General features: G+C 45.8%; 1 long non-coding RNA gene across 2 annotated transcripts; it reads right to left on the bottom strand.

The window, feature by feature from the left end:
• Positions 1-38,602: 38,602 nt before the first annotated feature.
• Positions 38,603-60,650, bottom strand: LOC130544694 (uncharacterized). Of its 2 annotated transcripts, XR_008961158.1 has the most exons (4): positions 58,703-58,943; positions 55,073-55,546; positions 50,258-50,837; positions 38,603-39,536 (listed from the first exon to the last, which is right to left on the bottom strand). It is a non-coding gene; the product is annotated as an uncharacterized LOC130544694 (long non-coding RNA). The 2 variants fall into 2 exon arrangements; XR_008961157.1 differs by lacking the exons at positions 38,603-39,536; positions 50,258-50,837 and having other exon boundaries at positions 54,367-55,546; positions 58,703-60,650.
• Positions 60,651-72,089: the final 11,439 nt, after the last annotated feature.

Genomic DNA, 72,089 nt, shown 5'->3' with positions numbered 1-72,089 from the left:
AAAAGATAAGAAGGTGTTAGATTGAGAGTCTGGAAAACATCCAACAGGTTCATCTGGCATTTTGCCATCTGCCCTTCCTCTTCTTACTGCCTGGAATGTAGAATTGATGTTGGAACTTTAAGAACCATTTTGGAACCATGAGGACATGATCCATATGCTAAGAATGACTGAGTAAGGCCCTGGTGGCATCTTGGAGCCGCCATATAACCCCGGACCACCTACTTCTAGAAATATAACCCTCCCTGTTATTAAAGCTGCTGTTTTCTTCCCCCTGAAAAGAGGTTAAGGTGGGGGGTTGGAGTCTCCTATTTGTAGACAAGCACAATTGTAACCAATACTCTCTTCCTTCCAAAAATTAGGTCAGTGCAACCTTGGGCATCGTCTAAGACTCCACGGGGGATTTAACACCCTGCACTGTGAGACCCAGTTACTCAGACACAATCCCTGCCAGACTACGAGTTCAGGGAAGGCAGGATCCCCCACTCTGGGTTGATCACTAGTGCATCCCCAGAGCATGACAGTTTTTGGCAAATGTTAGCTTCTTTATATGGTTTTCTTGAATCAGTGAATGAAAGAACACTGTACTGCTGATTCCAGGAGATGTAGCTAACTTGCCTTAGACCTAGGAATCGTTACGTCTGGCCAATTTTGAAACCTCTGTTGACACATCTTTGAAAAAGTCAGCTCTTAAAATGGTTTGCCTAAAATACCAAAAGCTTCGCAAAAAACTCTCCCGGCCTCCCACAGAACCTTGCTTTTCCTAACCACCCACAGCCCCTCGTGGCTGTCCCCAACTTCCCATTATGTGACCCAGAAGGCAGCTCGCACAAAAGCTCTGGCAGATTCCGATGCCAAGTGATTATCACAGCCGAGAAGCAGCACATCCCGCCACATACAGAGAGCTTGACTGAACGTATATAAATGTGTATACGGAAACCTTCACAGACATATTTTCAGGCTGCTTTCCTATCTTCAACATCTCAGTTATTTCTAGACTTGTACAGTTACTTTCTCCATGACTTCCGGAAGGTTCTGACAGTCTCCTCCTCCTCTTTCCTTTATTATGACTCTCTCTTCAAAACCTGCTATTTTTACTGTCTCCAAAACATTCACACTTTTTCTGTATCCAAGTTATCCAACTTAAATATCCAACTGTATAACTTCTTCATCTTCCTACTTTTTGAAAAGCATGGGCAGGCCATATATTAATAACGAGAATGCCAAGTCCATCTATTTCCAAACTTGGAGTTCATCTGTTCAAGAAGTTTGCTGACAGTCACTTGAAGAAAATCACAGATGATGCAAGAGGGCTGCCTGCCAATGACCTCTTGGTTTCTTCTTTCTGGGTTCACACCGTCCCAGGAAGTCCAAGGGGGGCCACATAACCTGACATCCTCACTCTCTTTCCTTGACCAGCTGAATGGGAAGAGCTCCAAAGACTTGAAGGAGGATGGAGCCACAGACGGAAGGAGCTGGGGCCTCTTGAGCGGTTACGTGAAGCAGAGAGCTGCCGATCTGCACGAGGCTGTCACAGACATGAAATAAATTTAATGGTACCAAAGTGGTACTTTGGAAATGTATCTATGATAACAGCCAGCATTATTTATATATTACTCTTTACTTACCAGTAACCCTTTCTGTGTGTGTCTGTGTGCTAAAATGCTGTCACAGTTTACTTTGTGCTAGAGGGACTTACCATCCATGACTCTACTGAATGTCAGTGTTTAGATCACTGGTTCTCAACAGAAGCTAACTGGGGAGCTTTTGAAATGTCCCAGCACTTGGACCTCCCCCCAAGAGGCTGTGATTCAGTCGGCTGGTGGAGGGACTCAGCCTTTATCTTGGAAGAGCATCCCAGCTGATGCTAAAGGACTGAGGTAAGAGCCCCAGGTCTAGAGGAGGGGTTCTCAAACTCCAGTGTGCATCGGAACACGTGAGAGACTTGTGCAAACGCGGCTTTCTGGGCTCTCTCCCCACCGAGTTTCTGATCCGGCAGGCCTGGGGTACAGCCTGGGAATTTTCATTTCTAATGTGTTCCCCCATGAAGTGGATGCTGCTGGTTCAGGGCTCCCCCTCTGAGACCTACTGGTGTAGAATTGTAAATCCTCGTCAATGACAACAGCCATCACGGATATCATACGTAGCAAATGCTAGCCGCTGGTGGTTGAGTGTGTGATTCAACTAAAGGTGAAGACACGCAGCCTTTCTACTTGATAAGGTGACCCTTCTTACTCAGTAGACTGAGTCTGCTCAATCGTGTAATCCAACCAGCACACGGTATAAGGACAGGAAGAAGAAAGAACGTTCGGGCAAGAGAGAACGTAAAGCTTGGATTTGAGCTGGTGTGTGGAAGTGAATGTGTAAGTACCTTGTATAGACATGGCACGCTGTCGATCTCTCCTTATTTGTATCCTTTAGTTACAGGAGGTTTCCAGAAGAGGGAGGACTTCTAGATGTCTGTGACTGTGAGCAGTAGAACTCAAGGAAATGGAGGAAGGAGTGTCTGCAGGAGGAATGACCTAAAATATCAACACACACACACACACACACACACACACACTCATTGAATTTATAGGGGAAGTGGGAGAATCAGATTTGGTATCTCAAGGGGGCACAGAATAAATGGTAGTTGAAGTAAGGAAGTCCGATGACCTTTTGTAACTCCTTGATCATCTGGAGCTTCTCTTTTTCCCCTATAAGGAAAACAGAACCCCTATCAGTGATCTAAGTGGAACGCGTGCCATAGCCTACAGTCTTCCACACAGACAGAGCTCACTAACCAGTATTGTAGTTGTGATATATATACATACGTATATACATACATATACACACAGGCACACATATGATATACATGATCTTCATGGTAACAAAGCTTTTTAATTCGAGTGGAACGGACAACTTTGCACTTAGCATTGCTACCACTATTTGTTTTACCCTTATCAGCTCCACTACTCGATCTAATAAGTACTTTTATAAGGCATTATATACCGGCAAAGAGGTATCAGTGAAAACCTCCTTCTTATTTGAGGGTGCTTATTTGCAAAATACAGATGTTGATTCTGGCTAGTATAAGAAAGAAATAAAGAAATAAAGAAATAAAGAAAGAAAGAAAGAAAGAAGAGAAAAAGAAAAAAAGGAGGGAGGGGGAATTTACAAAGCATTGATCAGCTCACAAAGCTCTCCAAGTGCCAATAAACCAGGATTGAAATCTACACAGCCAAGGACAACACACAAAATCATGCCCAGACCAGTCTCAACCAGACACCTGCCCTGCCAGTGCTGGGCACTTGGCTGCTTCTGCCTCCGATGCTGGGCATGGGCATTGCTGCTAGTTGGGGCGCTGCTGCTTTGAGGAGACGTATGAAGCTGCTCCTATTCCTTCCATTGTTGCCACAAGGATTCCTATTTGTTGGCCTCACTGGCCCAGTCTCTGGTCAAAGCGTGGTGTGAGTGTGTCTGCTGGGCAGAGCACAGGTCACATGCAAATGCTTTTGCTGCAAAGGAGCCTGGGAAGTCATCAGTCCCTTCCACCAAGAGTCACAAGATGGGAAATTCTCCAAACACAGCAAAGAGGTTGAGATGCTGGGTAGTCAAACAGAGCGGTATGTCCATTTAGCTAGTTTTAGGATGTTGAACATTATATAACTTTCATTTCCTTAAACATTCTACTCTTCAGATATTTGCAAGTCATACAGAAAATTTTTCTTAAATAATGAATTTGCATGCTAGTTCTGAAAGAGAGCGTGTGTTTTCTTGTTATGAAAAAATGCCTTCCCAAGGTATCTGGATTTTAAGGATCCAGAAAATGGATTCTGTGGCTCTGAACATTTCAATAAGAAACAAATATGTTCGTGGTGGCTGGCTGCAGAAACACTAGACCTTGTCTAGTTGTCTGAATTTTGGCTCATTGTATGTTCACTTCTGGAGACTCATTCATTCTACCCGCTAGAGTTTTGGCGCAAAACAGATGGCCACTCAAAAGAATGACTGAAGAGAGTTTCAGGAAGGGCTATTTACAAGGGTGTAGGTTTCCTAAGTGGAAACAAACAAGGGATAATGAAACACCCCCGGGCTATAAGGGCAAGAAGGTGTGAGGATGATTAGGTCTGAAAGGGGAAAGGGAAGAAGCCAGCCCAGGGTGGGGTCCTGCAGCTGTGAGAGTGAGAGGTGACATACCACACCCTAGACACTTAGTCCACTAGGCTTTAGCACCACGAGGTGGGCGGTTCCATGTACTTTACCAGGGTCCCACATCAAGAGCAAAGAGAAACTATTCAAAGAATTTCTCTGCTTCGCTGCTTTTGGCTTTCTCCACGGTGTGAAAGGTCACTTAGTCAACACAGGTGCGTGGAAACACAGAAATCCCCGGAGTTTGTGTTTCTAGGAGCGATTTCAATCAGTAATGAATAGGAGTCAATGGATAAATGGCCAAACTCCTTGGCTTCCATGGAAATCACTTTGAGACACATGCTAGCATTTCCTCAGAGAGTCCCCACAGTGATTGAGCCCCAGTTGTCCATGGCAATAACCAGATTATGAATAAACACTCTGCTGGCTTCTCTCCCTTCCTTCTGTTCTCTGGGACCAACTCCCAAATAAACCACCAACACTCAAGTTCTTTCTCAGGTGCTGCTCTTAAGGGAACCCAAACTAAGACACAGAAAGCTAATCTTGGGTGGAAAGCACAATCACTACCAATCTGTAACCTAACGTGAAGAGAACTTGGGGAATAAATAAGGATGTTGACCTCTCTCCACCCTACCAGGTCCTGCCAGGGTCTCTCGGAAGTCAGAGGTGATGTGGTCTGTAGTGATCAGTTTCACAGGACACAGACAGATAGATGGAGAATGGTAGAGGTGATTATAGAAACAAGTCAAAACTATTCAACTCAGCCCTGTTGTCCCTCAGCATCTTCAAAGTCCTTCAGTGATTTTATCATTTCAGGTGATGAATTCTGTCACGCTGTCTCCTGAGATCTAAAAGTTTAGCCCCCACCAGAGTTTTTCTTATAAGGTAATGGAGGAAAGTAGAAGCAAAGAAACAGTTGATATAAAATTAGCTTCTACAGACCCCAATTCTATACCTAGCCGTTAAGTCTAAGGTAATGACTATAGTTTCCTTCCACCACCCATTCGATGCTTTCCATGCCCTCTGCCAGCACCATGTTTGCATGAAGTCCTTTACTTTTTGTGACCCAAAGCTTCGTTGCCACAACCTGGGTGGGGTTCTCTTCATTTGGATGCCACAGTTGTCCGACGATCAGGACTAAAAGACAAAGAGTGCCAGGAGCTGTCCCTGGTCTTCTATGTTTGGAATCGCCCAAGTTCCAAGCATAGTCATTTTTTTTAAAGATTTTATTTATTTATTTGACAGAGAGAGAGACAGCCAGCGAGAGAGGGAACACAAGCAGGAGGAGTGGAAGAGGAAGAAGCAGGCTCCCAGTGGAGGAGCCTGATGTGGGGCTCGATCCCAGAACGCCAGGATCACACCCTGAGCCGAAGGCAGATGCTTAACGACTGAGCCACCCAGGCTCTCCCCAAGCATAGTCATTGTTGACCCCCTTGCATAACATCAGCCCAATTTTTCCTTACTAATACAGTGACTCTCTTCTCTTTTAGTTCAAGTATATGAGGTTCTCATAATGGCCAGCAGCAAGCTCAAGCTTATAATTTATTAGAACCATAGCTCTAGTCCCTGGGGGAAGCATTCTACCTTTGGACACTAAGACCTCCAATCCTATTAAGCTCAAGGACACAGGGAAGGGAGGGCAAAGCTTTTCTAAACAGGTTATTTCTTGTAATAGTGAGAGTGGATGCTTTTACCTCCACCCCTGGGTTTCCAGGTCTGGGTGTTCTCCAGGTGGGGGAGGTGGTACCATATGCTGGCTCTTAGTCGTATGCTGCAGACGGTGAGGTAGCACCCCTAACCTCACAGTGTATTGCTTGCCAGATAGATCCATACCTGCGGCTTCAGCCGGCTAGCTTACTATTATTTCCGATGTGATAGGCAGTCTCTGGAGTGGCTCCTAACTGTCTCTGCTTCCAGGTATTCGTGCCCTTGTGTCTTCCCTTCCCCTTGAATGTGGGCTGGACCCAGTGACTTGCTTCTAATGAATAGAATATAGCAAAAGGAATGGGATGTTGCTTCTAAGATTAGGTTACAGAAAGACTCTGGCTTCTGTCTTCCTCGCTCTCTCTCGCTTTCCTGTTTGCTTTTTCTGATAGAATCCAGCTGCTCTGTTGTGAGCTGCACTCTGGGGAGGTCTGCATGGCAAGAAACTGGTATCTCCAGCCAATAGCCAGCCAGGACCCGCAGCCTGCCAACAGCCATGTGGCTGAGTGACTCCTCCCCAGTTAAGTCTTGAGATGATTACAGTCTTGGCCAATATCTTGCTTCTAGCTTTGTGAGGGATGTAAGTACCCAACTAAACCATGCCCATATGCCTGACCGATGGACACTGGGAGATAATATTTGTTGTTTTAAGACGCTAAGTTTTGAGGTGATTTTTTAAGCAGCAATAGATAACTAGGATATCTAGCCAGCTCCTTCTGGATGTTGGGGTATGTGGAAACGCCAGTAAATTCTCTAGTCATGAACCCCATGCTATACTTTTGTTATAAAATGATTCCCTTGCTTGGAGCCAATGTTATATGGAACATTACTCTCATAAATGAAGCTCTCTCTACAACCCCAAAAGATAGTGCTGGCAAAGTATTGAGGGTAAGAAAAGAAAATTCTGTAAATGAAATGGGCATCTTTTCCTATGAGGACAAAACCCTGCCTTCTCCATAATGAAAGGGACCCAATATAATCGTCCTGCTACGAGGGTGGTTCCTGGGGAATGGAACCTCCTTACAGGCTTGTAATGGTTTCTTTTCTGGGCAGAGTGGTCTTGGCAATGGCGGTAGCTGTATCAAGCTTGGTAAGGGGACATTTATGTTGTTGGGCCCATGTATGTCACTCACTCCTGCGGCCATGACCCCTTCTCACATGCAGCAAGCACAGGGTCATCTGGAAGAAAGACTGACATCCCTCAGACAGATCATTTTGTCCATTTGATTATTGGGAACCTCTTCTGCAGTAAATGCCCTCGGGGAGTATACACAGGACGCAGATATTCTCCCACTGTGTGCCTGTTCCCAGAGACCCATCCACGTACTTCTCCCCAACCTCCTTCTCACCAATCTTCCAATCCTGCTCTTTCCAAGTCCCTGATCTGTCGAAAGTTGTACTCAGGGCATTGCTCGTCACCGCTGTCTCTTAGGGCCACTGCTGAGTATGTCTGTAATAGTGGCCATCCACTTCTGTTGGTGCCAAGGATCCCATGTAGACCCCACCACAAACTTGGCCTGTCATTGTCTTTTCCTCTTTAATGAGCCATGACCAACTTCCATGAAATCATATGTACGGTCTCAGGGAGGTATAAGTGCCGTGGGGGTCCGATCTACTTGCTTTTGCAGAGCCCTTGTGCCTTTCAGACCACACGGCCTTGCTGATTTTCTATCTGCATTCTCAGCCGGATATTCAAAGATTTTAACTTGTTCTTTACTTTGTGAATACTCTCTTAGGGTCTCCAAAGTTAGCCAGCCTGCCCCATAATCTTTATAATCATCATTGTCATCTAAGTGCCTAAGAACCACGGCCATTGATCTCAAAACAATGCCCTCCACCTGCATTCCATTGCCTCCCCTGCCACAGTGGAAATGATGTATTTATAAGGCCACGGCAAACCACAGTAAACAACGCCCTTCCTCCCACAAGAGAGCTGTGTGGGTGCTTAATAAATGTGTTAGCAACCCAATCTCAGAATCCCATTTTGAGGGGCTGCTTCTTTGGGCTGCTTCTGGTACCATTTATTACGAGTGTCCTGGCACAAAACAAATGGCTCTCTGACAGAGGGATTGAAGAGGATTCAACGAGGGCATTATTCACAAATGTGTGGCTGGGAAAGTGAAGCACGCTGGGGTTACGAATGAGGAAGACGCCACCGCTCCTCCATGTAAGGCGGAGAAGAGTGGAGTAGTTCCCGGAACCGAGTGGGGCCTCTAGCTGGAGGGGAGAGCTTCCACAGAAGAATACAGCTATCTTTGAGGCCGGGGAGCTGGGGAATAAACCCTCTCTCTTCTTGTTCTCCACTCCCCTGGCCTTGTCCGCCATCCGCCATCGGCCATCGACCATCGGCCACAAGTCAGAGGGCAAGAGAGACCGCTAAAGCTGCACACGCGTGTCGGCCTCCAGGGTCACAGAGCACGCGGGCAAGGGTGGCAGGTGCATCTGGAGGGGCAGGCGGAGACCATCCAGCACACGCCTCATCCCACTACAGACTCGTCCACCCTCCCAAGAAGGTAAGAATGGAGTTGGCCTAAATGTCAGCAGGCTCCCCTTCTCTGACCGGCTCTGTCAATTCTGCGGTGTTCTCAGCTGTTAAAGGGGCAGGAGTTTCCATGCTTGCCAAGCTGTCTTAGTACCAGGGGAGGTGGGACAGAGGCCGGAGATGTGCCAGGGGATGGATAAAACTATGGCGGGGTGTGGATCATATGATTTTTGCTTGAAGGTTTGAAAAACAAATCATTCTTTCTTTAAAAATGCATTATGAAATACAGCACAACGTGTCTAATGTATTGTTGAAATGAAATGAATTTAGGGAGGTGAGGTTTCTCAGTTGCAGTGGACATCATTCTCCCGAGCCGGTAGGTGGGCTTTGGGGGAGACATTCAGGAAGTGCTAACTGATTCTCGTGAGCGTCTCCATATCTGACCTCCAGAGCTCCTTGGACTCAGACTTCTCCCGGCCCCTGAGTTCCACTCCCTTAGAGCCTGGATTCAGTTTTCAAATAGCCCCAAATAGAAAAAGTTCAGGTATGAGAAGGCATGAGGCTCTCTCAAAAATGCGTCTGAGTTCGTGAGCCCATCACACCTCAGCCCCACCCCGAAATATGTGAGCGGAATGCAATGTTGCCCTTGGACCTCTTAGCGATGAGCTGTTCCCTGGAGGGCTGCTGGCTTCACTGCGGGCAAGAGCTGAGTTAAAAAAAAAAAATGTAGGGGGAAAGGTAAGCAGACACTGGCAGCCCCGAGAGTCACAGCAGAATAAGAAAGGACAATGGGGGTAAGAGGTCGGAGCAAAGAGGAGCTCGGCAGTCAGCACTGGGAGGATGGATGTGACCATGGAGGTGGTGGGACTTATCTTAGGACTCGTGCTAAACTTTATTGTTGCTGCAATAAAGCAAAAGGAAATAGACCTACAAGCATCTGGGCTGCCATTATTTATTGGCTCTGAGTCAGGCTGTGTGCTAAGAACTAAGGACAGCACCCAGGGAGTCAACGGCCGTCCTCCACTCCACCAGCTAAGCTATCGAAGGGATGAGGGCAGCACCCAGACCAAGACAGGGGAGTCTATTGGCTTGCATGGCACTTAGTCTATCGAGTGCGGGAAGAGGAACAGAGAACAAGGAAGCAGACTGATTCATCGATTCAGTTACTGACAGGCGCTGTGAATAAAAGAAGCTAGGGGACGGGCAGGGGCTGGCGAACTTCCCATTAAGGGTCAGATGGTAGTTCCAGCTTTGCAGGCCATCTGGTCTCCATTGCTACTTCTCGTACGTGGTACTCAGCCCCGCTGCTGAAGCGGAAAGGCAGCCACAGGCACTATGTCCATGAGTGAATAGATCTGACCCTCCGACACTAATTTGCCAAGCCCTGGGATGGGACAAGCTGGGAGGAATGGGAAAGGTGTTAAACAAGGCACCTGGGGACTCTGTTGGTTAAGCATCTGCCTTTGGCTGAGGTCATGATCGCTGGGTCCTGGGATCGAGCCCTGAATTGGGCTCCCTGCTCAGCGGGGAGTCTGAATCTCCCTCTCCTGCTGTCCCTCCTCCTACTTGTACTCTCTCTCTCCCTCTTTCTCTCTCTGTCAAGTAAATAAATGAAATCTTTAAAAAATAATAATAAAAAGGGCCAATCCTGGGTGGTCTGGGAGAAAAGCAGTCCAGATATGACAATAAGCACTTGCAAAATCCCAGCGGCAGAGGATGTAGCATGTTCCAGGGACAGAATGAAGGCTGGTGCGTCTGGAATGTGTTAAACCAGAGCAAAGGAAGTATGAGGTGACGTCGCCAAGGTGGGATGCCACTGAGTCTGGAGTTTTTCCAAGTATGACGGGAATCCGTTGGAGGGTTTTATGCAAAGTGATGATCAGAGAGGTCTGTTTCTTGTCAGAGAGAAGAAAGAGGATAGTAATTCCTTATTTACAGAGCAGCTGGACAGTGTTTAGTGCACGGCGGTACATAATACCGTCTCGTGTGCTGGTTGATAAGGCACCGTGCCTCCAAAAGCCATCAGACTCAGGAATGGATGGGACCACAGGGACCCAGCTAGCACATAGCCCATATTTCAGAGACAAGTGAACTGAAACCCAGAGAGGTTAAATGCTTTCCCCAAGATCACTCAGCAAGTCAGCAGCAGAGCTGGGCCAGGCACCCGAAGGAGAGAGAATGTCAGTAGAGCAGCTTGGCCTGATAACAAAGCATTTGTTGTGGGAAGGGCAGGATGATTCTGGATCCAGGCTGGTGATATCACTTGGCTATATTAGTGAGCCCAGCCCCATACCGACTCTAATGTAAGAGCTCTGGGGAGAGATAAGCTACGAGCAGCAAAGATTGCCCGGTGCCGCGGAGTCGAGCAGTGGTCTTGAGTGCGCGGACGTGGTTTTGGGCACGCTCGTTCTTCCAGTGCCTGCTGCCTGAAGAGTCATGGACAGGGGACTCTAGTGGATGAGGCCAGAGCCAAACAAGAGGACAATAGCAGGCACCAAATGGAAGTGACGGGACTTGGTTATGAGAGACTTTAATAAAACACTAAGAGATACTTCAGTGACACTCTGCGAAGAGCACAAGTATGTGTTAGCAGGTGAGGCCAGTGAAACGTGATTTATTGCCATCAACTGCATCCCCTTTTGGCCACCCTGCCTGGTGTGTTCTCAGGAAACACGCGTCACGTTTCAAATTCGACTGAGAACACACGTGCCCATACCCTTGTCCATTCAGCAAATACAAGGCACCACCTTAAGTGTCTATCTGTTGCCTCTTCCAGAACATTGGTTTGTCTTGGAGCTAGTCCACATAGTGTTAATGACCCCAGACCTGTGCCAACAGCAAGCTTGGGCAACCTAGCGCGCTGGTCTGGGCAGGGCTATGAGAGACAGAAGGGTCCTACCTTTCCTGTGGATACAGCAGGGCTGGGCAGCAGGAGGGCCATACTCAGGGTCTTGGGAGTCAGCTCTCAGGAGATGGGGCTCCCCCACAAACAGGGAAGCAAGGTCTCGCCGGGTTCAGACCCTGATGGCCTGCCAGCCAGGGTAGCTTTCCTGTTATCCCCAGGTTAGGGCCCCAAGTTCTGCCTCTTGCATGGCAAAGCTCCCTTTCTATTTTTAGGGGAAAAACTGCAATGAAATGTACTTTCCAATTTTAGGGCTCTTGCCTGGGCTCTATTTCTAGTGACCAACTGGAAAAATCTCTCTCATTCTGCATGTACATATTTGAAATCTGGCCAGTGGTTTCAGAGTCCACTCCCTGGAGAGAGTTTGCAAGAGAGAATCAGTTCTAAACAATGACGGGACCATGCTTTGAGGAGAATGTCAGTCTGTATTTTGCACAGAAGACGTTAACCTTCATGGCGCCAAAACTACTACCTTCAGCCACAGGGAAATTTGAATCTGTGTTTTGTTTCTCGCAGAGATTCAACTAAGGCCTTGGGGCTTTCTGCTAATGAAGATGATGCAACTTTAGACTGAATAAGTAGGCAAAGTCAGAGCTCCAAGAAGAATACCAGCCCTCTGGTGACTTTCTCCCAGGGGGTTCCATTTCCAGGAGGAATCATGGACCGTGACAGAGGAGGGACTTCACGCTTTACTGTAAACAACGCTGAACATACGATCTGCTGCGTGGGCCTGAATGGCCTTCACTAGAGAGGATCTAAGGCTGCCCAGGAAAGGGTGGATGGGAGGAAGCCATGGAAACCAGCATCGATTGAAACATTTGATGATCTTTGCAGAGGGACTGGGATAGTCAAGGGAAGTCAGCTTCCGCTGGCCCAGTAGGACAGTTACATAGCTGGCATTATTCAAAATGTTTCAAACGTGCTTCCACTTTTAGGGGATGGAAACTGGGCTCTCTATCTGGATATGATGACTCATTTTTAACTGAAGGTACATTTCGTGAGGCTGGGCAATGCCTCTGGGAGGGCCCAGGGCCTGGCTTCTCACCCTGGAGTGCCTGTTCCCTGGGATTACATGGACAATGACAGGTACACGAAGTTTAGGAAAACAGAGCGTGTGTTTCTGGAACACTCTTTTCACTCGCAGATCACTTGATGACTTGATGACCATTTCCTGTGTCCTGACAGTCTTCTTCTATTGGGACAATGTCCTCTACTGAGAGCCCTGCTGGAGTTCACTCTTCCATCTTCCCTCGCAGCAAGGCTACGGGCTGTGTCTTGGGCACGCACACTCACGCAAGACTTCAACTTGGCTGAAAGCCATCCGAGGAAGGGGGCCTTGAGGAATCCGTGTTTTGGCCCCATGGTGGCAGAGGCCTCATTGTCCACGTGGGGTAGTGCTGGATCTTCAGTGTCTTTTCCAGTGCGATCAGAGGGAGAAGCCCTGTCTGGAATGAGCTGTGGTCTTTGTGTTCAAGGCTGATGCCGCTGGGGATTTACTGGGGCAGCCCCTGCTGGGTGCTTTGGGCAGGTTTCCTGTGTGTGGAGAGCATGACTTTCTGATTCGCCTTCCAAATCCACAGTTGCCTCAATGTCTTGTCCTGCCTGAGCTAGCAGGAATGGGCTCCGCCGTTTTCAACCAAGAACGGTCACTGCTACACATGGACAGATCACGGAGCCGAGTGCAAGGTTCACCATCCCATGCCAATGAAATCTCAAACTTACATAGAGCACTTTAGGTTGAATCCTTTTTGTTCTTTTTGGCTGTTAGGGGCATTTTGGTGGAAATGTCTTGAAAATCCCTAGCTGAAGGTAAAGTATGGGAAAAAAGGAAACAACTGAGAGGTGGGAAGGAGGCAGCAAAGAGGGAAAAGGAGGCACAGAAAGACAAATAAGCAAAAGAAATATTTGTGTGTATAATTGCTTGCCTTAAAAAGACCGAGACATACACTATCCCATACGCTCTGCCTGTCCACCTCGTGATGGTCCCCATTTTACAGATATGGAAGCTGAGGCTACTCAGAGAGACAATGGGACTTGCCCAGGAATGCTATTTTTTTAAAAAGATTTTATTTATTTGACAGAGAGAGACAGCGAGAGAGGGAACACAAGCAAGGGGAGTGGGAGAGGGGGAAGCAGGCTTCCCGCCAAGTCGGGAGCCCGATGCCGGGCTTGAGCCCAGGACCCTGGGATCATGACCTGAGCCGAAGGCAGACGCCCAACGGCCGAGCCACCCAGGCGCCCTTGCCCAAGAATATTAGGCAGAAGGCAGTAGAGGCCAGTGTTGAAGCAAAGACTTGTCCATCAAATCCTACGCTTTTCCCACTCAGCCATGCAATGGGCCAGATACTCTGTTTCCTTATCTTGTTTTCCTCAACAGTAAAGGAAACTGAAGTCCAGAGAGTAAGAACCAGAAGGCATCTTTCCTACCTCCCTCTTCCATGACCCTTCTCTCTAAAACATGCCCCCCAATACCCTGTCAGTACCCAGGGACCACATCATGGTGGCTGGGCTAGGCAGTCTGGCGGGTGTGGCTCTGCTTGGGCCCTGAGGCTTCGGGTGTTGGAATCCCACTCTGGGCAGCAGACACTGTCCTCAGTGAGTGTAAACTGTCCCCTGGCCAGAGGCGCTGTGGCTTCCAGGCTGCTGTTGGCTTGGACTGGAGCAGGAGCTCCGTTTCTTCCTCCCGTGCCATCCCTCTCATTACAGGGTCACCATGGCCTGAGCCTCGCATACACATGGCTTTTCTGGTGTGACACATGCCAGAAGAGTCCTGGAAATGGGAACAGGGCTACTGAGAGACAGCATCTCCTTCTGGAAACATGTGCACTGTCCCATGGCCTGTGTTGGCAGGACGGCTGGAAGAGAAGTTAAGAAGAGGGGAGACCTGGGCCCCCTGAGGGCCTCTGCCTAGAGCTTCTGGCCACGTGGAGTCGGAGCCTGATACCACTTGTGGGCAGAAAGGAGAAGGCATCAAGGGGGTATGGGAGATACCCAAAAGAGTCCAGAACTTCATTGCTAATAATGATGCCTATCATTTATTGAGTACCTGCCATATGCCAGCCATTCTGTTGAGCACTTCCCATGCTCATTCTATCTGAACAAAAACCCTGAGATAGGTACTATTATTATCCCTGTTTTTCAGACAAAAATGGGTGAAGGCATTTACCCAAAGTCACATTATTAGAGAATGGCAGAACAGAGATTGGAGAACAGTTCTTGCAGACTACATATGAAAGCCATATTTAATTACGTACTTATTAAGTACTTGGCCTTTTGAGTTCTAGATGGCTCACAAAACAGATTAGTAGTGAATTTAGTACAGTGACTTTAAAACCTTTTGTCTCCCTTCCAGTTGTCTCCCTTCCAGTTGTCCAAGGATTGTACGTCCGAATCCAGGCTGAGCTCCTCAGTTGAGCTACTGGGACTCATCCACAGTGTTCATTAAATGCCCACTGGGAGCTCTGCCTGGCACTCTCCTGTGTCTGCAGCTTGCCAAGGCTGTCAAGAGAATAACCACGTTCATACTGAGTAAATAGCAGAAACTTGACTCGTAAGATTTTCTTTATTTTATTGCCCAGGTGACACCAAGTCAGTGTGGGCTGGAATATTTCTGTGCTTATTTCCAAGGCTAGCTTACAGTCTCTGACATCTTCAAACTCCTCATCACTCTGCTGGAGGACGGCAGAGTAATTTTTGTCACTGTGCGTAAGTGTCCACTCCATACTCCACTCCACCTCACCCCCAGTTTGGGGATTACATCTCTGACTTGCAGGGGAGGAACAGAAATAGATAAGAGAGAAAATGTCATGCCCCTTTGTCATAAAAGAACCACCTTCCTCAGTTCGGCCCCTGGTCTCCCAGCTAAGGCAGGAACAGGCAGTGGCAGATGGATTTTACATATAATACATGCGAGAGGCCTAGTTCATGGGTCTACAACTAAATGCTACTATGGAGCCAGGACATAAAATTCAGCCACCAGGATGACAAATATGTGGCCAAAGCAGACATTGGTAGTCAATCACAGCACTCCTTGCAATCAGGATGTGACCTCTCAAATGCTCAAGACAATGGTCTGTGATGACAAATCAATCAGAGTGCACAAGGTAAGGCCTCGTTTTAAATGTCAACCCGTCTGTGTGTTCCTTATGGGGAGGGACCCTACTTTATGAATGCATTCATCTCCCCTCAATGTAACCTAACCGTATAGTCTGGAGAGCCCTCAGTGCTTGCTGAATGCATCAATGAATGAAATAGCGAATTAGGGTAGTTATTTAGACAGATGTGACTTAGTCCTCTTCTGGGTACCCTATCTTTGATGGAGGTGTTGGGGTCTGCTGGTTACCAAACTTGTGCTTTGTTCACGTAGATCCTCTCTTGCTGCTTTAGCCCTACCATTTTCCACACTGAGCCCAAAGCTGGGGAGCTTGTACTTCAGTGTCCTAGAGATCTGTTAGTGAAATAATCCTTTGCCTAGACCTTTCCTGTATCCTCCACCAAAAAAGTCAGACAAGACTCCGTTGAGCTTAAGCCAGAAGACCCATTAGAATAATAGACACGAGGGTGGATTTTCTCAGCCTCTGATGACTAAGTCTTTGTTCCCAGGCCAAGCTTCTCTGCTTGACTTGTTCTTCCCTTGGGATGGGTTCTCTCCTGGGAGGCACCTCATGCAAATTGCCTTTTAACAGACCTGCCCTGTCAGTTCCTCCGAGTTTCCTAGTCACGACTGAATTCCAGCAGCTTACACCTAATCTTTCCCTCTCCCTCTTTAGCCCTACATGTGGGAGAGTATATGTAGCAGTTAGTTATTGCTACATAACAAAGAGCCCCCAAATTTAGTGGCTTCAAATAACCACCATTCCTTACTTCTCACAAATCTATGGGTCAGCTGGATGGTTCTGCTGGTCTGGGTTGGGCTTGGCTGATGCGGGCTAGGCCCACTCACGTGCCTGTGGGCAGTTTGTTAGGTGACTGGGGGTAGCTGCTCTAGGATGGCCTTGGCTGGATGACCTGGCTCTCTGCCACATGTTCTTGACTTACTTCCAGCAGACTGGGCATGTTCTCAGGATGAGGGCCACGGTCAAAGAGGGTAAGCAGAAATGGACCAGTGCTTTTCAAGCCCCTCTTGGGGTCAAAGTTGGTGACATGACCAAACCAAGAATCAGTGTGAGAGGCCAGTAGTAAAGGGGGAGATGCAGGGCGGCATGAAAACGGGCCATGAATGCAATCAATCCTACCACACTATGGAAGAAGATGTAGCCTTCGCCAGTGGGAAACACTTGAAATAGTGCCTGGATGTGATCCTGATTCCCTCGCATGATGGGAAAAATCTCAAATCAGGGGTAGTCATACTTCAGATGAGTATCTTCAGAACAAAGGCCTCAACTGAAACACTCCCTGGTGTTGAGCCGCCTTTGGCCTTGATTGGTCTGCTAGGTTTTCCTCAAGGACCTCAGAAGATGAGGTAAAAATGAAGGACTTCCATGGAGAGTCCAAGTTGGCTGTAGGATCCCCAGCCACTTCCCCTTTGTGTCCTGCAAGTACTTCCTTTATATCCACAATGACACAGATAACCAGCTTCCTGTCACTCTCCAACTCTTGGCTCTTGTACCAAGATGGGCATCCTTCCACTTGCTTCGATTTCTATAGCAGCTGTCATCATCTGGTGGTTTGGATGTAGTAGGTGTCAAAAGTAGGAGTGAGGAGTCATTTTTGATGCTTCCAGAAGCTCATTTCCTATCTGGTTCCAGCAGCAACTCTTTAGTCCAAAGCAAGCTCTCAATCTCAACAGGGAAAACCTTCAGGAAGCCCAGACTGATTATGCCTTTCTGAAAGATTAACTCCCTTGGCCCCCATCTTCAACTAGCTGAGTCCTACTGCAGATTTGTTCATTCTCATGGGCTAGACTAAAATGCCCTACAAGGATTATGGAATGTATCAGGAGTGCAAGCTGGCAACCACCTTTTGGGGATCATCTTAATTGGAGAGATTTGAAAAAAGCAGTTTTTTTTGAAGGTTTTTCTGTTTGGTGAGGTCCCTCCTTTAGGAATGAACAGCAGGATTTTAAAGTCTTCTGCTCCTTGCCTGAGCAGACACATGACAAGCCCCTATTTCTTATATCCTGTACCCTTTAAAAAAATCTGACCCAATTCCAATCTCCTTTCCCATTAATCTTGGGTGTCAATTCACAGCCCTTTTCTGTGTAACACTCCAGGTAATCACTCCAATTGATTAGAGCTGGCAACTGAAATGAAAAAGATTTATCATATTGAATATGGATGGGCCAAGGATTCTAAGGTAGAAAAGGTAAGACAGGTTATTATTACAGGTTGAAATGTGTCCCCTAAAAAGTTATAGGTTGAAGTCCTAGCCCTCAGAATGCAACTTTATTAGAAAATAAGCTTATTGCAAATACAACTAGCTGAGATGAGGTTGTACCGTTACGATGAGGTTATACTGAAGTATATGACCTACTCCAGTAGGATTAGTATCCTTTTAAAACAGAAAAATTTGCGTGTATAGGTGTCCAGGAAAACACGATATGAACATAAAGACAGAGCTATATATGCCAAAGAAGGTCAAAGATTGTTAGCAAACCACCAGAAACAAGAGAAGAAGCCTGGAGCAGACTCTATCACAGCCCTCAGAAGGATCCAACCTGCCAACACCTCGATCTCAGCCTTCTAGCTTCTAGAACTGTAAGACAATACATTTCTGTTGTTTAGGCCACTCAGTTTGTCATACTTTGTCACGGTAGCCCTAGAAAACCCATGCACAGGTCAAAGAGAATCTTGCCTATGGACACAGATTATTTCTAGGAGGTTCAAAGAGAGACAGGCAATTTTAAAACAGAAAGGCAACTTGGAAACCAGATAGACAACCTGTCTCCCCTCAGCCATAAACCTATTTACAAATAAAGAAACCAAAGCCCTGGGGCGCCTGGGTGGCTCAGTCGGTTAAGCGTCTGCCTTCAGCTCAGGTCATGACCCAGGGTCCTGGGATCGAGCCCTGAGTCGGGCTCCCAGCTCCATGGGGGGACTGCTTCTCCCTCTGCCCACGGCTCCCCCTGCTTGTGCTCTCTTTATCAAATAAATACATAAAATCTTGAAAGAAAGAAGAAAAGAAAGAAAGAAAGAAAAAAAGAAAGAAAGAAAGAAAGAAAGAAAGAAAGAAAGAAAGAAAGAAAGAAAGAAAGAAAAAAGAAACCAAAGCCCAGAGAGAAGTTATGGGGCTTAACTAGAGCCACCGAGCCAGCTAGTCAGAGCTGAGATTTAAGCTGGTTAGGTCTTCTGACTGTCACTTCCCCATGCCCAATTTCAATGCATATTTTATTTTGTCATTGGCTTACACATACATCTCCTCCAATTTACCACGACACCTTGAAAGTAAGGACTATATTCATGGATTGTGGCATGGTGCCTCACATGTAGCAAGCCCTCAATAATATCGGTTACTCAGAGCTAATATTTCCAGGGTCTTCCACAGGGTCATCTTCGTGTTGACCCAAGAAATGGTGCTTTTCCAAAAGCAATGTCGATGTTGGAGAGAGAACAGGAAGCAAGGCTCCCTATGTGTCAGGCTGTGGACAGCAACTCCCAATGGCCTGTGAGCAATCAAGCCCTGTCCGCGTCAGCCTGGGCCAGCAGCCCCTGCTGGCAACATGGCGCTCAGGGTGGAGTAAGCCGCTACGAAGGGCCTGCCCACCACCCATAAGGCCTCGGCCAGCTCCCTTCCACAGCTACAAATTTATGTGTCTTCCCCAGCTAATATGCTTCTTTCTCAGAGGCAAGGACCCTCATTTATCTCTACATCCTGCTCGTCGCCCACAGCCCGGGCTTGGGCTCCTAACATGACAGATTCCCAGTTAGCGTGTGTCGGCTTGGACCGACTTTCTATGCAGCCGCCTAGCCGTTGAGCACACGAGGAAAATTTACAAGGTGTTATTTTGCTAAAAATATACCTCTGAGGGGAATCGTATGCCTTGTTATTTGTAACTCTTCCTTTCCAAAGCTAGACGAGTGTTGAAAGAAATCGTCATCAAAATGACACTTTTCAACACTTAAAATGTCTGCCTAAGTTGAGAGAACAAAGCTTCAGTCAGTCCAGTCCCTGCAGGAAAAGCTTGCACAAGGCACACGTGTGATGTCAAGTGTATATTGTGCTTGATTTTCCATAATACACAAGGGCTTGTAAGAGCTGAGGATGTGGAACTCATTTTATACATAGAGTAATATCATGATTATGTTCATATATTGCAAATATCAAATATATTAATGAGATGACCTCATAGGACTCACATTTCACTTTCATAATTAGTTTTGGTGTTTTTATGGTTTCAATGGGTTCTGAGGAACAGAATTGAATTTGCCACAATTGAACCAGCAGGACGTCAGGATCGGCTTGATTTATGACAGCTACTCAACACCTGCTAGACTGTGTACAGCAGGGAGTCGCTGGGGTGTGTCTGGTCTGGCTACAGAATTGTGGGGCTCAAGATCAGGGTGAACGTTGCCTGCCACCTCAACCCACAGTGCCCCCCAGGAGATTTCACCCTCCAACACACACTGGGTACACAGCCGGGGGTAGCTGAGAGGTCCCCACCCGGTAGACTGCCCCATGGCACTGCCAGCCCAGGCTCTTCCCCAAGATGCCATGGGGTGCATGTCCCACCACATCCCTCCCTGCATCTGCTCCTAGGTGTCCTATGGGGAGCAGAAGGGAGAATGGGGTCTCCTGCCTGCCGATAAGACCTGGTAAGCCATGCTGGATGAAGGTGGCAGCAGTCATGGAATGAGGGGGGGGGAAAGGAAGTCAGGGAGGTCTGGGTCACTAGCGGCTGGGGGTGGGGTGTGGGACCAACGGTGAGCTGAGTTCCATTGTCCCATCAGACTTCACTTACAAAACACAAAGTCAGAGATAAATTAAGAAATGCAAGACCGCAGCAATGTCTTGTGTTAAACTCAAGAGCAAGTCCCCGAGCATGGGTCTCAGACATCTGCCCCAGTTACCCGCCCATGAATCCGGCCCCACCTGGGACATTTGCACAGGGGCTTTCTTCTTCATATGGGCTTTCATAGATATGTTGGTCCCACCTTGAGCGTGTAATGCTTTCTTCAATGCTATCTAAGAGCTTAGCTAAACTAGCCTGTAAGACCTTTGGGAGTCATCTTTATTCTTGTTCTTCCCAAAGCACGTAGAAATGGTGTTTTTGACACACGAGGCACCTAAGTCATCTAAGTCACAAGCCGGTGTGCTGAGAGTTAAAATGTTCTGTCGCACATACGTGGAGTTGACTTACACTTCTCATCATGGCAACGACGACTTCATTCCTGTCCATGGATCCCCATGCAGCGTTTGAGTTAGAAAGGGGGGAAGGGGCCATTTCAAGGCACAGGGCAGGAAAAGGGATGGAGGAGGAAGGTTTCTGAGAAAGAAGTCGTTTGCTGGCTCAGAGCCTCACCGCACATCATTGACATACATGCATCATAAAGCAGTGCTGACTCTTCAGGGAGAATTAGATAATGATGTGCCCTGGAAACCATAAGAAAAATGGAGACACGCCTTAGATGTTGTGGTTAAAAGCTGGAAACCACAACCTCTCAGCTCCTTACCATTGAGACTTCTTACTAACAAAATCCCTTCCTGACTCCGCGCATAATCGCCTGGAAGAGGGAGCAGGAGATGAGGTCCTTCCACCCTGTGAGGCTCAGACGCCCATTGGACTGGTTCACTGGCTCCCTGCTGTTGGAGACCTTCATGCCAAATGGCTGCTGGGAGGAGAGTCACGAAGCCAGCGGGTGGAAATAGTCCGGCTCGCCGGGAGAAAAGGGGATCTTGGAGCGCTCTCTTCTTGTCCTCCTACCAACACCAAGCGAGCATTTCTGCATCTCAGCCAGTTGCCATGGAGACCGTGTGGGGAACACATGTAAATACTCGGCATGTGTGAGACACGCTGAGGTCCTCCAGGGCTGTGTGGTTCCTCTTCCAGTTGGCTTTTGTCTTTCCGGCCGAGAGCTGCAGCTCGCAGCCACATCAGTAGGCCCTGTGGTTTCGGGCCTCAGACTCGGGCAGCTCGTTTTTAAGGAACTCATCTGCGGGGAGGGACCGGGAAACACCCCACATTTAGATCATGAGACCTAGGCTTGCAAGGCTTTCCTGCCCCTTTTTGGTAGCAGAAAATTTCTCCACCTCCATCTTCTCATCTGTAAAATAGGGAACATGAAGGCCCTTTCGTGTGGAGAGGGTTATGAGAACGGACACAAGCTGTGTGAAGACGAAGGGGGGCTTAGCGGCGTTATGATGTCGTACTGGGTACTCCCAAAGGCTGGTTAGATCGGGGGTCCTGTTACTTGGGTGTTCATGAGAGTTAGTGGTTGGACGGCTGTGTTCCTTCTCGGAGTCTGGGGTGGCTGTCTCCACGCCGGGCACCTTGTGCTGCTGGAGGCTGGCGAACTCACTGGAGGAATCCCAGGTCCGGGGGCTGTGCCCTGGCCTCTCTCCTGCCAATTTCCTGGGGCCTCCACGGTGGTCAAGGGCCCTCGGAGAGCCTTACACCCACGTGCGAGCCGAAGAGCTCAGCCACTCATCTCTTCTGACCCTTGAAAAACACCATGTGCCTTCTTATACCGCAAATACACCCCCAAGGCTTCGAGAAGTCCACAGATCCAGCAGCAAGAACCTCTTCCTCCAAGGGCACTAAGGACCGGAGACCATATGTGGGCAAGCTCTGGTTTGAATTCCGAAGGCAGCCCCTCCACCTCCAGCTCCTTGTGTGGCTTCTTTTGGGGTGTGAGAGGAGGGGCGGAGCCAAGGATCAGGGTGTTGTCCTCGATGACTGTCTGCTGCCACCCACGCTCTGGAGAGTTTCTTTCTCATCAGAATGTTCCTTCCTGTCTCCTTGACAACCCGGCAGGGCGCTGTGGTGACAAGAGGAAACAGGGCAAACAAGTCAGCCAGCTGGGAGGAGCGGGGTCCGCCGGGCCTTCCGGGGGACCCGCTCTCCAGGCCGGGTCTAGCTTTGCGCTGGCGATGCAGCATTCAGGTGAGCGTCGCGGCGACCCTGAGCGGCAGCCCTCAGGAGCGGCAGGCTGGCACGTGGTCCTTGTGCAACACGGCCAGTCACCCGGCACAAGCAGGGACACCAAGCCTGGGGCTCCAGCCCCCCCCTGCCCGGAGGTGCAATCCCCTGCCTCCCAGAGCTCACCACACAGATTGGGAGAAGAGCGGGGGCGGCAAGGAGGTAGGGAAGACGAACGGGAGCTGGGGGGAGAAGAAAGACCGGCGAGGCCAAAACTTCCCACATTCTCTTCCCTTGACACTCTACAGGCCAGATCTCCCATCTGGAAGGAGCAAATGCGGACAGTCCTGACTCATGATGGTTTGAATGATTTTCGACTTCACAATGGTGCGAAAATGATGCACGTTCAGTAGAAACCGTACCTGGAATTCTGAATGTTGAGCTTTTCCTGGGCTAGGGATGCACAGTGATCGTCTCCAGGGCTGCGGGGCAGGGCGGCCAGCCCCAGCTCCCAGCCAGCCCCGCAACCACGAGCATCAGCAATGGCGCAGTTGCAACCATCCAGGACCCACACAGCCACTGTCCTACACTTCAGTACGGTTTCTAGAAACTACATGAAAGAGTCGACACTTTATTCTAAAACGGGCTTTGTATTAGATGATTTTGCCCAACTTAGGCTAAGGTACGTATTCGGGGCACGTTCCACTTAGGCTAGGCTGAGCTGTGGTGTTTGGTAGGTTGGAGTGTGACATGCGTTTTTTTTTTTTTACTTTGATATTTTCAATTACTTTTTTTTTTTTTAAAGATTTTATTTATTTATTAGACAGAGATAGAGACAGCCAGCGAGAGAGGGAACACAAGCAGGGGGAGTGGGAGAGGAAGAAGCAGGCTCATAGCGGAGGAGCCTGATGTGGGGCCCGATCCCATAACGCCAGGATCATGCCCTGAGCCGAAGGCAGACGCTTAACCACTGTGCCACCCAGGTGCCCCAATATTTTCAATTTCTAATCTGTTTATTAGGACATATTCTCATTGTAAGCCTAGGAGGATCCATACTATAAATACATATATAAACTATGTGTATATATATATATATATATAGTTTGATATATATATATATATATATATATATATATATATATATATATATATATATATCAGAATTTCCATGAAGTTGAGAAGGGAGGAATAACAGCATGTGGTGGGGATTCTTTTGTTTTTGTTCTGTTTGCATTCGCTTTGCCAGGAAAGGGAAGAGAATTACAAAGCGAGGCCTTGAGAGAGGGAAGACATGATACGGACAATAACAAGTAGGAGCCAGCTGAGAACGCATTGATTCAATTAGTAAATACTGTGTGAGCATTGCCTGTATCCCAGGCCTTGATTTAGGAACTGGGGACACAGCCGTACACAAAATAGATGGAAACGGGGCTCTCATGGAGCTCACGTGCATGTGAAAGAGGCAGGCAATAAGAATGACAAATTTCTAAAAAAAAATGACAAAATTATGAAAAAAAATTCCGGGTAAGTTAAATACATTGTGCGTGCACACATGCAAAAAGCAGAAGGAGAGGAGATTTGTAAGATTTGCAACCTAGGATAACACACCCGGGGCGGGGGGGGGGGTCCTCACTGCCACAGGGGCACCCGAATCAAGTCCTGACAGATAAAAAATGTGCGCTGTGCAAGAATATTCGAGACCCACAGGAGGCCCCTGAAGTGAAGGGAAGGGGATGCGTGGAGGAGAGAGGGCAGAGCTGCACTGTGACGTGTCAGTTCAAGTTACAGCCTCGGCACCACTGAAGCGTTTGGCTTTCCCTGTGAGTGAGCTGAGACACTGGAGGGTCTTAAGCAGAGAAGGGGCATGATCTGACTGCTGTTGAAGGGTCACGGTGGCTGGCTCATGGCGAAGAGACTGGGGCTGGAAGGCTGCTGATACTCGGAGTCTGAAGTCTGCTCTCACTTTGTCAAGGAGGGGAACTGGAAAGCGCTCAAGAGGTCAGAGACAAGAACCCCACCAAAACTTGCTCTTACGTGATCAGAAGGGCTGAGAAACTGGAAATGAGATACTTTGGGTGTGATTCAGTGCTAACTGATGGTGTTCACACACAACCTAAAATCATCTTGGCTATCACGCGCTTTATCTCCCATCCCTTGGAAAATGCGGTCAAGAGAGCAGCCAAACAGTCCCCATGCCTGGATCTGTAATTTATCCAGGCCTTGGAGGTTCTCTGCAGGAAGCTGCTGTCCAGATACGACTTAGGAGATGCTAAGCCTGACCTCTCCTTAACTCCATTGCTTGGGCTAAAATTCAAAATGTAAAACACTTTATTCAAGTGCGATGGGGTCACCAATTGATTCACACACACTCAGCCATGCAAAAATATGCAACTTCTTTGTTTTATAAAAAAAACAACCCTATAGGATTTAGAGGAAAAGACTGACTTACACACTGAGTGAGCATATATTGGGCTCTTCCACTATCCCCGGGTCTCCCAATGCAGCACCTGGGTCTCTGTTTAGTCTGTGCTAGTATCCCCAGTTGCCCCTGGCCAGGTCGGATTGTCGGCACGCAATGGCATCTGTAGCCATGAGACGTCGACACTGCCATTGCCCCTAGAAATCAAAGTGCCCGACCTCGCTGGTCTCCGTTTCCAAAGCTCGGGCTTCGGCATTGCCAGTGATCCCGGACCTTCAGCGGAGCATGTGGGAATATGGAGATACATCACATCACCATCCACCAAGGTCCCTCCATCTGCTAATGCTGCCCTGTCCCACTCAAGCCATGGGAGACATGGTGCCAGGACAAATGCGGGGCTTCTCCTAGGTGCTTTCAGACTCCTCCAGGTTATATGGGGGACAGTAGGTCACTTGCCCCAATATCGTTAGTCTCCCCCTACCTTTCTGAATGCATCCATGGATCCCTCCCCAAAAAGACTTGGCCCCCAAGGAGGAGGCGAGGCACCCTAATATATAAAGGTCTTACCCTGCCCCCATGTCTCTTCTCCTTTCCGTACTCTCCTTGGCAGGAAAGAGTACACCTTTCTCCCCCTTCCTTTCTGGTAAGAATGTTCCCCTCAAGATATCTTTTCCTTTGCTAGGATGCCACCTGGCCTGCCCCCTTCCTTAGGGCCATGCTGACTGTATCAAGTGTGTCCCCCAAGAAGGGGACACTGGGACAGAATTAAGAAGGTAGGAGGTTTATTGGGTAGTGACACTTGCGAAGATAAAAGGTGGAGAAAGTGAGACTGGACAGGGAGAGACTCAGACCATTCTAAGTTTTGGCCAGCTCATTGGGGAATTCCAGAACACAGATCACTCATTAGAGGAAGCCCATGTTGAAAAGAAATGGCCAGGCCTAGCGCCGCGATTGCTCAGCCACGGGCTGGGGGATGCCCCAGGAAGACTACGGCCCCAGCTCAAAAGGTGAAGCAGATCCCAAGGTGCTCATCTCTGGAGGCTGTAAGCTAACTCCGCACCTTACAGCTGACCGGCCAATGCTTTCTTGACTGGAGACCCAAATGGCCTCCAATAGCGCCCCTATGGCGGAAGAGTTGCTAGAAATATGATCGATGGGGGGAACGGGAAAATCACATCGGTTTAATAGTTTCTACATCTTACGTATTACCTGAGCTCCTGAAGTCATCACTGAGCATAATCTTTGCCCACATCCTCTTCACGGCACGTGAGGCTTATCCACTGACCACAGCCTAGAGCAAGTCACACAGATTTGACTTCTCCCGAGCTGCTTCTAAGAACATCGGCGCAGAACACAGTGTTGGCATAATGGCCCTCAGAGCGCCTTCTGCTTTTTATCTGAGGCTTTCAGACAAAGACAAATCCCCCAAATGCCCATTTTAATTCAATGTTTGGAAGCACCAAGTGCCCAGCAGTTAATCTAAATCCACGTGGTTTTTATGGTTTTTGGTGTTTTTTTTTTTTTTTTTTCTCTTCACCAAGACAGCATTCTGTGCACCGCCAAGGAAACTTCAGTGGTTTCTCAATAGCAAACTAACGGTGATGGATGCCTACAGATCTTTAGCAAAAAACTTTCTGTGAGTCAGAAGCCTATCATCCAACTGTCTGTTCCCCGGGTTTCCTTCCTGTGAGTCACATTAAGAGGCTTGACTTCTTCTTTCTCAGTTTTCAGACCCTTCCTGGTTCAATCAATGGCAGTTGAAACCATATTATAATTCTTGGAAGTGTTGGTAGATGCAATTGGTCCTCTCTTCCAGAAAGCCCTTGGAAAGGAAGTGGTGCAGAGGAACCAGAAAGAGGTGAGGAAGAGGAAGTCTATATGTGGACAGAGGGAGAAGCAAAAAAAAAAGACTAGAGGAGAAACCAAAGGACTAGAAATTTCTTGCTGCCCCAGAAGTCAAAATATTTAGTTTAGTCATGATTTATCACAAATTGGTGTCTAGTTTCTTAGGAATGATGTTGTCAGGAAAAAAAAAATGCAGGGTTCCAGTTAAATTTCAATTCCAAATAAATAACTTTTATTATAAATAGGTCCAATGCAATATTTCCAACATACTGATATTAAGATTTTTTTCATTGTTCATCTGAAATTCAAATTAAACTCAGTGTCCTGTATTTTTATTTGCTAAATCTGGCAATCTTACCAAGAGAAATTTCAATCTCATTACCTTGGGTTGTTGAGGGTGACAAGCTACCATACTGAAGAAGAAATAGAGAAGATAGCAGCATGCTCCTACTTTCTAGAAGAAAGACCCAAATTATTTGGACTTGATAGTTTCTTCTTTCTGGGGCAGCCTCTGCCTTTCGGCTCTGTGGAGCACTAAGCACTTGAAACCGACGGTTCAAGCCTCCCAGCAGGTCACTGAAATGGGACTTGCTGCCTCAGACCTGGTAGCTTCCTTAAGGTAAGCTTGAGTCCTACAATTCTACCGCACCTCATTCTTGATTTAATTTCCACCACGTTTGTCCTGTCAACAGGCGAGATTTTGCCTTGGTTTCTGCCCATACCTGAGGTACTGAACTCTAGAGCGTTCAGTTATGGTTTTGACATCCAGTCTACACCTTACCATTTGACTCTTTTCCCTCAACCCATGCCTAGGCTGTGTCTTTATTTATTTATTTTTTTAAGATTTTATTTATTTATTTAACAGAGACAGCCAGCGAGAGAGGGAACACAAGCAGGGGGAGTGGGAGAGGAAGAAGCAGGCTCCCAGCAGAGGAGCCCGATGTGGGGCTCGATCCCATAACGCCGGGATCATGCCCAGAGCCGAAGGCAGACGCTTAACCGCTGTGCCACCCAGGCGCCCCTAGGCTGTGTCTTTAAACCAAACACATCAACTGGGACCACAACGCTGACTCCAACACTCATCATCTCGTAGAACAGGAGTTGCCAAACATTTCCTGTTAAAAGGTCAGATAGAGAAATTGGGGGCTTTGTAAACCCTGTAGTCTCTGTCAATTCTACCACTGTAGCGTGAGCAAACGTGTGTCCCAATAAAACTTTATTTACAAAAACAGATCATGAGCCAGATTTGGCCCACAGACCATAGTATCTAGAAAATCTGTGATCTTGCTCTTTTTGCCCAAAGGTTTCCACTTAGGTATAGATGCTGGCCTAGGAGCTCATGGGAGCCTTATCTTTTTTACTTGATGTTATATTGGCAGCTGCTCCATGCCCACATTAGGGGGTCAGTCCTATTTTACAATCTTGGTGCCCTAGTCTTGGGCCTAGCAGTTCCCAGCTTTCTTCTCTTTTCCTCCACCAGCCTCCGAGGTCCCAGCCTGTCTAGAGGATGAGCACACGCAAGTGAGTCAACTTCTGCTTTTGTTTCCATGCACAACCAGGATCCACCCTCTTTCTTTCCATAAACACTATCTTAAAGACTTAGTTGCCTGTGCTTTGGACTGGTTCTGTCTCCTCCTCACTCTCCTACCTGGGGAATCTTTATCTTTCTATCACTCCTGCATAATAAGTCAACGAAACTACCCATAAGAGCTAGGCATGATTTGTCTTATAACAGCTATGAATTTAGAGAAAATCTTTCTCTCTTAGATAATTAAAAAACCCTGGCAGAACCAGGGAGAAGCACCAGTGCACAGCTTCAGGGCTACCCATGGAGTGCTTCAGTGTGAAGAAAAATCAACATTATAAATTGTATTGATCCTGCTATTAGAAGTAATAATATGACGTTGGAAAGACCTTATTATGGTGTGAAAATGCAAGGCAGATTTCACAAGCAACTCAATACACGCATGAATAAATCCACCTGTTCACTGGGGTACGACTTTGGGACCTAATGAATGAATGTTTCCGATTAGGTGAATGAGTAGGTGACCTGCAGTGGCTGCCATTCTGGGTCAGTTCAAACCCCTTGTTCTACCTACCCTCTGACTTTATGGGGTAAGTGTTTCTCTCAAAAGTTGAGGGCAGTTGAAGGTTTTGTAAGCCAAATACTATTTAAATAGCTCTAATTTGGGGGGCCTTCCTTCCCTCATTAAAAAATTGTTCCTATTTGTTTTCTTTCATTACAACAAATTTCCAATAACCATATATTCCCAAATTGAAACTCTCTATACTTTCTTAGAAAAGAGTAGCTTTGAATTATCTTTTTGACATTAACTGAACTCTTTCAAACCTGTCAAGCGTTACAATTAATTTTGATGACTTTGGAAGAAATCTGAAACTATCAGATTTTTACATTACTGTTATTTCGTGGTTTGATTATAGCAGATTGCATCAGACAGACGCTCAACAAAGACTACTTGAGGTAAGGAGTTCTGTAATAATTGTCATCGAAGGTCCAAACTTAATTATCATAGACTTTAAAACAGGTGTATTTTTTATAGTTGTCCTACAATGAACTGCACACATTTAAAGCATACAGTTTGTGTACAATGAATCACGGAACACGACATCAAAAACCAATGATGCACTGGGCCATGACTAACATAACATAATAAAAAATAAAGAAAAAATAAGGCATACGGTTTGATAAATCTGACATATGTACAGACCCATGAAACCACCAGTACCATCAGGATAAAGAACATATTCACCGCCTGCCAAAATCTGCTCATGTTCCTTTGTAATCCCTTCTTCCCATCTCTCCCCATCGGTCCCTCCACCTCGATCCCCAGACAACCACTAATCTGCTTTCTGCATTTTCTAGAATATATAAACAGTCTATTTATATAAAATTATGTGTATTTCATATGTATGTATTCTTGCTTGTCTGGCTTATTTCATCCAGCAAATTTATTTTGATATCAATCCATTTGAAACGTGCATCAATAATTCACTCCTTTTTGTTGCCATGTAATCATTTGGTACCTGTTTACCCATACACCTGTTGATGGACATTTGAACTGTTTCCACTTTGGGGTTATTAAAAATAAAACTGCTAGGTCTTTATAGGGTTATACGCTTTCATTTACCTTGGGCAAATACCTAGGAATAGAATGGCTGAATCACACACTGGGCATGTGTTTAACTTTTTAACAAACTGTTGAACTGTTTCTCAAAGTGTTTGTACTACTTTGAATTCCCACCAGCCCTGTGTGAGAGTTCTAGTTTCTCTACATCCTCACCACCTCTTGGTATGACATTTTTCATTTAGCCATTCTGATATGTGTGTAGTGATATTTCAATATAATGTAATTTACATTTCCCTAAAGACTGATAATATTGAAAACTCTCTCATGCGCTTATTTCTCATCTGATACTTTATGTGGCAAATTGTTCAAATATTTTCCCCATTCTTAAATTTTATTTATTTATTTATTTATTTATTTATTTATTTTTAAAGATTTTATTTATTTACTTGAGAGAGTGAGTGAGAGATAGCGCAGGATCAGGGGCAGAGGAAGAGGGAGAGAGAGAGAACCAGACTCCCAGGTGAGTGCAGAGTCCCACTCGAGGCTCGATCCCAGGACCCTGAGATCATGACCTGAGCTGAAGTCAGATGCTTAACCAAGTGAGCCACCCAGGTGTCCCTCCTCTATGTACATTTAGAACCTTACCAAACAATGTGAAAATTTTTGCTTCAACTATCAAACATAATTTACAAATCTCTAAGGGAGAAGGAGAGTCTATTGTATTTACTCATATGTGTGCTTCCCACATCCATTCTTCTTTCCTGGTGTTCCAAGAGTCCTTCTTTTACCATTTCTTTACCGAGATTCCTTTAGCCATTCTTTCAGGGTAAGGCTGGTGACAAATCCTCTTATTTTTCTTTATCTGAGAATGTCTTGATTTCCTCTTTGTTACTGAAGGATATCTTTGCTGAATATAAGATTTCGTGTTGACAATTCTTTTTTCTCAGCACTTGAAAAATGTGTTACTTCGTTTTGTCCTCCATGGTTTCTGATGAGAAATCCACTGTTGTTTGAATTATTTTCCCCTTGTAGGTAAGGTACTGCTCACCTCATTGTTTGCAAGATTCTTTGTCTTTAGTTTTCAGAAGTTTGACTGTGGTGTATCTTAGTGTGGATTTACTTCAGTTATCTTGCTTGGGAGTTTTCTCGGCTTCTTGAATCTGCAGATTTGTATCTTATGCCAAATTTGGGAAGTTTCCAGACTCTAGTACTTTTTTTTTTTTTTTTAAGCCCTGCCTTCTTTCTTTTCTTCTGGGACTTCGATGACATGAATGTTAAATCTTTTGTTACTCTCACTGACCCTGGGGCTCTGTTCATTTTTGGTTTTGCATTTCCCAGGATATATCTCTCTGTTGTTCAGGTTGGGTAATTTCTATTGCTTCATCCTCCAGTTCACTGATTCTTTTGTCCTCCCCATTCTTCTGTCAAGCTCATCCACTGAGTTTTTATTTCAGCTAACATATCTTTCAGTTCTAAAATTTCTATTTGATTCTTTATATTTTGTATTTATTTACTGAGACTTTCTTTTTTTTTTTTTAAGATTTTTTATTTATTTATGTGACAGAGAGACAGCCAGCGAGAGAGGGAACACAGCAGGGGAGTGGGAGAGGAAGAAGCAGGCTCCTAGCCGAGGAGCCCGATGTGTGACTCGATCCCGGAACGCCGGGATCACGCCCTGTGCCGAAGGCAGACGCTTAACGACTGCGCTACCCAGGCGCCCCTACTGAGACTTTCTATTACTTTGCTGAGACATTCCATCTTCTCATTTGTCTCAAATATGTTCCTAATTGCTCCTTGAAGCATTTTTATGAGGACTGCCATACAATCTTTGTCAGATAATTCTTTTATTTCTGTCATCTGGGTGAAGATATTTATTGATTTTCTTTTTTCATTCCGTTTGAGATCTTCCTGCTTCCTGGTATGATGAGTGATTTGTATTGAAACTTGGATATTGGAATATTATAAGACTCTGGATCTTACTGAAGCATTCTGTTTTGGCTGGCTTCTGCTGACAACTTTCTGGCAGGAGAAGAGCGTAGGATCACTGTCTCATTACTGCCACGTTTCCTCCTTGCCCTCTGTTGACACACAAAGGGGGACTCCGCATTATTGCTGGCCAAAGGTGGGTGTTCCAACTCCCTAGTAGGACCCCACTGATCTGTCCCTGGTTAGGAGGGGTTGGAGTGTCTCATTGCGGTTTCCCAGGTAGACTGGTACCATAGGAAGAGTGGCCCCACGCTGCCACAGTGGAAGGGCTGATTTTCACTAGGCCTCCTCTAACACCACTCCCGTTTGGGGGACCAGTGGTGGCACCTCATTACTGCCACTGCACACTACACTCCCCACCATGGGGAGGCAGGGCTAGGCTTCCCACTGGTCTCCACTGATACTGTAAATAGGGTTCTGATTACCACCTGGCAGGATGAAAGTCCCGGTTCCCTACTTAGCTTTTGCCAGCACCCCCTGAGAGGGAGCTGGGGAGGTAAGGGAGTAGTGTTAGGGGGCATTGCTACAGCCTGGTGATGGCGGAGTCCAAGCTTTCCACTCGATCTTTGCTGGTATGAGTGGGAGTGGGGTCATAGTTTTTTTATGTGGTGTTTGGCTAGAGTAGAACAGTTATTATCTAAAAGTTCTCTGTCTTCCTAGGGTATTCATTTCCTACAACTTTGGCCAGAGGGAGCAGACATTCGCTGTGGCTTTTTTTGTCTGTGCCTGTTGGCATTTCCAGGTTACCAGCTTCTTCAGCTCCAAGTCTGGGATATAGGAAATGAAAACTCGCCAGTGTTTTGTTCCATGGATCCCAATGTTCCTAGACAATCTGCCTTTTTCTCTCCCATTTTAGAGTCTTCTTAAACTTTTTTGATATATATTGTCCAGGATTTTTTCATTGTATTTTTCAGTTGTTCCTCCGGGGAAGAATAGGAAAAAATAGATTACTCCACCCTCCCATCAGTGGAGTCACTCTCTTGGTTTTGTCTGTTTATTTTGGAGTTATTCTCAATCTTTTGTGAAAAATAACATGTTCCAGCAGGTAATATTTTTGTTCTAGGTTTAAAAGAACTACATGGAGCTGCCGTTTGAAAGCAAATAATCACTTTCCATTTTACTAAACCTTTCACACTGGGTTTTCTTAAAGTGTTGCATGCTTGTGTCCAGAAAAAGAGTTCCTTTGATGAAAGTGTATTCTAGTAGACAACTTAGCTGTGTAATTACTCTCCCAAAAGATTCTTTCTATGACAGCTATTGTTCAGACATGGGCTCATCCCCAGAAGTGCTGAATTCAGCAGCAGGGTCTAGATACCATTATAGTCGATCAGGAAATACAAAAGAGATGATCGTACCAAGACGAAGTTACATTACAGCGGAGGACCATCCTCATTGGCCTTTCTAGGTGGACTGACCACTGGCTGCCATGTTACCTACAATGGTCGGTTGGTTCTTTCCTCATTTCTTTCAACCATAGAGCTTATAATAGCCCTTATAATGTTCTAACTATTTCACCCAGTTTTCACCAATAGGATTATGTACTGGTTAAACTTCAGAGCCAGATAAATTCAAATTTGAATTGCGTGATTTTTCTCACTCCCACTCTTGTAGCTGGGTGTACACTAGACTCTGTGAATTAGCACCTATTGGAAAAGAGAAAGTCAGAGAGAGAGGAGAGGAGAGGAGAGGAGAGGAGAGGAGAGGAGAGGAGAGGGGAGGAGAGGAGAGGGGAGGAGGGAAATGGCTTCTCCCTAACAAAGGATGCTAAGCAGCTCAGCAAAAAAAGACCATTACACTAGCTCACAAGGGAGAGTGTTAGTCCAAGTCCAAGATGCCGAGCAGGTAGGTTGAGGACCAAATTAGTCGATAGAAAGTTTTCCCAGGATGGGACTCGTAGGCAACAAAGGTGGTAAGGACACCATCAATCTGACAGGGGACGCGGAAAGACTGAAAACAGTTCAGGAACTAACCCTAAACACACGATCCAGTCACTGTGGCAACCCTCTTCTGCTCAGCTTGCCGCTGTGTGTTGTTAGGGGAAGCACCGCCCATGAGAGTCCACATTTGTCAGTGGTGATATAAAAGGAAGGGAAAGAGCTGGAGCAGGCCAGCAAGTCCTGTGCGGATGAGATTCGTGTCAAGCTGGGTCAGATATAGAGATTTCCCCAGGACTAACACAGAGCTAAAACAAGGGCAAGCAAACGGCTACGGTATAGATTTCATTCTCTAAGTCCAGGAAAGCAATATAAGAAGAGAAAGTGTCAACATACATTGCTTTCTTTGGCCCTTCATAACGTCATCTCTCTTAAGAAGATGACATTATCCACTTTTTACCCAAACAAGATCCCAATAGTGAGTTTTAGACCATTTTCTCAGGGACAATGTTACAAAGACCTCCCCAGGCATTCCAGGAGATCATGGAAAAGGGGGCGGCCGAGTACAGAACAGCTATTGGGTAGACAACCAGTAGAGTCTGCTGTTGGGGCAACTGGGCCATTTCTTCAATTTATTTCTCTCACAGAGACAAAACTACAACATTTGAGAGGCATTTCAGGAGACATGCTCTGCATTTGTGAGATCATGGATAAAGCTGATGCTCTAATTCAGGGGCAAGCAATTCCATTTTAAAATCCAGCTGTGATTCTCTAAAAAAGAATATTTCCTAAGTTACATGTAAAAGCAAGTCATTAAAACTTGCAACTCGCTTTTACTTCTATGTTTAGCCTGTAGTCCACCAAACCTCACCCTCTGGGCTGGGAGCCCACAGATACCTCATAACACTTACTAAAGGGCGTAATAATTTGGATGTATTTGTTTATTTCTTTGCCTCTCCCATCACTTTTACTGTAAGACTCATCTGCCTTTTTCTCCATTCTGAGGCACACGGCACCAAACCTGGGGAGTCCTTCAATAGAAAGATGCCAAATGAATAAATGAATGAATGAAAATCTTGGATGCATGAACTCTGAGGTAGCGCTTTGGAGCAGAACAGGTACCTAATACTATCACTGTCTTCAGCAGATTTTGTCTAGCACAAAAGATTGGTTTTGATTCTTGCCTCTGTGGGTTCTGCTGAGGAGCCCCGTGATCCCCAGTAGGGAGCATTATGAGGAGAAGGGCTAACAAAGGCACCCTTTCCATTGACTTCCATAAGTGTTTGCAGATGGACTTCGGACAGAGCAAAAACAGTTGCTTTCTTACCAGTTACAAGAAGCTGAGAGTGAATTGTAATTCACTGTTGTGTTCTAAGGCCCTGGTTGAAGGTAAGAGGAAAAAGGATTTGTCTTTCCAACTCTCCAGGGATCTCAAACTCCTCAGTTTTTATTGCTGCATGCTGAGTTCCCGGAGCTGGCTTGGAGGCAACCCCGTCCCGAAACAGGTGGGCACCAGTGCATGAACACCGCCTTTGCTTTCAGGCGGTGGGTTATTTGGACCACTTTCCCTCTTGGGTAGAAAAGCAAAGAGTAGAATCTCTAGTGAATTCGAGAGAAAGGGAGAATGGGAAGCCTTGAGACAGGCTTCCGCCAACTGGGACTTCAAAGGCCATGGAAGAGCTATGTCTGTCCACCGTTCCTTCACCACAAAGAGGAGGAGAGAAGGAAAAAAGAATCAACTGAGAGAGGGAAGGAGTGGGTAGAGAAACTAAGTATAGGTTAGAATCATTTAAAACAATGACAGCTAAGGTGGGAAAGCGATGGTGTCTCTGAAAAGTGAGACAGGGCGCTGGAAAGTTGACATCAATAGACCCCATCTCTGCTGCTCTTGTTTCTCCAACTTCCCTCCTGACTGTGGGTGCTCTTCTTGGCTGGGGCTCCCTGAAACAAGTCCTAGGGATCCTGAGAGGTGATAGTAAAGCTGAGGAAGGGAGAAAACTGGGAGGCACTCCGAGAGTTTCTTCCCCAACACTCTTCTTCATTTCCCTTGTCATCTAGTTTTAGAAATAAAGAGCAACCATGGAAAGATGTTCTGATTGCAGGGTTCCAAGGCTCCCATCAGCCATTTCTTCTTTTTGCTCAAACTGTTAAATCCTGTAAGGTTCTTATGAACTTTCTAGCAGAGGCCCCGCTCAGATGATGACTCATTATAGGGGGAATGGAAAACATTATGAAAGGATTTTCAGCTAATGGGTAAAATGTGTAGGATGGCTCCTATCCAAGCCCTTGTTGCCTTGGAGGGCCCCTTCCTCCAGCCCTCAGTCTCCAGCTCCGTGTGAAAGGATGTCTTGCTTTTCCAGAGACTAAGGACTGTTCTGGAATAGCAGAAGACCCTAGGCTGGACCTGGAGACAGGCAAAGAGAAGACCAGAGGATAAGGCCATGGGTGCTGGCAAACCTCCACTAAGATGGAAAAGCTTTCCTCTAGGTCGCTAGTTCAAACCCCACCTGAACTGGAGACAGGGAGAGGAGGAATGTTAATGAGATGGTTGGTCTCCATTGAGTTCCAATTGCCAGGATACTCACACCAGCAATGAATCAGCCATCTGGCACAAGGCAAAATGGGGCCAATCCCTCCAGCATGAAGATATCCCCTTCCTGCAGCCAAAGCAGAATTTAGGGCAGGGCTAATCTCAGGGGGCCATTGCTTGGACAGCTTCTCTTTTCTGCCTATATCCTCTCCCTAGGTGATCTCATTCAGCCTCGTGGCTTTAGACACCAACACCCAACGTTACATGTTCAGTCCCAACTTCTCCTTTGAGTTCCAGCCTTGTTATCTCCAGCTGCGCCCTTATAAGGTCCCCCTGGATGTCTGATAGACACCTCAAACTAAACATGTGCAAACAGCCGTTCGGAATCTTCTACCCACACCTGTTCCACCCACATGTCACTTGACAAGAACCCTGTTCTTCCAGCTGCTCAGGCCAAAACCCCCGACTCCTCTCTGTCTGACAACCCAAACGGTAAGCCCTGTATATCTCTACCATAAAATATATCCAGTTCTCACTGTCTTCACTGCTGGTCCAAGGCACCATCACCTCTCACCCGTGTCCCACTGCAAAGACTTGTTTTGCCCTTCCCCCTCTTCTGCCTCTTCCTGCCCAGCATTTTAGTGACTCTAACATTTAAGTCAGATCAGGTCATTCTTTCCACCCAAAACTCTCCAGGAGCTCCCACCTCACTCAGAAGAGAAGCCCAAAGCCCTTAGACGGGCCTAGGAGGCCTCGTGATCTTAGACTCCCATCTCTGCTCTGGTCTTTGCTCACTCCCCTCCTGTTCCACTGGCCTCCCCGCTGTTCGTCTTATCTCAGGCTCCCTCTGCACAGGGCACCTTTCTCCCAGACACCCACATGGCCACTGGTCCTCTCCTTTGGGTCTCTCACCTTTGGGTGAGAACTTCTCTGACCACCCTCCACACACACCAAAACCTTACCCATGGCACCCATTTCCCACACCCCCTGCCTAATTTTTCTCCATGGTATCTGCTCATTTTTGTGTGTATTTTCTTTCTCTACCAGAACAGGACCTTTTCTCTTTTGTTCACTGCTGTATCTGCAGGGCCGAGAACAATACCCGAGTTGCGGTACGTGCTTCATAAATACTGTCCAGTGAAGGAATGCATGAATTTCTGATCCACATTCGCCCTCCGATCGCACGATGAGTATTGTTCCCGGACCCAGCGTTTCAGCATTCTTAACCATAAAGTGAGGGAGGACAAGCTTTGGTGGTTTTATTTGAAGGTAGTGTTTTTTAAAGACCTTACAAAGACATTACACTTAAAAAAAGAATCTGTGAAGATCCATTCAATTTTTTCCATTGTGACGGACTCATTTGGTGAGAACAAGAAGTCCACGCCGTGGGGAATGTGGATGGGGGAGTGATGTCGGAAACAAGGAGGGGAGGAACATTTTGTCATTTATTAAAATGAGTGTTACCCCTTGAATTTCATTTCCTTAAATAAACCATCTGTTTTCAGTAGAGCATACAGACAGGTGCACAAACTTTAAGTGAGTTATTGAGGAATTACTGCAAAGAGAACGCACCCTTGTACCCACCTCCCTGGTCACGAACTAGGATATTACCAGCACCCAGAGTTCACCTCACACCCCTTCCTGCTACTGCCCTCTCCTTTAAGAGGATCACTATTCTAACTGGTAACACCACAAATGAATTCTGCTAGGTTTTGAACTGTATATGAATGGACTCAGACAGTATGTAGTCTTCTGCAAATAGCTTCTTTCATTCTACACTGTATGTGTGAGATTTATAAGCATCGAGGGTAGCGGTGGTTAATTTATTTTCATTGTGTGTATTCCATTCTGTGACTACACCAGTGTCCTTATTTGTTCTGCTTTTGATGCACGTCTGGGTTGTTTCTATCTTGAGGGTATTATGAACAATGTCACAAAGAACATTTTTGTGCAGGTCTTTGATGAACTCTCATTTCTGCCAGATAAATATCCGGGAATAGATTGGGCAGGTTTTGGACACACTATGTTTACATTTAGCAGATATGTCAAACTTTCCCCTAACTGGCTGTATCATTTTAAATTCCCACTGGCAATGTTTGTTTTCTAGTTGCCCCACATCCTCCCCAACACTGGCATTGTTCATCCTTTTAATTATTTTCACTCTCGTGGGTGTTTAGTGATATCTCAATATAATTTTCATTCTTCTTTCCCTGATGACTAGCTGAGCGCCATTTCATGCGTTCATCGGCCATCCTATTTTTGTGAGGGACCTACTCAGGTCTTTTGTTTATTTTCAAATGAGGTATCTTTCTTTTCTCTTGTAAGCATTCTTGATATACTCTAAATTTGAGCCTTTTATCAGTTAACAGAGTATCCTTCCCACTCTGTAACTTGACTTTTTTTTTTTTACCTTCTTAATGGTATCTTTGGATGAACTAAGATTTTTTTTTTTTTGAAGATTTTATTTATTTATTTAACAGAGAGAGACAGCCAGCGAGAGAGGGAACAAAGCAGGGGAGTGGGAGAGGAAGAAGCAGGCTCCCAGCGGAGGAGCCCGATGTGGGGCTCGATCCCGGAACGCCTGGATCACGCCCTGAGCCGAAGGCAGACGCTTAACGACTATGCCACCCAGGCGCCCCTGAACTAAGATTTTTAACTTTAATAAATTTCAATATATAAATATTCTTCTTCATGGCTAGTATTTTTTTATGTCCGATTTATGGGCATTTAAGAGCTATTCTCCTATGTTACCCACTAGAAGCTTTCATCTACAATCTACAGACCACAGAGGACTGATTTTTTCCCAGGTATGAGGCAAGAGTTGAGTTTTATTCTTATTTCTCCATTCGGCTCTCCATCTGATGCAGGACCATTTATTGATAGTCCTGTCCTCTCTCCACTGTTCTGAGGTGCTACCTTTTTCATAAATCAAGTGCCTGTACGTGCATGGCTCTGTTTCTAGACTCTGTTCCGCCCACTTGTCTATTGTCATGCCAATGCCGTACCGTCCTCAGTACTGTTGCTTTATAAAAAATCTTGGTATCTAGCTGAGTAAGTCCTCCAGCTTTGTTCTTCTTTGAGGTGGTCTTGGCTACTCTTGGCTCTTTGTATCCCTACCTTACTTTTACATGGGGTAGAAAGCATTTTTTAAAGTAAAATGTCTTTCCATTTTGATGAAGCCTCCCATCGCCCAAGGCACCAGCTCTGAGCTGCCATCCTAAGGTCTATCCCACACTTCATTCCCCAAGTCACTTCTAGTGCGGTCTTCACTGCCGTGTCAGGCACGGCCCGGGCCATCCTTACTTCCCCTCCTTCCTTCTTATCCAAAGGGCCCTGTCCTGTTGCGCGGTGGAGCCGTGCTCCACAATGTTCTGCAAGCTTCTGCTAGTGATACTACTCTATTACTTCTAATAATAAGTGTTCTTCCGATTATGTCAGGCACTGTGCTCAGTGCTTTGCACGCATCATCTTAGTTAATCCTTCCTCTCACGGATCCTTCTTCCCCCACTTACCGTTCCTTCTCTGTCAGCTTCAACGTCTCCACAGGACGTAGTTTTTCTGAGCTAGAAGGAATCCAAGAGATATTTGATTTGACAAACGAGGAAATTAATGCCCAGGGAGAGAACTGATTTCCCTAGGGCCTCCTTAGCTGTGAAAGGACTAGAATTTAGGTCTCTGGCATCCCAGTCACTATGCTTCTCCCACACACACACGTTTTCCAGCTCTAGCACCCAGCAAGCAGACTGTCAGGCTCTTACCCACTTTACTTCTTCCCCATTTCCATTTAAATTTCTTCAAAGACTTGTCTATGATGTTAGCTATTTCCACTTCCTCATCTCCCCCTGTCTCCTCGACCCACTCCACTCCTGCTTCCTCATGGAAACTGCTCTCATCAAGGCCACCTGCCACTTCAATGGCACCTAACCCAATGGTCTCCTCTCTCTCACACATTACTAGACCCCTCAGCTAGTTTTGACCCACCCGATTGTTCCCATTTTTCTTGTGACATTCTCCCCTTCTTGTGCCTCAGATTTTCTTCTACCTCACTGACTATTCTTTCTCAATTCTCCTCAGCTGGACCCACCTCCTCCCCTGAACATGAAGCTTCGGAGGGCCTCAGGTTTGCTCTTTGACCCATATTTCTATCACACTCTCTCTCAGTGTGACTGCATTACTCCTATGGTCCCAAATACTATGCACCTTCTGATGTTTCGCGAGTTAGTAGTTCCAATCCTGGCTTCCTTCCTTCTAGACTTTTAACTTCTTAATTGACATCTCCATTTGGATGTTGTCTTAATTGAGTCCTCCATAAAACAGAGCCCAAGGGAACGATTAAGATTCTGACAGTTTAATTGAGAGGTGCAAGTCCTTAGGTATTGGGTGTAGGAGAAAAAAGGAGAAGAGGCAAAGGTGTGATGTGATGTGATGAGCTGTGTTACCATCCTGGTTTCCACCTCAGAACGCTGCCAAGAGACCCAGCAGGTCACTCGGGGGTTGTGTTCACTCAGCATAGGGGACTTCTCAGGAAGAGGTGTCTGAAGATATTGTACCCTTGAGTAGTCCATAGGAGAGGGAAAAATGAAGACTTTGACGGGTTCCTTCTTAGCTCCCATTTCCCCTTGTTCATGGTTCACCTTCAGGTTGCTAACTCCATACTTCCGGTATGCATAACCTAAACCCTTGCTGGCATGCAGGAAGACGCCCTACAGGGTGGTACACCGTTCAAGTCTGGACGTGGGAGAGTGACACAGAGCTGATGGAGCACTGGGGGGACTGAGAAAAAGAAGGAGCCCGCGCAATGTTTGTGGCCCAATGTACCACATCAGACATATTGAAATGAGCATGACCAAACCAAACTCTGATTTCTTTCTTCCAACCAAACCTAGTCCCTCCTTCCTCATAGGCTTTCTCATCCCAGCAAGGGGTGCCATTGTCTCCATTTGCTAAACCTTAGTTGAGGAAACCATCACCAAAATGGCCCATGACGTGGTTGCCTCACTTCTATTCTTGCTTCCTTTTGATGTATTCTTTACGCTGCAAGAGTGACCTTTCTAGAGGTAAGACAGCAATGCTCTTCTCCCCAGTTCTAGGGCTCTGTTCCATCATTTAGCTCTCAGATCAAAACACTTACTAGGAAAGGCTTTTCCTGACTTTCCTATCGAAAGAGTCTCCCTCCCCTAACACTGTCTGCATTACCCTGTTCTGCTTCCTTAGTACTTACCACTGCATAAAATGATCTCGTTTAACATAAGTTCCATTCAGGTCAGACAGAGTCTATTATCTCTCTCCCTGTATCCACAGCACCTAGTACAGTCCTGGGTACATAGGAGGGGCACCATTCAAGTTCATTGAAAGAATGAGTGACCTAATAAACAGTAGGTGAACTGAAGACCTAACTGTGTGGCAAGGAACACATCCGTTTGCCTGACTTCTCATCCGGTTAAGTCATTCTATGACTAGAAATTCCTTTGAGCAGAGAATATGGGAAAGTTGAAGAGCATTATTTAGGTCTTGCTAGAGTTCAAGGTGAGTCTGGGGATAGTTAACAGTCTTTCTCCTGTGTCCTTTTGTTTAAATTAAGCTTCTATTGGGAGATAATCATAGATTCACATCCAGTTTTAAGAAAAGATTCAGAGAGTTCTCTTACACTCAGACTCAGTTTCTTCCAGGGGTCCACCTCACAAAAACTATGGCATAATATCACAACCAGGATAGTGACACTGATACAGTCCGGATACAGAAGACTTCCATCACTGTAAGGATTCTGAATATTATATTTGTATAGCCACAGCTACTTACCTCCTGACCCAACCACTTCTTTAACCCCTGGCAGCTCCTAACGTATTCCCTATTTCTACTATTTTGTTATTTCAAGAAAATTACATAAATAGAATCACACGGTATATAATCTTTGGGGATTGGATTTTTTCACTCAACATGCTTCTGTGGAGATTCATCCAAGTTGTTGCTTGTGTCAACATAAGCATATCTCATTTATTGTTGTTTTTGTTGTTGTTGTTGTTGTTGTTGTTACAGATTGAAAGCTTGTGACAACCCTGCCTTGAGTAAGACTATTGGCGCCATTGTTCCCACAGCGTTTGCTCACTTCATGTCTCTGTGTCATATTGTGGTATTTATCACAATATTTCCATCTTTTTCGTTATTGTCATATTGAACCGCTGCCATCTCAGGATAAAACTTGAATGGATGGGGAGTTGCTTCTTACGGACGAGCAAAGAAAGTGGTCTTGAGATGGAACCTGCTGTTAGGGAAGATGCTGTGGAGATTGTTGAAATGACACACAGGACGTAGAATGTTACATAAACCCAGTCGGTAAGGCAACGGCAGAGTTTGAAAGAAGTTGAACCGTGGGTAAAATGCTATCAGACAGCATCACATGCTATGGAGAAATCGTTTGTGAAAGGAAGTGTCAATGGATGCAGTAAAATTCTGTTATTTTCTTAAAGAAACTGCCACAGCCACCCCAACCTTCAGCACCCGCCATCTTGCTCAGTCAGCAGCAAGGCATCCTCCACCAGCAAAAAGATTTTGACTTGCTGAAAGCTCGGATGATAACTAGGACTTTTTTTAGCAATACATTATCTTGTAATTAAGGTATATACATTGGTTTTTCAGACATAATGCTACTGCATATTTAATAGACTACAGTGTAGTATAAACACAACTTTCATATGCAATGGGAGCCAAAATATTCATTTGACTCTCTTTGAGGCAAGCCTGCCATTAGTTCCTTTTTTAGTGCTAAGTAATATTCCACGATGTGGTTATGCCACAGTTGGTTTAACCATTCACCCATTGAAACACATCTGGGTTGTTCTCAATTTGCGGATACGAGCAATAAAGCTGCTATAAACACTGGAGCACAGGTTTTTGTGTGAAAGTTAATTTGTCATTTCACGGGGATAAATAGGCGTGAGTGCAATTGCTGGGTGGCACGGCAGTTGCATATTTACTTCTTAAGAACCGGCCAAGCTGCTTTCCAGAGTGGCCGTACCATTTTGCACTCCACCGGCAGTGTACGGGTGATCGCGTTTCTCCACATTCTCACAGCACTTGGCAACATCGGGGGGTATTCCTTAGATTCTGCTAGAGTTCGGGGGTTCACTAACCAACCTTTTTTCTGCCCTATTTTTCTAAAAAGGTTCTGTCCTGAGTTTGGCTCAGTTGGAGAATAATGATAAAAGCCAATAGTCATCTAGATAGAACAGGCCACCGGGCATTTTCCTTTAAGAGAGGATGACAGGAAAGGAAACTTACACATTTCCTGGCCTCTCCAGTCCATTTCGAATAACATCAGAAATGATGACCATCGCTTGAGGCTTTGGAGGAGTTGTCTTGGGGCCAGATTTCCATCAAGACCTTGATAAGCCATAGGAAGTCACGCACTTGGGCCAAATCAAGCGGGTAGAGGACACCTTGCCAAGTCCTGTAGAGATTCCACGCAGAGAGCTCTGTGCACGGCCGCAGCAACAGCAGAAGGGTGTGGTACTTTGCCTGAGTCCCCCCTGGATTAACGGCTGCTTCTGAGAAGGGAAGACTGCACTGTCCTCGTTGGGACGGGGGCCGTGCCGGGATCTTCTCTTTGGGGGCTCGACAAGACAAAACTGAGAAGTACGAAAGTCAGCTGTCTGCTCCTGTCATGATTGCCCCAGTGTCATACTTTGGTTTTCTCAGAGACCCGGCACCCCTTAGCCCTGCCTTGCCCTGCCTTCCTCCCACCTCCTCAAAGTCATCTAACACCTTAACTCTTTGTATTTTATTCAGTGCATACTTATATAATGGTTCCAATATTTCAGGCATCATTTTATATGTATTAGCTCCATTAAAACTCTTAGTGATTCATAAGGTAGGAATCATTAACGTCCCAATGTCACAGATGAGGGAACTTAGATACAAAGGAGTCGGGTAACTTGCCCAAGGTCACAAAGTTCGTAAATGACAAAAGTGAGATTCAAACTCAGGCAGCCCGGTTCCAGAATCCACGTTCTTAATCACTAGATTATGATGACTGTCTATTATTGACAAATACGCTTTGAACAATTCTCTTTTTCAAGGCCATTGGTATTTCAGTAAAGGTGGGGGTGCCTGGCATTTTCAGTCGTAGAGCATGTGACTCTTGATCTCAGGGTCGTGAGTTCAAGTCCCACATTGGGCATGGAGTCTAGTTAAAATAAAGATTAAAAAATAATAATAATAAATAATTAGGTTGGGTATTTCAGTAAGGAAAAAAGCCTTCTGCCAAAGGAATGAAACATTGAGATGTGGGACTTCAGACAGCGAGTTAAAGAGACATCTGGGGGCACCACTGCCTTCCAGGTGCTTTTTATCCAGATCATAACCTGTCACCCAGACTAAGGCATGTACAGGACTCCCACAAGGAAGAATTTACTGCATCTTACAGCATTATCTCGTGGAGGTTATTTCAAAGAACAACAACTAACATGTAAGTGGCGTTATATGTGCCAGAAACTGGGCTGGGAGCTGTAGGCACATTGCAGCAACAGCGGTGCGGCTCGCGGGATATTCATTCCCTTTCGGAGGTGAGAAAATTGAAGCATCGAGTGGTGAGTGGCCGAGGAATTTGATTGAAGCCACGCAACTTGCAAGGGCAGTCCTAGCTATGTCTGTCTGCACCCAGTCCTAGTTCCGTCTGGTCTCCTCCTGCTACACCAAAATGACTAAAAAGTTAAAGCTTCTAGTTTTGTGTTCCTTATTTTTGGCCAGTGTGTCAATTTTGGCAAATGAAGGTAAGAATAAAACCTTCCATTTCCCTACCGTTGAATCGGTTACTCCCCCAGGTTTTCACATCGTAGAACAGGGCACCCCCCTTAGCCTAGGTACTCAGAAAAGAAACCCAGCCCTTGGCCTTTGTGACTCCCTTATCCTACCTCCTTTCTGCACTTTACCAGCAAGTTCTGTCAATTCTATCTCCAAAATGCATCCTGAGTCCATCTCCTTCTGTCCATATCCACCAGCAGCCCGTGAGTCCAGGCTGGTTACCACCATCCATTGCCTCAACAGCGCCTCCCGAGCACACCCCACTTCTCCTGCAAGCTACCTCCACGTGGAAAATGTGGTCTTCTTAAGCATTTCATCTTGTTCCTCTCTTGCTTACTATGCCTTCAACTGGATTCGATGCCACGTTCCTGCTCTCTAACTAACCCCAGCCACAGCAGAAGAGGCCACGCTCCTCCATACGCGGGGCCCTTCACCCATGCCAGGATGGTCTCCTCCCCCTCTTCCCGTGGCTGCCACTTCCTCACAAGTTCCCACTGAATCTGCATTAGACATCCTCCCTCCGCTAAGATTAAATGTATCAATCCATCCACCGGAAGTCTCAGACCAGCACCTGGCATACAGTAGGCACTCAGTTAACCTTAGTTCTTGTTACTGCTTTGAACATTGTTCTGGTAGATACTCTAAAAAGGCAGGCAGAGCTGATGAGCTAAATGAAGTAGGAAAGAGGAATAACGTCAGTATCTGGGCCCCCAGGAGTTGCTAGGAGAAGAAGGTGAGATGTTTTTAGAGGAAAAAGAACGTGGGCTTATAAATTCTTCTCTCCGCCTTAAAATAGGAGTTATTACTGCTATTGCCATGCACACAATTACTTGGTGCCTAACGGAAACACAGAAACAATAGCAACGTAAACTGTATTTTGAGAAAATACAAGAGTACTTTGTGTATTGTTAAAGGCAGTACCTAGACTTGGCTGCTTTTCTTATATAAATCTCACCCTGGCTCTTATAATCCCGCATCACATGGTTTTCTATTACTTAGCCAAAAGTACCTAAAACAAAGTTTGTCCTCTTTTTGATTTTCCAGTATGCTTGCTAGCAATCCAGAAATAACTTCCAGAGACATGAGAAGAGGGGAAAGAGCGAAAAAAAATTGGGTTGAAATGACCTCTGAAATGAATCATTAGGCTTTGTTCAATTAAGAACTGCTTTTTAACGGAGAGAGCCGGGGACGGTGCAGAGACCTCACACCTGACAGGTGGCAAGGCTGGCCTCTTCTTGGGCAGACGGTGCTCTGGTTTACGCACAAAGATGTCCATCGAGGCACTCCTTGTGATACTTCATGTCCAATGCCAGGGCCTGCTTCCGTATTATAAAGCCATTATAATGGCACTGGCCAAGAAATTCCAAAACACGGGGAACGCCTCACATTACAATTAAGTGCATAGAGGAGGTCTGTGAATGGCGTGCATGAACCCCCATCGTCGCGGTAGCTGTCCTTGTGACACTTTTCCTTCACTTGGGGCATCGTTCCCATGTGCAAGCAGATAGGACAGGAAAGGAGTCAGGGTCAGCACCATGCCATCGACCCCTAAGCTTTTCCTCCTGATCTAAAAGCCAGGATTGGAGATACGCGGAAATATTAATATAGCGCATCGTTGCAGACTTTTCTTCTTTGTTCCTCTGTATTTTGCAAATGTTCTACTTTAAAAAAAAACACTTTTGTTCTCTTTTAAAGTTTCCCTGGAAACTTCCAAAAGGCAGCTGTTGTGGTCTCACGTCATCCCCTCTTCCCCCCGCCAACGCGTAAATAAAGCAACATCGCTATGCCCCTCATTTATAACAGGCTAAACTTCCCCCCGTAAGCTGATACTCTGACCAGAAGTCTGTGGGTGGGACGGGTGTTGTGTTTTTTTTGTCGTAGCTTCTTTTGGCTGATAAACTAGTACTTAAGTGTTTCCCTTTTCCAAACCCCCAAATGACAAGTGTCTTTGTGGTGAAGTGGCAGCCCAACCGTCATTGCCAACATGAACGGTCCTGGGGACACTTATTTTTAGTTTGCTGTTTAAACAACGGTTAGGCTGGGCAACCGGGGGCCTCGAGGCCCAAACTTCTATGATCCAGAGCGTGGAGCTATTAAAGAGGAAGCAAGGCGAGGCGGGTAGCCCTCCTCAGGAGGGCCCGAGCACCGGCTGTCTAGGTGGGCCAGAGAGACAGGGCAGAGAAGATTGTCATCCACTGTTCACATGGGCGAATTTCATCAAGGGTGCTGTGAAACACCATTTGGCCGAATACAAATCGAGGAAGCCTCGGGAAACTAATTATAGTGACGAGGCTGATGATAAAAAGCAGAGACCGTAGGAGACCTCCGCGCCATGGCCTGCTCAGCATCCCGTTCACCGTCCTTACAAAGCCTGAAGCAAGGTGTCTCAGCTCCTGCGGGTCAGGTGGGTGCCATGGTACCAAACGAACTCTCCCCAGGGAAGAGGAATCCTGAGTAAAGTGACACAAGGGACCTCTGGCTAATGGGGAGTCCGTTCATTTCTCCGACCCAAGTTTCCCAGCTTCCTGCCCTGTACGAAGCCAGAGTCTTTAGCCTTTTATTTGACTCTGTGAGCTACTCCGTGGCTTTCTAAAATGTATGTATGTGTGGTTTGATACGCGTGTGTGTATTTTTTAATTTATTTTTTTATTAAATTAGCCAAAGTTGGTTTTCCTATGCTTGGAACGAAAGAACTCTCCCTCAAATGAGAACCTCAAATATTTTACTGTATATGTAAATCTCTGTCTGGCTCTGGACAGAAGGTCAATTTCTCCCTCCACTTCCTCCACCCCAACATCCCAGCCCAAATACTTTCCACTTAGAGAAAAATGAGTCCTCCCCCTTCAACCGGAGCTGTGACCCACTGGGTTTTATGAAAGCCTTGGTGATTTTCCCCCTTCCTTTTTCTATGAATGTAAGCTTCTTACTATTTCCTAATCAGGGGCAGCCCAGCAACTCTTCTCAAAAGAACCCTTCAGATAGGAGAGGGAAGGAGAGTCTGCCCCCCCCCCCCACAGTCTCTCGTATTGCTGCTGTAGGATCTGGCTTTGCTCGTCCTACGGTCCTTGAGCTGGAAAGCAGCCTCTGGCATTGACCTCAGAGATCGACCACCTCTGGCTAAAGCGCCTCGGACTCCATGAGAGAGGTGTTGGACATCAACAAGCGGTGCTCTCAGCAACACGGGGCCCTGTCACAGGCCGTGCAGAAAGAACTAGCCCCACCCACCCCAACAGCCTCTGGCTCCTCCGTCACAGTACCTGAAGCGGCAACATCAGTGTAAGTGGTGCGAGATGGGCAATGACCCCCTCCCGCCGCCAGGGCCACTGCTGCTATTCCCTTGCCCAGCCTGGGCAAGATCTCCCATGTCCGTAGGATAGATTGATGTTTCAAGGCCTCTCTTACTTAATTTGGTGCATCTCAAGATCCCATAAGGAAGGAAAAGCCAGCAACCTTGGTCCCATTTTATGGGTATGGAAACTGAAGTAAGTGCTGGTATGTCACGTTCCATCTTGTAGGATTATTACTGACAATAACAACGGTGGTCATAGGTGTCGAGTTATCAGACCTCTTTCCCAGAATCTCTTTAGAGCACAACAGAAACAAGAGCAGTTCCTATTTACCGAGTGCCCCCTATGGGCTTCAAATTTATTGAAGTAGATGCAACTGTCCTTGTTTTCAAGATAAAGGAACTGGGGCTCAGGAAGATTAAGTAATCTGCCTACAACCACATAATCGGTAAGTGGTTGAGTCAGCCGAGGGACTCAAGCAGTCTGACTCCAAGTCATACCCCAGACTAGAAAGTCACATGCCTGTTAGTCCATTTTTAAAGAAAAAAAAATCCATTAGAGTCCATTGGCCAGACCCTCAGGCTTTGTTCTGTTCTAATCTGACCCCCATTTGTAACACTTGCTCGTATGAGAGTAAACATCTCAGACCCACCACGGGCAGAAGTGGCTCTTCACAAATATTTTCAGCTCAGAGTGAAAAGGTGTAAGAACTCAAAGGAGAAGATGTCCAAGTCTATCCCCTAGACCCAGATGGCTTACAGGACTTGGGTAAACACTCAGCTCAAAAATGCTAACAAAGTTCCCGGCCTTGGCTGTTTACCTCAGCCTGTGTGTGCCAGGCCACCAGAAGTAGCAGCCTGGAAAATGTCAAGGATCTAATCAGTTCATGCTGGAACCAAACCCGACTTCCTTCTGCAGTGTGTGTTTCTGCCATGTCGGTCTGCCCAGCCCAGCAGACACCCAACTGTGACAGGAAGCCCAATGTTAGCCTAGGCTAACAACATGTTCTCTTCAAAGTGGTGTTCAGAGACTGGAAGGGAGGGCAGGTAGGAGAAGATCTTATGAGTAACATAAGATCAAAGGTTTGATAAGACTTGGTATCATTCAAATGACACCCACAGACGTGGGAAAGGTATTTTGCTCACATAGGCAACCCAGGGCAAGCTGGTAAGTGCCGGGAAGTTGGTCATCGGCAGCTCTACCGTCTCTCAATGCCCCTTCTTCTCTTAGAAAGTCTTCAGACACTCACTGCTCTCAACTACCATTCCTCCCCAGAACCAGGGCCTCTCCAGTGTCTTCCACACAATGCTGTTCTGCCTGGTCAGCCCCTGGGCTGGGTTTTATAACAAGGGATCTTAAAGTGTGTTTCCCCCATAGCTGTTCATTCCTTCAAAGTACTAGCGACTAAACCAAAGCTGATAAGCTAATTCATGATTAATATGCTATTGGGTGAGAGTAACTTAATCAAGACTTTCAGGGAACTTTGGAAATTTACCCTAATAATAACTAACGGAATTTTCTGGCATTCCGGGAGGCTGGTGTGGTAGGGCTGTTTGGTGCTTCTTTTATGCAGTTGTCTTGTCCTTTCAGACAGGGTCATGTGACAACGGCCTGTGGGTCACATATGGACTAAGGCATTTAATTCTTAGTGAGAGAACTTCCAGCATGCTTTCCCTCTGCTGTGGGAACTGTGAGTCATTTGTCGAAATGGAGGTGTCATGAGAGTAAAGCAGACTGGATCCCGGAGGTACCATGCGATGTCCCAGAGAACCACCCAGACCTATAATGGACTTTGGGTGAAAGTAATTAACCTCCTTCATGTTAATCTACTAATATCTTTGTGTTATTTGTTACAGCAACGTAGTCTAGCATATCCTGACTGCTACAGCCCGTAACTCTTGACCACTTTCAAATCATAATCCATAGTTCGGTTCCTATCTGTCATTAAGGAAGACACGTGTCGGGGCACCTGGGTGACTCAGTCGGTTAAGTGGCTGACTCTTGATTTTGGCTCAGGTCATGATCTCGGGGTCCTAGGATTGAGCCCCATGTCAGGCTCCACGCTCAGCAGGGAGTCTGCTTCAGGATTCTCTCTCGCCCTCTGCCCCTCCCCTTGCTTGCTCATGCATGCACGCTCTCTCTCTAAAATAAATAAGTACCTCTTTAAAAAGAAAGAAAGAAAGTTGTGTGTCTCTTACCTGTGTGACTTTGGACAATCTATGCTCCTTTGGCAGAATGAGTCTCCATATTCTGTGTGGGACGGGATGGCTGGTCTTTTGCAGGTGGAGGATTTTAGCCAAATGGGCAATCCAAAGTCGCATGGTACCTGTTCTTGAAAGATGACTACTGTGTGTTAGGGCATGGTGATTTGTCCCAAAACAAACAGACACGCTTAACCCAAGCCAAATACTTTTGCCTCGTTGTCTCTGTGAACAGGAGGATCAAGGTCCCAGGTTGATAGGACGCAAGCACGTTTTCAGGAGGCTTGAGATTATACCGAAAGGCCACACGATACCCCATTCCCCTCTAAATCGGCCATTCTCGTACCCCTCAGCTTCGATATTTGTCAGCCTAGAGCTCCTCAACACAGCATCAGGCAGATTTTCTCAAAGTTTACTTAGAAGTTAAATGAGAAATTCCCAGTTGAGAGGGTCGCATCTTCTAAAACAGTATCTCTCAGCCCTTTTCACGAGGACTCCTTTGCAGTGAAAAACTTTCCCTCGATGTGAGCGCGCGCGTGCGCGTGGAACTCATGCTGTCCAGTGATCTAAAAATGCACTATTTAAAAAAGTAAGTTTTAGTGTATTGTATTCATGTATTTGAAAAACAGCACATATATTATTCAAAATACGTAAACATACGATGTATTCAGGCCACAGCACGTGTGTGTGTTTGCCGAGCCCCGGCAATAACTCCGAGGCTCCCCAGGGGCTAGTCACGCCCAGGCACTGGGAGCTGTAGACTTCGGAATCTAAGAGAACGGTGCCATCTGTATTTGGTTCGCATTGTGTCCTCCTTCCCCCACCCCCCAGCCTCCAGTTCTCTGGGGAGGAGATGCTAAGACAGAGTTAGGCGTGCATAAGGTTTGGGGGGCGAGTAGCACCTGTGAGAAAATGTGGGGAAGCAGGCATGGTGGTGAGGACGCCACCGGCTCGGGACACTGTCTCTGTTGGCCCCAGAGCAAGATCACCTGTTGGCTCCAAGTCATTCTTGGGCGGAAACGGCCAGGTCTCTATTCCACGGCCCTGTTCATCTATTGACTGGGGCCACTCAGAACGGAGTGTGGCTTTGGCTCCAACGTTGCTCACAGAGGAGGCTGTGAGCCAGCTACCATCCCAGTAGCTGGGCAGGGAGCCCTTTCTGGAAGGGGGATCTGGGTAGTGTCTCTGTATCTGCCACACCCCACCTTCCCCCCTCATTCTGTGAGGCAATTTTGCCACTCACGGTTATTCGTGAAGACAACGTAGCTCTATAAATGACAGTGCGAACTGCCCTTGGGAAATAGGCCATCTCTACACCAGCAAAATTAGAAAAGAAATCATAAGCACATGTAAGCATAGTTGAATCAGCAAAAAGGCGAGGTGCCCCCAGGATATGGGACTGCATTTTGTTTAAGCAGAATCTCCTTCTGCAGAGGGAGCTCCTTGCAAATCTGAAAGAAGATCAGAGAAATGCTTGCTACAGAGCTGGTCACCCTCTGCAATGAACTTGAACACTCGTGAGTCCGTGAGTACTGACTGCTTGCTTGGGGGAAGTCCCTGTGGCTAAGAGACAAAGCAGTCATGGGACGGTGGGAAGCGGCCTGGGGAAGGCGCCTCAGGAGGGAGTCTAAGTGTCCATCCCTTCACCTAGCCTGGGCTCGGAGGGGGTGTTTAGCACATGGCATGAAGAACAGACTGAGAGGGGGGGACCCAGCTAGTGGGAACTATCTACCACATCAAACCTGAGAATGTGGGGCCATGTCCTGTTAGTCCAGTTTCAAACATGGAACCCTTGGCCTCCAAAGATTCATCTTCCAGAAACTACCATGGTGGTTTCCAAGTGAGAGTTTATGCAGATCAAGGAGAGCAGAGGGCAGATGGAATAAAAGGAAGGCTGGGCCATCCCCTGCCCTTGCCTCCAGCCTCCTTCAGAGGAGGGGTCCCATCCTTATCTGTTGTACACGTTAGGATTTCGTGTAAGGTGACATTTAAGAAAAGATTCCTTAATGAAAATAAATGAGTCAGATAACTATGGTTTCCTTGGCCTTCCCTGAAACTTACTGAGATAGAACCTCCCAGGAATTGTACTTCCAAAATGTTGCTCAAGGTACCTCCTGATAGGATGGAGAGCTGGATGACAGATGACATAGACAGATGATAGATAGACAGATAGACAGAATACATTTGCCAATATACTCATGTACAATGCACATTGTACCAGACATACACAAGTAGAAACATGTTTTTTAAAGATTTATTTATTTGACAGAGAGCGAGACAGCCAGCGAGAGAGGGAACACAAGCAGGGGGAGTGGGAGAGGAAGAAGCAGGCTCCCAGCGGAGGAGCCCAATGTGGGGCTCAATCCCAGGACCCCGGGATCACGCCCTGAGCCAAAGGCAGACTCTTAATGACTGAACCACCCAGGCGCCCCACAAGTAGAAAATTTAAAAGAAATGTAATATAGGTTCTAGTATTTTCGTCTTGCCCCCAAGGGATCATCCTGATTTCCCCTGATGCAGGCACACCTTACACTGGAGCATTCTCCCAGTCTTGTCTGTGACAGCAAGAACGTGTGGGAAATGAGGGGGTGACCTACCACCGCTTCCAGAGGTGAATCCAACCCACTCTTTTCAATAGCCTCTGAGCCACTGAGATAGTGAGTGGTACCCTCCATTCTAGCCCATTCCTTCCTCCGTTTCAAGGCTCGGGCCTGGGGGTAGATAGAGTACGTAGTGACTGTAGTTGATGACTACAAGGTGGGAAAAGGGGACATGTCTTTTCCCAAACCACATGGATTCCTCCTCCCTCTTCCCTTTGAGCACACAGGAAATCCAATTTAAGCAAAGTGGATATTTCAAAACTGAGCTCTATTCAATCACCCATGTTTAGAAGAGTGAGCGGAGCTGCTGACACGTTCGTTGCTGGAACGCCCTGCCGCTCCACTCCGAACATCAATCACAGACATGCAGACGCCGACAGCCGGGACGACACCTCGAGAAGGGCCAGGGTGAGGGGCATCGTCGCGGGGCAAGGGGGTTGGATCTCAATGGAGCGGAGATTGCAAGGCCTGAGCAGGCAAAGGCCAGGCTCACCAGCACCCCGGGGACGGAGGGGGCGTGAGACCGGCACCAGCTTCTATTTCAGATACTGATAAATAAAGGACCATTTCCAGGTAGGCTATGTTTGGCCAAACCCTAAACTTGGACATTAAGTATAGCCCTGAGGTTCCCAAGACCACATTGCTCTAAACCACAATTATTCCACACACGTTGGATTGAAATGAAATTAAAATTAGAAGCATGAAGAAAATGAAATAAACGCCTGTGGGTTTCCCACACAACCTGCGAATCTCCCTTCACTATCAGGACAACGCAGGAGTTCTGCTTCTGTTTTGACAGCTCTTTCCACCTCGGGCACCCGTTTTCACTACTATTTCCCCAATGTGTTTCCCCCCCTCCCCGTTTTGTTCATTCACAGTCTCCCCACCCCACCCCCCAGCTTTCCCTCCAAATTCCCGGGTGCCAGTCTGCTTTTCCAGCTCCGCCTCCAGATCCATGTACAGCTTTGCCCCGAAGCCTCCCCAGTGAGCAATATCACTTTCTGGGGAGAGTAAGCACTGACTCATCGCCTCCCGCTCACCACAGTTTCCAAAACAGTCTTATTTCACCCTTGTCTCTACCCAGATCTCCGTGAGTCTGGGCCACCACGTACGTAAACAGACTCCTAATGGGGGATTCCCTGCTCCCCTTCCAACACCCTCTCACTCCCCATCCCTCCTCTGATCACCATCCTCCCAAAAGTCTGAAGAGAGCAGAGCTTAAGGAACCGGGACCCTTCAGGGTCCATCCTTCTCTGCATCTCAGACTTTCGGTCCACAGAGGAAAACACCCTTCTGAGGTTAAAATAAGACTCTCAGATCCTCAGAGAATATGGCACCGTGAAGACAAGACGGTGGCCCAGTAAGTTCCGTCTTAGCGTCACCCCCTGGGCAGGAACAGTATAACCCAAAGATGAGCCCTGATTTTCTCTGGAGCGGGTAACTATGTGAGTTTGACTCTTGTTCTCCCAACCCCGTGAGGCATAGCAAGAGATTGACGTGCGAGTAGTTGAAGACGAAAGTTCTCAAATTTTTATGTTAGATACAAGTATATTTATCCCTCCATCAGATCCGTGCAAGGCAGCTCCTTGAAGACACTGATCTGGGGGGAGCGTGTTCACAAGGAGAACGCGGCGATGCAGCAAAATCCATCAGGCTGCCCTCTGCAATGTACCAAGTTGAAGCAGCTTGAACTGGGTGTTCCTACCTCTTTCGATCCTCCCCCTGCTGGAAAATCGGTCTCCTGGTGACTCAGAATTAGTTAAGGATACTCCCCCACACCCTTACTGTCAAGATCAAGCCTGTTCCCTGCTGATTTCCAACACTGATCCCACACGCCCTCAGGTTTCCCCTCCACCAAGGTGTGCATAGCTTTTAATTTGGGGGGCAGGGGGCAGCATGTGGAGCAAGCAGTCTGCGCCTTTAAAACTTCTCAAAGCTGATGAGCAGCCCTGCCCCGGCCTTCCTGGAGGAATGGATGGAAAAATTCTTTAATCCACCACACCTTCCTTTTCCGGAAGAGGAAATGCTTTCTTGTCCTCTGGAAGTTCTGCTTATCTCGGCTTAGATTTTAGAGAAAGGGCGCTCTAGAACACTTGGAAATGCAGGCTCATTGCAAGATCACCGAAATAGAACGAACCAAACCAACACACACAAAAAGGAGGGTGTGTAAAATGTCCCCTGTGAATAAAATGGGGTCAAGGAGTCTGCTCACCTGGTCACCAGGTCTCAAAGAAGAATTTGCATTGCACAGGGCGTCCAGATGGTGCACTGCAGACGATCTAACGTTCCTTCTGCAACGTGTTTGGTCATATTTGGGAATTGGCATCTAACTCAGGAGCTTTCCAGTAGTACTGGGTTGATCCGTGAATATGACATAAGCCCAGTGCCAGGCAGTCCCAGTGATTCAAGTAACCAGAGGCAAATCGATCTCTCTTCTGCCTTCATCTGCCCCCCCAACCAGGGTCTGTGGCTGCCTCTGATCCCTTTTCTGCTGCCATTCTTCCAGAATATGTGAAGGAAGCAGAGCTGAAGGAACCAGGACTTCCAGAATCTGGTTCTCTTCTGCATTTCAAGACAGTGATCAGATAGAATGTTCGTGCCGCTGAGGAAGACTGACGCTCTTAGGTAAATGGTATGGTAAGATTCAGAGGAGGAGGCACAGTCATTTCCGACTCCAGTTCTCCACCTGGGCAGGAAATTCAAAGATGAGTTAAATTGCTCTGAAGAATGATTTCACTCATTCATGCATTCATTCATTCAATTAATTTTATCTTTGTGGTCATGCAGATCTGAGGATAAACAGCCATCGGTGCCCACAACGCCTCTCCTCTCCTTGGACAGCACAGATCATAGAGGCACCTCTCTGGTTTTTTGCTTGTTTGTATTTTAATTTTTTTTCTTTTTAAAGATTTTATTTATTCATTTGACAGAGACAGACAGCCAGCGAGAGAGAGAACACAAGCAGGGGGAGTGGGAGAGGAAGAAGCAGGCTCCCGGTGGAGGAGCCTGATGTGGGGCTTGATCCCAGAACGCCGGGATCATGCCCTGAGCCGAAGGCAGACGCTTAACGACTGCGCCACCCAGGCGCCCCTGAATTTTTTTTTCTAAAGCCGGTGACTTCCCTGTGCCATTGAGAATTGTGGGTTAAGTCACCTCCTCTATATTGTATGATCCAGAATTCCCGAGCATCAGCAACAGAAATCAACTCTGGATGAACTGAAGCAGAAAAGACATTTGCGGGAAGGGTTTAGGGACGTTCGCAGAGTCACCGGGAAGGCAGGAGAGTGAGGCTTGGGGAAATGCAGAAACTGGAGCCCTTCTGGGGCTACAGGGAACAGGAAGCACCAGCAGGATCAGGTCCTGGGAAGCGCTTGCTCAGCACATGCTGTGCTACTAGCTCTGGGGTAGCTCCCGCCTCCTCCGGCTGTCACTGGAGTTCTGATACACCTGTTTCTGTGCGTCCCTGCTCCCTACCCATGATCAAGACACTCCATGTCCGCAGAGGAGCATCTGATTGGATAAGTGGGGGCGACGAGCCCACGCTGCCAGAACTCAGAAGTTCCCTCTTTCAGCTTCTGTAAGAGGAGGTAGGGCACAGCGTTCTACCAACCAAAACACACCGGGGCGGGGAAATCCCCCCAGAGGGGGTAAGAAGGCAACAGCCAAAAAAACCAAAAAGATAAAGAAAAAAGAAAATAGTGAGCATCCATCATATATTTATCTCCTCCAAAAAAGACAAATCTACAGTCACTTCTTGTATGGCTCTCTCTCCAATCAGATCTCTAAAGGGGCTGATTTTGCACGTAAGAAAAAACCCTTATCTCGAGGAAACCAGAGAGGGAGACAAACCATGAGAGACTCTTGACTCCAGGAAACAAACTGAGGGTTGCGGAAAGGGAGGTGGGGGGATGGGGTAACTGGCTGACGGGCGTTGAGGGCACGTGATGTGATGAGCATCGGGTCTTGTACGCAGCTGATGAATCACTGAGCACTACATCAACAACTGGAGAGGTACTATATGTTGGTTAATTGAATTTAAATTAAAAAAAAGAAAGAAAAAAAAACCCTTATCTCAAAGGACCCACTTTGGGCTATAGAATATAGTTCGTATCTCACATTATTTGGTCTCTTCTGCCCAATGCTGGCACAGTAAATACATCGTTTGTGCTCATACCTAGTATCCCTTTGGACACTTCCAACAAAAATTTGATGTGGCTCACAGAATTTAATATGTTGTAAAACAGATCAATGAAAAATAAAAACAAACCAGCTGGGACCCTGTGTGGTGTTCCCTCCTCTCAGTATTTCCAGGGAAGGGGGAGGCTAACCAAGGAAGATGGGGTCAGTCTGGGCTCTTGTATTTTCTTGGTGGGTCCAGAGGGGTGCTCTGGGCTGATAGGCAAGGTTTCATAAGAAGGGCTCATGGGTTGGTTGGGTCCACAGGTATGGAGCATGGCTCGTATGTGTTCAGAACAAACAGGAACTAGGCCAGTGAAGGGGTCTAGGGTCATGGCCGGGATTGACCAGGTGGCTAAAGCAGGATCATGGATAATGGGCTGCAGGAGGAACCCCAGTAGGCCCGCTGGTGGTTAATAAGTCCTGGCTGAAATCAACAGGGTACGGAGGCAAGGGTTAAGGTGAGGTCGGCGACAAGGCTGGGATTTCACCCAGAGATAGGCCCCCTCTGGCAATGGGTGCTGACAAGTGCTGCCCCTTGAGGGGAAGCTGCAAGTGGTTCTTCCAAGGGTTAAGCCAACCCAGAGCGTTCAGGATGGTGGTTCTGAATCTTCGTCTACATATTACTCTTTAATCAGAAACACACACACACACACACACACACACACACACACACACACACACGTTATGTTTTGAAATGAAACTTCCAGGGGTGCCTGGGTGGCTCAGTCGGTGAGGCGTCTGCCTTCAGCTCAGATCAGGATCCCAGGGTCCTGGGATTGGGCTCCACGTTGTCGTCTTCAGGCTCTCTGCTCAGCGGGGAGCCTGCTTCTCCCCTGCCTGCTGCTCCCCCTGCTTGTGCTCGCTCCCTCCCTCTCTGTGTCAAATAGATAAATAAAATCTTTAAGAAAAAAAAGAAATGAAACTTCCAGACAGATATGGTAGAAGGAGACCCGACCTTTAGTTGAATCCAGCTCTTTCACTAACTAGCTATGTGACATGAGCTAAGTCAAATTTCTCAGGACCCCAGTTACCTTCTATTAAATGAGAAGAGAGGGCTAAATATTGTGTAAAGAGTCTCCTAGCTTTAGATATGGCTAGTGCACACGCGTGCATGTGCACACACGCTTACACACACACACACACACACACACACACACACACACTCCCCAGGGTGAAGCTACAGGTGCACTCCGAGAAGGAAGTCCCCAACCACTGTCCTTGCTGCATCTCCTCCACCCTGAAGCCGGCTCTGGGAGGCGGACTTCCTCGCAAACCACAGCTGTTGAAATGGCTCCAAGGGAGCTGTGCTTAATTCCTGTTTCCTAACACCCAGCCCACGGGGCCCAGCAGAACCAATAATGGGGTACTTCCCCCAAGTTACTAACCGCAAACTGAAAGGGGGAAAACCATGCTACCCAAGGACTTAGCCAGTAGTGGGTAACTGGGGCCAGAAATAATAAGGCTGACCTGGGACCGACCAGTTCACAGCTCGAGAATGCACAGTGGTAGCCCAGCTAGGATTTCCTTCTTTCCAAAGCACACCATGGCAGCTCTGATTAATCTCCCGGTCGTGGCTACATGCCTCTCCCTCCCTCACATCAGTATTCCCAAGACTGCACGGTGCTCCATCTCCTGGGGCTTGGGGGGAGGTCTTTGAACTTACTCAACCATTCTAAGTGCCGTGCATTCATCAGCCTCCCTGAGTGACGGGCTGCATCTTTCCGTGCCAGGCATCAGGAACACCCCAACAGGGGCACCTGGATGGCTCAGTCGTTAAGCGTCTGCCTTCGGCTCAGGGCGTGATCTCGGTGTTCTGGGATCGAGCCCCACATCGGGCTCCTCCGCTGGGAGCCTGCTTCTTCCTCTCCCACTCCCCCTGCTTGTGTTCCCTCTCTCGCTGGCTGTCTCTCTCTAGCAAACAAAATAAATAAAATCTTAAAAAAAAAAAAAAAGGAACACCCCAGTAAACAAGACTGACATGGCCTGTGCCTTCATGGGACCTATAGTCTTACAGGGGAGACTGAAAACATACCAATAAATATAAACGTACGAGTGACATAAAATCAGAAGCCAGGTGCGGCCGGCCATGGACAATAACAGGAGGGGCCCACGGGAAGGTATTTGCAGAGAACAACTAGAGGTCTCTCAGAGGCCTGAAGGATGGCAAGGAGCCACTGTTACGAAACACAGGCGAGGGTAGGCGTGGTGTGAGGAGGGTATGTGTGTGGCGTGTGGTGTGACCGCATGCATGGAGTGAGTGTGGATGTGTGTGGCACGTGGTGTGTGTGTGTGACACATCGAGAGGTGGGGAGAACAGCAGGCTTACTGGCGGAGAGAAGAGCAAGTTGGTAGGAAGCTCCACGGACCGACGAGCAGAGGGAAGTCCGTGTGGGTGCGGCCCAGGGAAGATGAGAGGAGATGAGACCGGGAATCGGGCAGAGGCTCGATCACACAGAGCCTTTTCAAACATCTGCTATTTTTTTCTTAAACTGTTTTTTCCCAATGCAATAAGAAAGCAATAAGACATTTTTGACAAGAATAATAATTACCTTACTTCCATTTTCTGTTTGTTTTGGGGACAACAAAAGAAGGATACAAATAACATTTGCAACAAGAAGTCCAGGTAGGAGATTATTGTAGTGCAGTGAGGAGAGGATGAGGACCTGGACTCAGTGGATTCAGGCCTCCAGGGGCCACTTGGCAGTCACGTCTGGAGACACTTTTGATGGTCATGACTGGAGGGGGGCGGGGTGCGCCTGGCATCTTGTGGGTGGAGGCCGGGGATGCTGCTACACGCCCTAAAAACGCACATGGCAGCCCCCCAAACAATGACCCGGGCCCACAGCTCAGAAGTGCCGACGTAGACAAACCCTGGACTAGGTCACGGCCGGAGAAATGAAAAGAAGTCATTGGATCCAAGACGTGTTTTTAAGCTGAAATGACAAAGACTTCCAAAGAGAGGAAATGGGGAGCTCAAGAGAAAGAAATGGTCCAAAGATGGCTTTCAGATTTCGGTCTCGAGGAACACATCATGAAAACATGCTGCATGGACAGGTATCGAATTTCTGTCTAGTAGATCAAATCGATTGCAGTTTAAAATCCAGATCTACCACTTACCAGTGTGGGTTGCAAAGCACACACGCGTTCTGTCTCTGTCCCCCTATCAGTAAAATGGGGATTACAACGTACCTGCTGCAAAGGGATGTGATGACGATCGATGAGCCCATCACGTAAAGTGCTTCAGACGGGCCTGGCATGTGGTCAACAGGCGGGTTTTAGTCACTTTGGTTGCTGTTATTATTGTTAATAATATTATTACAGTCTAGCCCTCATGAGAACGATCCATTCAAGTGGGACATATGAATTTGGGAGCCATCAACATAGAGATGGTTCCACCGACACAGACAGCCTTTAAAGCCTTGAGGTGAGTATGGCCATAGGAAAGGTCCAGGGCTGACCTTGGATACCCTATTGTTAGGACACTGGGGGGATAAGCAGAACAGCCAAGGAGACTAAGAAGGGTCAGGCATGGAAGTAACAGGAAAGTCAATGAGAGAAAGTATTTCTTTTTTTTTTTTCCTACTTTATTTTTTATGTTAAATACAATTTAATCTTTCTTTGATAAATCACAAAGTTCTTTAGTATACGCAGAATCATCATGGTGTACTTAAGAAATATAGAAAAAAAGTGATTTTGTAAATTTTTAATACATGTATGTTCATTTTATATGAAATAATTGTATATTTAATTAGAAAAAAATGAAAAAGGTCAAGGGTAAATTTTTAGGAAAAACATTACAAGTACATGAATGGCAGACATAATCAATTGATAGCTTCTTATATGTCTTTTTGTTTTGAATATGTGTTTGTATATAAAGTAGAGACCATTCTCCTGAGGTACAAATTCTGATAGGTCATCAACTTTTTTTTTGTTTTATTCTTATTTATTTATTTAAATATTCTATTTCTTTTTTTTAATAATGATTTTTTATTATGTTATGTTAGTCACCATACAGTATATCCTTAGGTTTGAGAAGAAAGGGATAAAGAAAGGGGGGGTAATCAGAAGGGGGAATGAAGCATGAGAGACTATGGACTCTGAGAAACAAACTGAGGGCTTCAGAGGGGAGGGGGGTGGGGGAATGGGATAGCAAAGTCCTCGAGAGGATGAGAGAGGCAGCAGAGAGTGGTCTTTGGTGAGATGGGAGACCATTTGTGTTTTGAAACAAGAGGTTAAGCAGCAGATGGACGCCACTGTAGACAGGTTTATAGTTTTTTTTGTTAGGAGAGTGAAAGTAGGGCATGTCTGGTCACTTTGTTTTCTTAGTGAAGTACTAAGGGGCAGGCAGGACCCCCAGAGAAAAGTAGGGGAAGAGAGTATATTTTGAGTACAAAATAGTCAATGGGAATGACAAAAGCTAGACTTCTAGAGAAAAGTGGGAGGATTGTTTTGAGACTTTTCATTGTGAATTTGACGTGACATCAGCAAACTTTATTCCTCGATTTTCTCCTGCAACATCCGGTTGTTCGGACAGAAGCATAGAGAGGTAGGAGGTAGGACACTGGCCTCATTGGCGGGCTGGGCTTTTGCCAGGCGAATAGCCCAGGGTGAGGCGGGGGAGTTGGGGGTATTTGCAAGGGAGTGATTATAATGGTGGACCCCAGAATGTAAGCTGAGATAAGAGGGGATGAGAGAGAGAAAGAGAGAGGTTGGTTAGCAAAAGAGCACACATCGTAAAGGGGCAGGAGAGAATGAAGAGGACACGTCCTCCCCCCTGGGCCTGAAGCACAAGGGGTGTGAGCCAACAAACAGCCTCTGGCTGACAGACCTGGAAGGGAGCGGTGGACTTGGGAGCTGCCAGGTCTTAGGGCAACGAAGTGGAGTTCAGAGAAGAGGTCAAGCCAGCTTCAACCCCTATTTGCTCTGTACACAGCAAAGTCTTACACAATCTGAGGTCCAAGCCTGCTTGGTCCAAGCCTCTTCACTCCCACCCCTCCATTCCCCACTTCCAGGGCAGGGCGAAGATTTCCAAAAGTTTGCAGATTAAAAATAACCATAGAGGAAGCTAGTTAAGCAGCACCGGTGGTCTAACCAAAGGCCCACACTCAGCACCAACGTGGATCAGGTGGAGGCTGTTTTAATGAAATCCACAGTTTTGAGAGCATCTCCCCCAGACCCCCCCCAACAGCATTCATTTAAAAACATACTTTTAAGTTTTGTTTTAAATATTCTAGATTCAAAATACCTCAGAGATATTGTCAAAAAGAAAAAGAAAAAAGTTGTCCAGTTAATACCATTTGCTATGGCCTTTTATTTATTTTTTATAAATTTATTAAATTTAAATTCAATTTAATTAACACACTGTATCATTCGTTTCAGAAGTAGAATACAGTGACTCATCAGTTGCATACAACACCAGTGCTCATCCCATCACGTGCCCTCCTCAGTGCCCGTCACCAGTGACCCCATCCTCCCACCCACCTCCCCTCCAGCAACTCTCAGTTTGTTTCCTATAGTTAAGAGCCTCCCTCTCTGTTTTCATCTTATTTTATTTTTCCTTTTAAATGTGATCCTCATCCTTACATATGGCGGATACCCCACAGGAATGCATCGTAATAGTCCAAGAGCAGGGACAGCACTGCAATTATCATTAACATTTATTTAATGCTGACTGTGTCCCAGCCATTGTTGTAGACTGCGTTCCTTTGTTACTGCATTTGATGTTCACAACACATTTATGCTTTTCTGTCCTATTTTACAAATCAGGAAAATGAGACATTGAAGAGGTAAGTGACTTGTCCAAGGTCACCAGTCAGGAGTAGGAGCTATGAGAAGGTCTGCAGAGCTCGCACTCTTAACCATCTGGCAATGCTACTGCACTCTGCAAGTGTAGGGCATTTTTTCTTCCTCTGTTGTCCAGAGCAGACACCACTGGCCTGTCACAGAACCACCCCAGCAAGCTTGGTCCCTAATCTGTTGCTCTGGAAGCTCTGATTAGCTGATGAGTGTTGACCCCAGAAAGGAAATCTCTCTGCTCTGCCAGGCCTAGACCCTCCTCCCTTGGTCGTTACTATTCTTCCTCAAACCCTCTCCCTGCCCTGCTCTCAAGGTTCTACTTTGACTCTGACCCTCTGTACGCAGCATACGGTCTTGGTCTCGTCCAAGTCTGACTCAGGCTGAGACTTGTTCCCAGGTCCCTCTGCCCTACTTCACCCTCACCGCATCAAGAGCTATCCCAGGGAGTGATTCGGGCGGTGTTGATAAGGCATCTGTAGTGCAGAGGTGAAGAAGTGGCAACAGGCAGGAAAGACAGGGAAAGGGCTCAGTGCGGTCATCCTCTGACTGCAGTCGTGCTACAAAAGGTCTTTGTGAACAGCAGGGATCCAGAGCTTTAGACGTGCTCTCGTGCTCTGAAGCCCCTACGGTTGGAAACATACCACTGAATTATCCGGTCCGTATCTTCTTAAGTGACCCAAAAATACTCCCTCAGTTTTAGTCAGCTGAATTGTAAACACAAGAAAATCTTTTAATTTTGGAGGAAAAACTTGGATATTTGTTGGGCATTGAAGGTATTAATTGGGGGGCTAAAAAGTAGTGAGTTCGAATGAGCTGTGCAATGTTGGAAAATATGTTGAGTCTGAGCTGTGGTTGGTCCATCAAGCAGGTAAATTAAATGGAGGGCCTCTCGGGTCCCTTCCAGTCTCAGCATTCTGTGTCAATGCAGCCTGGCTTTCAGAGGCCCTTGTGTTCTCCCCAGCTGCTCCCAAGGGTCACCAAAAGTATGTTCCATACTGATGGGACTTCGGTCAGTTTCCGCAGGTCAGATGACATCTTCTCTCTCCTGTTGTGGCTCTGCCCTTTCTTGCCCGCACTGCTGTTGCCTACGGTGTTCCCTGAGTTGCTGGGTCTGTGGGGTCTAAAGTCTATTTACCTATCACCACGATCAGGCCCATGGGTATTCATGTCCTCGTGGTGCCAAAGCTCTTTTAGGACGTGTACACTCTAGTGTTGACGCCGGAGGCAGAACCACTAACCCCTACCACTGACTTCTGACCCCTGGGCGCACCTGCTAAGAGGTATTATCAAGTTACTATGAAAACTGTAGAGGGACCACTCAAACTCTGGACTGCACGTCAGTCTCTCCTCTATTCACACAAAGAACAACATGAGTTGGCTGAACACCTAAGACTCACAAAATACAGGATTGATCTAATCTGTCCCTGGAAACCATTGAGACAAACCCATTATCTGAGGAGCCAGGACAAGTTATAATTAGAAGCCCAGTGAGTCACGGCTCATGGGAGTTAGCTCAGAGGCTCTCGCTCATAAAATGACACGCTAGTTTGACATCTGTTGGGCTCATCCTGGGCATCAGAATTTAGCCCGGCACAGGGACCGAGAGAATGTATTAACGACGAGTGAGATTCATGGAGCACAAGAATATTCATGCTGGGCCCAGTCTCACCAGGAAGACAGAGCATCACACACAGGAAGTACAGACAAAGCGATAAAATTTTTGCTAGAAAAAAAAATTCCCTTCACCGCACGCAATTTCTCTTTAATTTTTCTTAAGGAGGCACTTCTGCTAATTTAAGCCCTTCACACGCTTTCCCAGCAATGAATTGAATTTATGGGTTTACTGTACATCCTTCCAGGTCCAGTGAATTCAGAAGGAGAATGAATTTTAAAATCCCAGCTCTATTACCTACTTGCTGTCTCTGTGAGTGTGAACAAGGCTGTCAATTTTTCTAAGCCTTTGTCCCCTTATTTACAAAATGGAGTTTGTATGAACAACAAAAAAACAAGAATGCACACAAAGCATTGGCTCAGGATCCCACACGTGGTGTTCAGTCAGTGTGAGCTTCCTTCCTACTGGAAATCACCAGATGATACCAGCTCCAGGTCTTCTGTCAGACACGGAACACACCCATGCAAAGTGCTAATGCTGGCTCAGCTCAGCAGACACCTTGTCTCAGGAAAGCCATTAGAAACCCCCAAAGTACTATATTTTTCTCCTGGTAAGTAGCTCACTTCCCACAACTTCCCACCACTTGATATTAAGTGAGCCCAACAAATGAGTCACGCTACTTACAGACGCAAATTGGGAGCCACACCCAAAATAGAGGCATCTTGGCTTTTCACAAGAAGCTGTCAATCCCACCAAAAAGAAGGCCTAGGGGACAGACACACAGTTAGAAAGTCTCAAACTCCCAAGCTACCTCTGAATTCATATGCAAATCCAAACCCTTGGCATGTTTTTCTTGTAGTGAGTTTTAATGACAGGTGAGAGTCACTGGGATATTCAAGCTTTTGCTGAACTTGCTGTGTGTGGGGGGTACAGAGGGTCCAGGAAGCTAGGCCATTCACTTTTCCTCTTAGGTAAATGGGCAATACCAAATTAAATTTAAAATAACACCTTACTTGTTGGATCATTTAGAAGGTGATTATTTACTTTTTGAAAACACCTACCATAGCATTTAAAGGATGACTGATTTTCATGAAAATTTTAAGAGTTTATCTATTATATAAAAATACAATTATTTGTATAAAAATACAAAAACAGATCAAGGAAACCCACCATGTGCCAAGGTCATAGCTGAAGAAAAAAGCTGCACTTGAGATATAAACATTCCCAGCCTATAGAAAACACAGGTGTGGTATTTGAATTTATACCTCTTGTGTTGGATGAAAATCCTACCCAAGGAATTAGCATAAAACTGGTATAGAACCATTGAAAGCCCTAGAAGCAGAAACTAAAACAAAACATTTCTTTATAGGCTCTTCCAAAATCCAGAGGACATAGGCCTTCTGCTGAGGATAAGCTCATAATATCAAAAGAGGAAAAATGATAAACTACGTGAGTAAATAAATACCATTGGAGAGAGTCATCAGGTTTTATAAACGGAAGAATTAGCACCTCAGGTGTTGGACTTGGTAGAACAGTCTAGAAGAGACAACAAAAGTATGTTTCAAATAACTAAGGATTTTTAAGAGTGGAGGAAGGCAGAAATAAGATCCATAGTGAAAGGAGAGGACAGTACAGCAAAAGAAAAGACTGATTTAAAAAAGAACCAAAAGAAAATTCAGTCAATAAAACAAAGAATATGCAGGGTATTAGAGCTGCTAAGAAAATTAGTGAACTGGAAGACAGAGCTGAGGAAACTACATAGAGTATATCACAGAGAACAAATGGCAAATACAAAAAACAGATAGGAAATATGAAAGCTAGACTGAGAAAATCCAGCAGCTATAAAGTCAGACTGCCATGATGCACGCTTCTAAAGGTTATTCCATTCACCAGGAATCCAACATAAATGGTGGTTTTTTGGATTTTTACAACAGATCAGCCTTTATTTAATAAGAACTCCAAAAGGTAGGAAATGAGAAGAAAGGAAATGGGGATAAAGTGATGATTTAAAAAAAGATAATGGATCAGAAATTTCCAAAATTGAAGAAAGACACAAGTTTTCAGTTCTCAGAAAATGTACACAAAAGTCTTGATCAGGATAAATAAAAATAAATGCACACCTAAACAATTTGTGAGGAAGATGAAAATGTCAAAGACAATGAAAAACAACCAGAAATAAAAGAGATTACTTGAAAAGCAATGAGGAATCAGGATTACCAGCTGTGTGACTGTGAATAAACCTGTCGAACTTTCGAAACCTTGGTCCCCTTAATTATAAAATGGGGTTTGTATGATGACTGAAAAATAAACAATGTATGCAAAGCACCTGGCTCAGGATCCCTGATTTTTTTAAAAAAGATTTTATTTATTTATTTGACAGAGATAGAGACAGCCAGCGAGAGAGGGAACACAAGCAGGGGGAGTGGGAGAGGAAGAAGCAGGCTCATAGCCAAGGAGCCTGATGTGGGGCTCGATCCCATAACGCCGGGATCACGCCCTGAGCCGAAGGCAGACGCTTAACGACTGCGCTCCCCAGGCGCCCCAGGATCCCTGATTTTTTATCAGCAACAACGCATGCCAGGAAACAATGATATAATATCTTTAAAATGCTGAGGTAACAGTTCTGTCATTTAAAAATTCTAAATACAGGGGCGCCTGGATGGCTCAGTTGGTTAAGCATCCAACTCTTGGTTTTGGCTCAGGTCGTGATCTCAGGGTCATGGAATCGAACCCTGCATCAGGCTCCTTGCTCAGTAGGGAGTCTGTTTGAGATTCTCTCTCCCCTCCTCCCCCTCTGTGTCTCCCCCCACCTGGCATGCTCTCTCTCTCTCTCAAATAAATAAATCTTTAAAAAAAATTCTAAATCCAGAGACATTTCATTCAACAATAAAGTATGGTTCATTCACACAGTGGAAGCTCACAATGGAGAGAGCATCATAATACATTCTTAAGTAAAAAACAAAACCAAAAAACCTCCAAGCAAACAAAAACAACAACAAAACCTTTTGTGTTAAAAAAGAGGGAAAAGGGGAATATCTTCAGTTTATAGTAATAGTATATAAAACACTGGAAATCTACCGAACAAATGAATATACTTGGTTACCTGTGGAGGAAGGGAGGAGCCGAATGGATAAGAGTGAAAGCAAAATTTCTCACCAATTGTACCACTGATTACTTCTTTATAATGTGTATTTAATGGACAAATTCCTGAAGCACAAAACTTACCAAGATCAAATCATGAATAGAAAATCTGAAGAGAACCATAACTAAAAAACAGATTGAATTAATAACCTAAAACCTTTCAACAAAGAAAATCGCAAGGCCAGATGGCTTCATTGGTTGACTCTACCAAACACTGAAAGAAGCATTAACACTAATCTTCCTCAAGCTCTTCCAAAAAAATGGAAAAAGAGGAAACATTTTCAGATTAATTCTATGAGGCCACCATTATTCTGATACCAAAGCTAGACAAACCACAAGAAAACTATAGACCAATATTGAATATTAATGCAAAAATTTTCAGCAGAATACTAGCGAACAGAATCCAACAGCATATTATAGGATTTTACACTATGACCAAGTAGGATTTATTTCTGAAGTGCAAGGATAGTTCAATATATGAAAAACAATCAGCATAATCCACTACATTAACAGGAGGAAGGGGGGAAACCCACATGATCTTCACTAATAATATAAAAAACACCTTTGACAAAATTCAATACCCTTTCATGATAAAGAAAAAGCTCTGGACAAAGTAGGACCAGAAGGAAATGACCTCAACATAATATTTTCATAATATATATGAAAATCCCACAGCTAATACCATACTCAATGGTGAAAGACTGAAAGGTTTTCCTCTAAGGTCAGCAATAAGACAAGAATGCACACTTTTGCCACTACTAATCAACACAATACTAGAAGTCCTGGCCAGAGCCATTAGACAAGAAAAAGAAAGAAAAGGCATCTGAATTGGAAAGGAAGAAGTAAAACTATCTCTGTTTGCAGATGATACGATTACGTAGAAACCCTAAATATTAGACACACAACTGTTGGAACTAGAAAAAAAATTCAGCAAAGTTGCAGGATACAAAATCAACACACAAAAATCAGTTATCATATGGTTTCACTCATTTATGGAACATAAGAAGTAGAAAGATTGGTAGGAGAAGAAAGGAAGAAGAGGGGGGAGGTAAACAGAAGGGGGAATGAATCATGAGAGACTATGGACTCTGGGAAACAAACCGAGGGCTTCAGAGGGGAGGGGAGTGGGGGAATGGGATAGACTAGTGATGGGTATGAAGGAGGGCACGTATTGCATGGTGCACTGGGTGTTATACGCAAGTAATGAATCATGGAACTTTACATCAAAAACCAGGGATGTACTGTATGGTGACTAACATAATATAATAAAAAAATTATTTACAAGAATCAGTTGCATTTCTATATACTGACAATGAACAATTTCAAAGGAAATTAAGAAAATACTTCCACTCACAGGAGCATCAAAAAGAAAAAATACTTAGTAATAAACTTAACCTTGGAGGCAAAAGACTTATATGTTGAAAAATACAAAATATTGCTGAAAGAAATTAAAGAAGGCACTGATAAGGGGAAAGACATCCAGTGTTTATGAATTAGAAAACATAATGTTGTTAATATCATCCAAAGTGATCTACAGATTCAATGTTCCACTGAATCCCTCTCAACATCCCAACGATATATTTTCCAGAAATAGAAACCCTTAAAATTGATTAAAAAAAAAATCTCAAGGAACCCCAAAGAGCCAAACAATCTTGAAAAAGAAGAACCAGGCTGGAAGTCTCACATGTCCTAATTTCAAAACTGATTACAAAGCTACAATAAACAAAACTGTGGGGTGGGCATAAAGACAGGCATATCGTCAATGGAATAGAATAGAGAGTCCAGAAACACACAGAAGATCAAATGATTTTCAGCAAACGTTCTCAGACCATTCAGTGGGGAAAGGACATTCTTTTCAATAAATGGTACTGAGAAAACTGGATATCCACATGCAAAAGAATGAAATTGAACTGTTTTCTTATATCATCTATAAAAAATAACTCAAAATGAGTCAAAGACCTAAATATAAGAGCAAAAACTTTAAAACTCTTAGAACAAAACATAGGGGGAAAGCTTTAAGAGATTGGATTTGGCAATGATTTCTGGGATATGACACCAAGGTCACAGACAAAAAGGAAAAAATAAATAAATGGGACTACGTCAAAGGACACAATCAACAGAGTAAGAAAGCAACCCAAAGAATGGGAGAAAATATTTGCAAGTTATATATCTGATAAGGGGTTAAGATGCAGAATACACAAAGAATGCCTACAACTCAACAACAAAGAGACAAACAACCCAATTAAAAATAGGCAGAAGGCTGGAAAGAAGAGATTTCTCTAAAGAAGATATACCAATGGCCAATGAGCACACGAAAAGATGCTCAGCTTCACTATTCATTGGGGAAATGCAAACCAAAACCGCAATGAGATAACTCTTCACATCCATTAGGACGCTACTCTAAAAAAAACCAAACCAAAGAGAAGATGACAAGCGTTGGCAAGGATATGGAGACACTGCAACTCCGTGCACTGTTGGTGGGAAGGCAAAGTGGTGCTGCCACCATTGAAAACACTATGGTAGTTCCTCAAAAAACTCAAAATAGAATCACCATATGATCTAGCATTTTTACTTCTGGGTATATACCCCAAAGAATTGAACGCAGAGAATCAAGGAGCTATCTGTACACCCATGTTCATAGCAAACATTATTCACAAGAGTCAAAAGGTGAAAGCAATGTGCCCACGGAGAGATGAAGTGGTCAACAAAATAGAGGCAATACATACAATGAAATATCACTCAGCCTTAAAAAAGGAAGGAAATCCTGACACATGCTCCAACATGGATGAACCTCAGGATATATGGGAAGTGAAGTAAGCAAGTCACAAAAGGACAAATACTGTAGGATTCACACCTGGTGGAACCTGGATGCTAGGGTAGTCGAATTCATAGAGATGGAAAGTAGGGCTGGGGAGGGGGTGGGAAAAATGGAAAGTTACTCAATGGGCACAGAGTTTCCGTTCTGCACAATGGAAAGAGTCCTGGAGGTGGATGTGGCGATGGTGGCACAGCACCCTGAATGTGCTTAATGCCGCTGAGCTGTACTCTTAAAAAGGGTGACGATGGTCAATTGTCTGTTATGTGCCTTTTACCACAATTTGAAAAATTATCCAAGGATGCGCCACAGAAAAGTAATTCAAGAGGCAGAGGCTAACCCAAAAAGGTCAAAATAAAGTATTTCTACCCACATGGGGAAAAAAATGTTTTTATTAAAAAGCACTTAAAAAAAGAACACCTTTGAAAATTTACAATATGGCACAAGAAGCAAATGTTCATTTAGAAAATTAAAAAATATAGGCAAACAAAAATAATATGTAAAAGATCTGTGGTTTGCCATCCAAAGGTAACTATGGCTAACTTTTTGGTGTATATCCTTTAAATATGGTGTGTGTGTGTGTGTGTGTGTGTGTGTGTGTAAAATATACCAATGAGAACTGTTATCTGTGGGTACACATGCAGCTGAACAGACAAGGAGGGGAGTCCTTTCTACCATCTGGACCACTATACACATGAAAGCTGCTTGATCCCCCAACATTTTATTATGAACATTTTCAAACAAATAAGAAGTTGAAATAATTTCACAGTGAGCACTGTATATCCACCCCCTACATTCTACCATTAACACTTTATTATGCTTATTTTTTCACATACATATCTATTCTTCATCCATCCATCTACCTTATTTTGTAAAGTTGCAGATGCCAACACACATCACCCCAAATACTTCATCATGCATGTTATTGTGTTTTGACATATAATTTATACACAATGAAATGCACAAATCTTAAATGTACATTCACCGAGATTCGTCAAATGCATACAGCTGTTTAATCCAAACCTACCAAGCTATAGTTCATGACCATCACCTGAGAAAGTTCCCTCTGGCTCCTTCCCAGCCACCTCTGCCCTCTCTCTCCAGAAGCAATACATGCTCAGATTTCTTTCCACCATAGGTTGGTTTTACCTGTTGCAGAATTTCATGCAAGTGGAATCAGACTTCTACTCAGTAGGATTAACACCTCTTATTCAAGAGCTCAGATAGAGGGTTTAGGGACAATTTAACTCCTTCTGGTCTCCAGCAATGGTGGGACGCCCACTTGATGCTGCTGCCATCCCTGCTGGCCACTTGATGTAGCAGCTAGCTGTGTGCGGGACTTGCCACAGTCTACAAGATGGATGACAATGCCAGGCCACTACGCACTGAGCTCAGAGGAAAATGGAAATCATAGGTTAGGTATTTACAAATGATGTACGGGAAATAGCGGCTGCCCCATTCTACTGGAGAATATCTATAGAGTAGTCATAAGACCTCATGCAGTGATTTTGTCATTAATCACACAGTATAAATCTACAGCCATTTATTTTCTTGTTTGGCAATACTTTAATTTTGCCATAAATTCTTTTTTTTTTTTAAAGATTTTATTTATTTATTTGAGAGAGAGAGAGAATGAGAGAGCCCGACAGCAGAGGGAAGTTCAGAGGGAGAAGCAGACTCTCCACT

Source organism: Ursus arctos, unplaced genomic scaffold (assembly GCF_023065955.2).
Source record: "Ursus arctos isolate Adak ecotype North America unplaced genomic scaffold, UrsArc2.0 scaffold_23, whole genome shotgun sequence".
NCBI classification, from domain to species: domain Eukaryota; kingdom Metazoa; phylum Chordata; class Mammalia; order Carnivora; family Ursidae; genus Ursus; species Ursus arctos.
The sequence above is the reverse complement of the archived record's forward strand: the minus strand, read 5'-3'. Positions and strand labels throughout refer to the sequence as shown.